Source organism: Geotrypetes seraphini, chromosome 11 (assembly GCF_902459505.1).
Source record: "Geotrypetes seraphini chromosome 11, aGeoSer1.1, whole genome shotgun sequence".
Taxonomy (NCBI): Eukaryota; Metazoa; Chordata; class Amphibia; order Gymnophiona; family Dermophiidae; genus Geotrypetes; species Geotrypetes seraphini.
The window spans coordinates 132,908,639-132,971,887 of NC_047094.1; the positions used below are offsets into that span (position 1 = coordinate 132,908,639).

A 63,249-nucleotide genomic window follows, 5' to 3' on the forward strand; every position below is an offset into this window, starting at 1 on the left:
GGCATTATGACATCACAATCTCAGCTCTAGAATGTTGCTACCTAGGATTTTAAAGTGTTCGAGGCTTGTGCAGATGAGAACGGAGCTTAGGCATTGGTGGAATGAGGCATTATGACATCACAATCTCAGCTCTAGAATGTTGCTACTTAGGATTTTAGTGTTTGAGGTAGTAGTAGTGAAAACTATATTTTCAAACGTAAACAAGTGGACGTCCTGAGCTGCTCTGCGCGTTGACGTCACGGCGACGCGGCAGTGGCGTCTCCCCGCCCCTCGCTCGCCGTGCCCTTTAAAGAGCGCCGTGCGCCATTGTGTCCCCCCTCAGGCCGCAGTGGAAGAGGAGGGAGGAGGAGCCAATCTGTTGCGCGACCAGCTCCGACGAAAGGCCCGAGAAAGTCCGCGCCGCCGTCACCCCCCCTCTCCCAGAGTTTCCGGGACATTAAACCGCTCCGCCAGGTCGAAGGCACAGCACGATGCCGCGCGTCTACATCGGGAGGCTCAGCTACCACGTCCGGGAGAAAGACATCCAGCGCTTCTTCGGCGGCTACGGCAAGCTCCTCGAGGTGGACCTGAAGAACGGGTAGGTTTGTGGCCGTTGGGAGGGAGGGAAGGGGGGGGCGCGTGCCTTTAGGCGGGCCGCTGCGTAGTGGCTTTGGCGCGAGGCCTGTATTGCCGCGAGCGCGCGCGCGCCACGAAAGACGTCGTATCCTTCCGGAGCGCGAAAGCCGCGTGCGGCGCAAAACAACCCGCCTGCGCTCGAGAGCGGGCGCGAGCCTTAGGGCTTTTTTTTTGTTGTTGTTCTTCGCCTCCTCCTCCCCCCCAAAAAAAAAAAACAACAAAAACGTAGCCTTAGCAGGCCGCGGGGCCTCAAACTAGGCACGCGCGAGAAATGACCCCCCCCCCCCACCGAGTGCAGACAAACAGTGGGTTGTTTTGCAGCTTCCTGCCACCTGTTTTCAGCGGGGGAGGGGGGACGGCGGTGGCTGCGTCTCGTGGCCAGGGGGAGCGCGAGACGGTAAGATGGCCGCTGCGAGCGGCTGGGCCGGCGAAGGCCACGTGGGGGCCGGAGTGCGCAGCCGTATTGGAACCGCTGGGGGGAGGGAGGGGTGCGTGTCGCTCTAGTCACGGCTGTTGACCGCCTGGTTAGCAACATCCGGGCACTGGAGGGTGGATCGTGACGTCTCTTTCTTAAAGATGGCCTTTGGGGTCTTGATCACGCATTCGAAGCGGTTTACGTATACAGTATATGGCAGTGGTCTGAAGCTGCAATTTTGAGACCCTCGGTAGGATTATCATAATCCCAAAAGTAAAATAGCAAAATTGTCATTTCTTTAATAAGACATTAAACTATTTTAGATAAGAGTATAGATGAAAACAAGGGGGCTATAGGGCTAAATCAAGATAACATGACAGGTCATTGACCTGATGGGCCGCCGCGGGTTCGGACTGCTGGGCGCGATGGACCTCTGGTCTGACCCAGCGGAGGCAAGTTCTTATGTAAATGCTAGGAAATTTTTCTTTACTCAACGTGTGGTAGACACCTGGAATGCGCTTCCAGAGGACGTAATAGGGCAGAGTACGGTATTGGGGTTCAAGAAAGGATTGGACATTTTCCTACTAGAAAAGGGGATAGAAGGGTATAGATAGAAGAGTACTGTGCAGGTCCTGGACCTCTTGGGCCGCCACGTGAGCGGACTGCTGGGCGCGATGGACCTCGGGTCTGACCCAGCGGAGGCAATGCTTATGTTCTTCTGAGGCCCTCCAAGTACCTACAGATCCAAAATGCGGCCCTGCAAAGGGTTTCAGTGAGACCACTGGTATATGGGTATTTTTGTATCTGGGGCAAATTCAGTAACTACAAGAAGGAGCAGCGCTGGAGTTCAATCCCACAACCTCAGGGTGCTGAGGCAGTAGCTCTACCACTGGGCCGTTCCTCACCTTTAGTTAGTTTTGAGCTCGGCGTTTCATCTTTTGCATTTATGGGTAAAATAGTAATCAGGGCTGTGGATCAGTAGCTAAATCCTTCGACTCAGTTTCTGGTACCCACGACTCCTACTCCATGTACCCAAAATTTGTCTGTGATTCCTTGACTCCAACTCCACAGCCCAGGGAGTAACGTACTTGGGGATAGATCACTTTTCCATAATTGGCTCTGGGGGTCCTCAAGCACGGTGGGGGGAGACTTGATCACACATGTATACATTATATGGGTATATTGTACCTGAGGCAAAGGAGGACTAAGTGACTGCAACAAAGAGCAGCACTGGGGTTCAATCCCACAATCTCAGGGTGCTGAGGCAGTAGCTCTGCCACTGGCCATTCCTCACCTTTAGTTTTGTGCTCAGCGTCTCCTCTTTTGTGTTTGTGGGTAAAGGAGTAATGTGCTTGGGATAGACCACTTTTCCATAATTGGCTCTGGGGGTCTTTAAGCAGTCCCCGATATTGAACAAACTGACTGTCCATCAAGATGTCATTTCCATTGGGTTTAGCACCCTTGATAACACTTAAATTGATGGGATTTTTTTTTAGATGACATTTTATTTCTAAAATTTATAGCCTTATAAACTAGGTGGGTTACAATACACACATGAAATCATTCTGCTTTTCATAAATATTCTAGTGGTTTGAGCTCTGCTGAATACAGAGAATAAGATGGCTTGTGCTTATAGGCTGTTTTTCAAAACTAAATATTCAATTGATTTTTTTCCCCCTTTGGTTATTTTGAGGGGCTGCTGAAAAGTTAGACCAACCAAGAAGAGATTGCTTTTTGTTTCAGTGATATGAAATAAAAAGGGTCAAAAGTGTAGAATAACTTGTTTTATGGCTCTGTCATTCTCTTATTGGTTAGGCTGAGAACTTTGCAGCTAACCCTCATTAATCAGATTGGAACAAATATAGGACTTGTGAGTGTTCAGAATTCTATGTAAAATTTAATGCACTGTAGGAAATGTCATAGTTCAAGGTGCAAACAGTCATGAGACCTCTGTTTCTCCTTTCTTGGTCTAAAAAAATTAGATCACTATTAAGAAAAGCAGTGCCTTCAGAAAACTACTAAAAACTTACCTATTCAACAAACACGACTCCTATTTAATCCCTTCACCTCACATAACCCCGGCCCCACCCCCAACCCCTTCCTCCCACACCTGATTCCCCCTTGACCCTCTCTCTACTTCCCTTGTCTAGTTCGATCTAAGCCGCAATTTTCAGTTAAACTGTTGTACATCTTCCTTTCATTGCAGACTACTGTAAATTGTGGTAACTTCATTGCTGACTGTTGTAAATTGAAAATTGTTGTAATCTACTGTAAATCTGCTGGTAATTTGTTTGTAAATCTGCTTGTAACATGTTGTAAATAAGCTTGTCAATGCAGATCATTTGTTAATTGTTGTAAACCGCCTAGAACTCGATGGGTATGGCGGTATATAAGAATAAAGTTATTATTATTATTAAGTATAGCAGACTTTTCAAGCAGATGCTTTCATGTTAAAATTTCCTCATTTGGGTAGTATCTAGAATGAAATATAGTTGCCTATCATTTTAGAAGTGCTTCATAATGTGTCTAGCTTTTTTCCTTAAACTTGTGCTTAAAAATTTTATTACCTCTGCTAAACCTTAAATTTAGGTGGAGTAAAATAGGTCATAATAAATGTTACCACTTTTGCAGTGTAGTGTGAGGCAGAAGGCAGACTTCAGGGAACTGAAATAGGAAACGGAGCCTTAACTCAAGCCAATTACTGCTTAGTCATGGGTTATTCCATGTCAAGTGGTCTAGGGCTCCACACTTCACCATCACAGATTTTGATGGAACTTTGTGAGCTGAATCTTACATGACCTATCCGAACTGTGGTGAAGTTTAAGATCTACCAGTGGAGTACTTGTGGAGATATAGCTGTTTGATACCATACCACAATCATGTACAGTATATCTGCAAAAGTTTTGCAAATTTGAGTCGATTTCCTTGGTTATATAAGCAAAACAAGTGAACTTGGAAATCTTATACAACTTTTTTACAATCTATTCAATGGAACTAATACATATTGCTGGTTAGATTGTGGTAGGATGCCTTCTGCTGCCTACAATTGGGATGCTGTTTATAGAATTGACCCTTTATTTTTGGCATTGTTTGCTGGTGTTGAAACCAAAACCATCTTTTTAATGGGGTTTGCATGCTCTTTCTTAGTGTTAATTTTCTAGCTAACACTTTTGTATACCAAATTTGACATTAAAAAAAAAAAAAAATCACAAAATTTAATGAAATTGTATATTTGAGAAGTCATGTCTCAAAATAGACAACATTTTACAGGAGATTCTTAATTACAGGAGCCACAGAAAGCTAAACTTTGACATTTTTATAGCACGTCCATTTTTTCAACCCTCGGTGTCAAAGTCCCTCCTCGAGGGCCGGAATCCAGTCGGGTTTTCTGGATTTCCCCAATGAATATGCATTGAAAGCAGTGCATGCAAATAGATCTCATGCAGATTCATTGGGGAAATCCTGAAAACCCGACTGGATTCTGGCCCTCGAGGACCGACTTTGACACCTGTGCAAGAGCTTTTTATGTACATCAGTTTAAAAAATGAAAATCTGCAAAAAAAGTTGTACAGTATGCCGATTGGCAAGTATATAACAAAGGCAATATTTTTGAGATTGTAAAAAAAATTGTGCAAGGATACTGTACATATATGTATCGCAGTTAATCTACAATTAAACTTTACCAAGTTCAGTTTGTCATGCAAGATTTCAGCATGCAAAAATCCTGTGATGGTGAGGTGGGGCAGTTTTCTAAAATTAGACCATTTAACATGGAATGACCCTATGTGATCTCTTGTACATAAGAACATAGGAATTGCCGCTGCTGGGTCAGACCACTGGTCCATCGTGCCCAGCAGTCCACTCACGCTGTGTCCCTTAGGTCAAAGGCCAGTGCCCTAACTGAGACCAGCCCTACCTGCATATATTCCGGTTCAACAGGAACTTGTCTAACTTAGTCTTGAATCCCTGGAGGATGTTTTCCCCTATAACAGCCTTTTCTGGGTGAAGAACTTCCTTACGTTTGTACAGAATCTATCCCCTTTTAACTTTAGAGTGCCCTCTCATTTACCCTACCTTGGAGAGGGTGAACAACCTGTATCTACTAAGTCTATTCCCTTCAGTATCTTGTCTGGTGGAGGTCCAAACTCTTTGCTGGAGGGCAGTCGTTTATCCTTGAGCCCCTTTGTACTATCTGATTAAGGCTTCCTTGCTGTAGTTTCTCTTCCAGCCTAAGGGAGATGACATTGCCCCACACAACTTACTCACTCCTCTCATACATGGCATCAGAGTTGTAAACAGTTTCCCCAATGCAAGCTGGGAAAAATACACCTCATGAGTTTGATAATAGACATCTCATTTTCATTGGTAACTCCAAGATGTTACGTTGAGGCACAATGTATATTTTCTCTTCCCAGAGAGCTCCACAGTCTAAACATGAGCCACTTCACCCTCTTACTGCAGTTGCATTACCAGATTTGAGCTCTGGCTTCCCTGATTTTTGGGCTGCAACTCTAATCGCATAAGTACTTAAGATTCCTCTGGTTTGATATACTACTTTCTGTTCAAGGGGTGAAGTATAATACCTAGTTTAACTTTGTAAATCATTTACTTTTTACTTTAAGGTATGGGTTTGTTGAATTTGAAGACTCCAGAGATGCAGATGATGCAGTTTATGAGCTCAATGGGAAAGAACTCTGTGGCGAGCGGGTGATTGTAGAGCACGCAAGGGGTCCTCGCAGAGACCGTGACACATATAGTAGTAGTAGCTACAGCAGTAGTAGTCGCAGTAAGTATGGTCTGTTTGGTGTAACTTTTTCTTATGCAATTTATATGGTGTATTGAAAAGATTAAAGGCTTGCATATAGTTTTACTTTGCATTCAGAAGTACACATGGCAATGATCAACCTGATCATTTAAAGGCTCTCCTGTTCAGCAGGAGAACAATTTGGCATGTTTTCATTGAGGCTGAATATAGAAAAAGGATACTGCAGTTCTAGTTGCAGAGGGGGCCGCTTTGAAACTTTTGACATTCGGCATTTGCCATGTGTACTATAGCAAAATACAACTGCAGTTTTCAGAGGAGAAAATGGAGGTAAATGAATTTTTTTTTAAAATATATAATTGCTCACATCACCAAAGTCAAAGTCTTAACAGTTCAACTTATACCTGTTGTACCCAAACAGTACATCTGGCACTAAACTGAGCGTATATATAACCTTGTTTTGCAAGTTAATTTGGGCTGTCACTGTTTTCATAATTGCATTATAGTGCTGAAGCTCAGCAGAATACTTGTTCTAAGTCACCACAGACGAGATGGCATTTCTTTTCTTTGAAGCAACAAACTACTTTGTGCAGTTTGTTCAAAGGGATTACCTCAAACTGTACAAGGTAATGCAAATATCCTCCCCCAAATCCCACAGCATCCGTTACGTGTAAAGCACTAGAACATTTTAGGATTCCTATCTCCAAGCTGGGAATGTCAGCTTGTAGCTGAGTAGTTGGTCGTACAATAATGGTGTAGTGTTGGATAAAAGCTAATCAGCTAAATAACATTAGTAATTACTTATCAGACTTTAAATTAAATAGCAGAAGAAAGGTTTTACTACTAATGCTGCTGGATGTTGCATATTGGATATTTCATTGTCTTGATTAAGGGCCATCGTTTCCCCTTATACGAACACCCCATAGAATTAGTGGGGTAAGAGGTATTTTGAGGCTTTGGAAGAGTGCTGGAATAACCATGGTTGAGAATTGGAGACAGCTGTTTTAGTTCTAAACATAGTCGTGCTTTAGACCCTGAAGATAGGAGAGCTATCTTCTGTTTGCAGAATTAAAACTGGAGTTGTTTTCCGTAGAGTAGAGTATCCAGACTGTGCCCGTTGCCCTGCTATGACAAGTGTTAAGTATATACTAACTGGTGTTCATATAAACGGAATGTGGCCTTTGCTATGATTGATACTAGTGGAGAGGGGCACACTTATACTATGGTGAGCTTTCTTGAAACGAAATCCTGCTTATTTAGACTTGATTGTTGGTGCCTCTGCCCTGTATAAATCATAAATTACCATTTACAGTTGAAAGCTAAAACTTGCTAATAGTTCTGTAGGTAGCCTTTCTGACTTCATTATAAATTAATGTGTTAATTTGTAAGGGGTGAGGCTTGGCTTGCTAGGGATAGGAAAAAAGGATGAATGTCTAAATTTAAATATGTAAATGTTCTGACTTGTATTTTTTAATGTTGCATGTTGAATTCCAAATTTTTAACAAGTCCTTGATGTTTCAATTTGAAAGTGACCAGTGGGGCTGAGGCTGAGTCCACTGAGACTAAGATGACTGCCTTTCCTGATTGGCCTTGGCTTTTCCATACACTGTGACCCTTGCCCTATGACCTTTTGGCTGACCTTACCGGAAGCCATGATGACAGCAGCCTTTTGCCATTAGACGCAGGGTGATGGTGAGGATTCCAAGGGTTAGACAAAACTGGTTAATCTGAACTAGGTGACTGTTATCTTGCGTGGTGGTGTGGCCACCAAAAACCTCCTACTGTGATGTAAGTACTTAGAGTAACTAGTAACTTTTGTAAAATATAGAAATGCATGTAATTAAGTTTTATATTTTACAATGTCCTGTAAAATAATAAAGCAAGGTAAACAAGCAGTCACATCTAACATTGTAGGAAAAAAAAAATCAATTTTGCTCTTTAATACAATATTTTAGGCAAAGTCACAGTATATTGGAGGTTCATTAAGTCCTACTCTTAATGACAAGTCTTTTTTTTAAAGATACATAACTTTTAATGTTAGGTGCATTTTTTTTTATTGACAGCGTAAATCTAAAGTTTATTTTCTTTGTATACTATAAAGGTAGCTATAGAAGTCAGCAGCAGAGATCCGGAAGAGACAAATATGGACCACCTGTTAGAACAGAGTACAGACTGGTTGTCGAAAACCTCTCCAGCCGCTGTAGCTGGCAAGACCTGAAGGTACGTACGTACAAGGAATTTCTGTGACTCTGAACTCTATGAAGAAGGGAACATTTGAAACTCGGGCAGTAGGCTTTATTTTTCTTTGCTGGGAAGAAAAATGCATTTACTGACTGGTACCAAGAGCCTTGACCATATTTGGCACTGGTAATCATTTATGTTTAGCAGCCTGTGCCGATGCTTCCTGTCACTAGGCCAGATGCTGATGAGGCAGGGTTGGCATTTTGAGAAATTGCCATCTGCCTTATCTCCTCTCCATCACTTCAAATAGCCAGGACCAGAAGAGGATCCTCAAAATGAGGATACTGGCACCTTATTTAAAATATTCATAATCAAAATTTGGAGGCCCCTGCTTTAAAGATGGTATTCTATGGTTACAAAGGAGATGTTGGCACTAGTACAAAAACGCAGCATTTAATATAGTGTTGGAATGGAAATTTATACAGAAAGGGCTAGGTCTGAAGATGCATGGTTTCCTTAGTTATAGGTATAGGTGTGAGCAAGAGAATGTAACAGTATACGTGAAGTTGTTTTCAGTGTTAACAGTAATTTTTTATTCTAAATAATGGAGCTTGCAGTTCTCTAAAGCTAACATTGCCGACTTGAAATGGTCTTAAAATTTTATTGTTTATCAAGCAGCTAAGATTTGAAATACTGTTTGTGGTTTTCAAGTCTGTTTCCTTTAAGTCTAATGCTATTCTACTTAATTGTGTACTTTCTAACAATTCTGTCACCTCAAACTTGATGCAGGCAGCTTCAGGCTCTCTCCACTTGGTCTAACCATGGCTTCAGTTAGTCAAAGGATAGCAAATTTAGAAGTTTGGGACTGACTGGCACTTAGCCAAAGTGACTACCAGAGTTCTGCAGGGGTGGAACCTCTGTATAGGAGCCTGTTTACATCAGATCAGTTTTGTGACGGAGCCAATTAGAAGGGGTATATGACACTTTCTACCAGTCGGGTTCCTTTCTAGAAGATACAGGTCTTCCATTTTCTTTGACTCTAGTATTTAAAGATTTGTCATCTGGAGAAAACTTAAATCAGAATTTTTACTCCAGAACAAAATTTATAACCAACTCTGACAATAGTGGTCACCTGCTATGGTGTAGCTAAGGAGCATCATCGACCTATATAACCGTATCCAGATTTGTATCTGCTGTTATAACCATCTTAGTTTTCCTGGGAGATCTTCATTTATCAGCTGCTCTTGCTTGGTACAGGTGCCCTGAAATAGGCAGATTTCTTAGTTTGGTATTGGGCTTTGGTTTAGTCCACATGCACTTTCTTCTAGGAAAACTGACCCGTGGCTTCACTGTGCTTTTTATAGAAGAGCTTAGAACTTATTTGTCTCCATCTGCTGGTTGACTGCCATACCCCATGAGTTCTGGACTGGTCTGGTTCAACTCAAAGAAAAATAGCAGTTTGTTTATTTATATTCTGGCCTTTCCCAGGGTGGGTTACAAATTTACACACACAACTATAACAAAACATCAACAAATACTCCCACAATACAAAACAGGAAATGTAAACCATAAAATACATAGGCGGCCAGCACCTTTTCTCCTTTTCATTAGTAAGTCTCAAGACCTTATTTCGTCTGACAGAAAAGATGCTGCTTCAATGTTTTTTAAAATTTCTGTATATTCTGCTGTCGTTGAATATACTCAGGAAGATTATTCCATTCCCTAGGCCCTATACAAGGGAATACACAGTTTCAACTGCCTTACAGATGGAGTTTATACTCCAATTGTTCTGCGGATCGAAGGGGACATGGCGAAACAATTCATCTGTTGGAGCCAGTTTGAGCCTTCAAGGCTAATCTTCTATTAAGCCTTACAGGATAGTATCTCTGATCTTTCTGTTGTCTTAAAAGTGCAGTGGTTTTAAGGCTTCTAGTCTGGATGAATCAAGGAGATCACCTCAGGCTACACCAGAGTTTGCAAGTTAAAAGGCCAATTAAAGCACAAGAGTTCTTACAGGCAAGTTTAATCTTCCAGAGGATACTGGTATAATGATGCCCTTGTATCTATTACACCTGTTTTTCTCAAGTGTCAGTGGCATATGCAGGTCTGGGGATGGGTTAATGCTTTGGGTTTAGGACTTAAAGCTGTCAAGACTTTTTCAGTTCTGTGTAGAGGTTGGTTAATTTTGTCTGGATTGATTTGGTGGGGGGGATTTTGGCTTTCTTGTAAAATTTCTTTCCTTGAGTGTTGTCATAATCCAGAACACACCCCTGGAAACAATGACAAGTTGTGGGTTTTCAGTCTGACAAAACTCAGAAAGCTAAAATGAGTATGTTGTAGCCAGCTTTAAAGGTGGTTCTCTTGGTGTGTATGGCATTAATTCTTGGGTTAACAACCATGATTTGATTTGTTTGCCCCAGCTTGGGCTTCAGTATAGGATGCTGACGAGCTGAAGTCGGGGCTAAGCTGTTTCTGGCTCCTGCTGACAAGGGACAAAGCACTTGTCTGGTGGGACCAAAGGAAAGGAAATTAACAAGTCCAGGTTTCCAGTATTCATTCAGCAGAAGATATGCAGAGTCCAAGGAGAAATCAGTGCAAGTGACTACTATAGTCTCTTGCCATCAATGAATATGTAAATTGGGACAGATTCTTAGACTGCTTAATTACAGCTCTAGTTATTTGTCCCTAAATATCAAGAATTGGGTGACATTCTAATCCTGTAAACATGGCCTTTGCTTTATCCTATATAATAAAACCCTAGAGCGTGCATGCGCTCTTGAAATTTCGTGATCCCTGCTGCTGTGATTTCTGATCCGTAGCCGCCAATCCGGCGGCAGGGAACATTTTAGCCACTCCCCTCCTCCTGCCCTCACTCACCATGGAAGCCAGGCAAGCTCTCTCCCTGCCGCGTCCTCAGCAGGGACCACACCTCCCACCCTAACTCGCTGCTGCTGATTCTGATCCTCCTCTAAAGAGCAGCCTGCATCAGAGGGACGTGCTACCGAGGTTGGAGAGCGGCCTGCGAGGTTTGCTAAAGCTGGTCACCATCGCAGGCTGCTCTTTACAGGAGGATCAGCCACCACGGGGATCGTGAGAAGAGCCGCCGGTACTTTGAAACTTAGAAAAAAGCAGCAGGCCAGCCCGTGGGAAGGGGGAGGGGCCGAACGGAGCAGGACAGCTCACGGTAAGAGATGGGGGTGGGGGAAATGCTGCTACTACTTCACAGGGATCTGGAGGGGAAGGGAAAAATCACTGCTGCTTCTGCAAAGGAAAGTGGGGGGGGGAGAAGGGAATGGGGGGTGGGGGAAAATGCTGCTACTACTTCACAGGGACCTGGAGGGGAAGGGAAATACTGCTGCTGCTTCTGCAAAGGAAAGTTGGGGGGGGGGGGGGAGAGACAGACAGAAAGAAAGACAGACACAGGGTGCCAGAGAGAGAAAAATAGCAGGAGGGAAAGAGACAGAAAAAGGGAGAGACATAAAGAAAGAAAGACAGACGGGCATATATTCTAGCACCCATTAATGTAACCGGCTTAAACACTAGTTAAAAATATAAAACCTTTACTATTAGTTGCTGCAAGAATAAGGCTGTATAATCTCCATGCAGGTATCTTTTGGAACTTTGAATACTGTTTCAGGAACCCACAATTTACAAAAGGACATACCCAATTTAAAGATGAGGCCACCAAATAATACGTGACTTGAAATATAAGCTATTCAAGTCAACACATTGTTCCTTAGCCTTTATCTGCCATCATGTTTCTGTGCATGTGGGATCTCTGAGAGAATTGTTACTGCGGATGGGCAGACTAGATGGGCCATTTGGCCTTTATCTGCCATCATGTTTGTTTCTAACCACTTCTCGTGAAATTTCTTGTAGAGGGCCTCATTAGCATTTTTTGCTCCACCTCCCATCCAATTCCTCAGTTGTCTCAAGATGGTAGAAGCCTGGCGGGAAAGGAGTGCTGTTGTCGCCCGAGCCAGTGGCTTCAGGTTCATTGGGAAAACTTTGAGAAGGCAGCAACAAGAGATGACGTCTGAGGGAGGCCTGCTAGAGATGCTGGCATGGAGCAGAAGCATGGCAGATCTCCCCGGGCTGGATACCACAGTGATCCCTGACTGTAGAGCTCCTCCCCCTCAGCTGCAGAGCACCAGCTCCCCACAGGGGGTCAGGGTACACTAATGTGGGTGGCGGTTCCTGATCCGGAGGCTTGTGTGGAAAAATCAGTGGGCCTGGCTTTTCCTTGATTGCAGAATGGATCATCAAAGGATTCTGCACATATACAAATTCCTGAGAAGGGAGTTGGACTCCAGCAGAGGCAATTGGGAAGAAAGACTGGTGAGCACACTGAAACTTTACAAGAACACTCGATCAAAATAAAGCTTTCAGATATTTCAACAGATAGAGAAGTAGCTAAATCTCAACATTAGCTTCAGTGGCACTTTTACCAGATAAAATGTGCATTTTGAAAATGTTTAAATAAAGGATTTTGTGGTTTCAAGATCCAGATACTGTATTTCCAGACGTTTCTCAGGACACAAGTGAAGATATCAGTTTTTGCTTTTGAAACCAGGAGGAACTTATTTTGAGATCCATGCAAATGGATATCAATCCTTGAAATATGTTCTTTGAACCTTCTCACCTAACTGCTTTTATGTCCATGACTTGAAATGTGTTCTTTGAACCTTCTCACCTAACTGCTTTTATGTCCATGAAATGCCTTGGAGTATGAAATTTAGAGCTTTGTTGATACTCTGGGAACCAGGCGTTGGATATAATTTGCCTTTTTCTTTTCTTGATCTAAATACCTTAATTCTGCTCTAAGTAATCTTGTATCTAAAATGGTGGACTTGAGTGTCTATTTCTTTATCGTTTTGTTCCTTGGATATGAATTGAACTGCCTTTTCTGTACAAGATATTTTTGCTTGATAAGATGAATGAAACTTTAAGATAAAAAAAAGAAAAAAATGGTAGCTCTTTGCTGCTCTTTTCCAATTAAATTTGGGTTTTGCTTACTGTTTGAGGCTTTTTGGCACTGCAGAGAACCTAATCTTGGGGCATCTCTGCCTGTGGGAGAGTGCAGACTCTTTAAGGTCAAGGATCTGCTTCCAAGGGACAGTCTGCTTTGCAGTGCACCCACTTGGACAGCCTTTATTAACAATTTGGGGACTCAGGAACTGATCCTGTGGGAGCAAGGCTTGCCCCAGATTTTGGCTTGAGTGACTTCATGGCGGTTTTTCCAGGATTTTGAGCCCTTGCCTCCAGCAACCTGGTCTTACTGACTCTTCATTAGATCCAAAATGGGGATACAGGTTACTGAATCGAGTCCTTTGTATATAGTTTTTAAAGCAGATTGTAGGTTTGTTTCCTTCTTGTGGGCTGAATGAATACAGGCTTTTAGGTTCTCAAATTTCACCAGACCCTGTAGCCTTTAATTTGAACTCTGAGCTTGCCCAGGGTTGCATTAATGCAGATTCAAGAGACATCAGTTTGACATTGGCTGGTGTCTCAAAACTTTTTTAGCTCTGGCACACTAAACGGAGCAAATGTTTATTTTGTGGAACATTATTATTGATATTAGAAAATTGCAAAACCAACAAAACATTTGAGTCTTTAAAATATAAATTTGTCTGAGTTGAAAATCCAAATTTGCAAAGATAAAATACAAACTAACACAACCTGGATTGCTTTGTTGCTCAAGTTAGGATAAGTACTGCTTAAACTAAAATTACTTGCCAATTTTCAAGGACCAATCACATCAAAGAACAAGGCTCTTGCATTCGCAACATACATGTCATCTATTCTAGTGTATATTTAGAAGGGAATTTTAAAATAGTAAAATTCTGAAATCTTAGGGCATACCACTGTACCATGTGGCACACCAATTGAGAGACACTTCTAGGCTGAGATCACAGAATCTAGTGCTCTTTCTGTGTCATTGAGTCTTCCTCATGAGAAGCCCAGTAGACTTTTTGAAGACTTAAAACTTGTTTCATATTAGTCTTTAGTGTTGCCTCTATTGGATGGTCTTTCAGTCTAGTTTTTAATAAAGGGGTTAACCTTCCAATTTTTTCCATATCAAACTTTTCAACTTTTGGCATGAATGAATGGTCTCGCATCAGTATAGCAATTTTAAACCAGGCTTGTCCAAATTTAGTCTTCACTATCTACAAACAGACCAGATAATATTTTTAAAAAGTGGCTTAACTTTTACTTATAAAACATAACGCAATAGAGCCCAAGAACCAAATTAATCTTGGGCAATTTTGCTTACAAAGTTCTTAAAGAGTAGAACAGTGCCATAAACATTCTGCTGAGCCACCAACAAAGCATTCAAAGCGAGAACTCTGCATTGGATTTTTCTTGGGTTTTTTTGACTGACTTAATTCAAGAGTTGGGAAACTACTTGTTTGAAGTGGATACATACTAAACATAGTCAAGAAATTTGTACTACCTCCTTACAATATAGGTTCCATGTGTTGCCTGCTCCCTGCTTGGAGCTCTTGTCACCCATACATCAGAGCATTCTCTTCTGTTTCAGAACAAACTGAATGTAAAATAGAACTTGCTCTTTAGATGGTCTTGAATAGTTTGAGATCTTTTGTTATTTATGCTCCAGTGAGAGATTGGAGAAACTGGGCCTCTTCTCCCTTGAAAAGAGGAGACAAGAGTGGACATGATCGAAACATTCAAAATACTGAAGGGAATAGACTTGGCAGATAAAGACAGATTGTTCACCCTCTCCAAGGTAGGAAGAACGAGAGGGTACTCTCTAAAATTGAAAGGCGATAGATTCCGTACGAACGTAAGGAAGTTCTTCACCCAACTAGAACGCTCTTCCAGAGTGTTATAGTAGAAAACACCCTCCAGGGATTCAAGACAAAGTTGGACACATTCCTGCTAAACTGGAATGTACGCAGGTGAGGCTGGAATCATTTAGAGCACTGGTCTTTGACCACCATTCAAACCTGGTTTTCCTCAAACAAGAACTGAAATTTGGTCTTCATTGCTATTGATATCACTGGTCAATCAGTTTGAATGATACCACTTGCAGGAATTCCAGAAATTTATACTTCCTGCCATGTAGTAAAGCTTAATGCTGATTGGCTGCAAAAATATCACGTCTGATTTGTTGTAAATGCACTGCTGATTGGTGAATTTCAGTTCAATTTTCACACAAACTCTTATGCCCGTTACCAAAATCATTCTTATCAATTTGATATAACCGAATAGTTGGTTATCAAGAAGTTATCAGAAATTACAATTTAAACTAACTGAACATAACTTAACTGAATCTCAAATGACTAAATACTTGGAGGAATTTCACCATGTGATGCAGGACTTTTGTACTACTACTACTACAATGTCTCTCAGTTACTCATTCACAGATGCGGCTCAGTGTGAGTCTTTAACATTCCAAGAGACAGAATGTTGGGGGAGTCCTTGTGCGAATCAAGTAAGAAACTGCTAGATTTGGAGCACCGCTTGGTAATCTCACAAAAGGGAAAGCCAAAGGAGATCCATGAATGCATGATTGCAGTTTATGGTGAGTCTTTCCCATCCTACAAAGTAAAATTTTGGAGCAAGCAGTTGTAAATGGGGTAGAATCCATTGAAGATAACCTTCAATGCATGGCTTGTAGAAGCAATTTCCACAGAAATGTGCAAGAAAGTAGAGGATTTAATTTGTCAGATGAATTAAGGTTTCCCGAATAGCTGTAGAAATGGGCATCGACAGGTACAGTTCAGAGAACAATTCATGAACAACATTGGACATGCCAACTTTTCAAGATGGGTTTCAAGAATGCTGACACCATGTCAGGCCATGAGGCTCCAGTGCTGTCAGGAGAACCTGGAGATGCTCTGAAGACCAAGTGAATTTTTTAAAAATCCATTTGACTAGAGATGAGACTTGGGTCATTACTGAGATACTGAGTCCAAAACAGTCAATGTAGTGGAAGTTAAAGACAGAAAAATCTGCAGGCAAAGTCATGTCAACTGTCTTCTGGGATGAAGGACTTTTGCTTCTGGAATTTATGCCACAAAACAACCAGGGAGCTACACAAACACAATGATCACTTTGCAGGAGTCTATCAAGGAGAAAAGACAAGGAAAAATCACAGCAGATATGCTACTTCATGGCAATGTGCCAGTGCACATATCATGACAATCGCAGGCTGCCTTCTAAGAATGTGGGTTTCAACAGCTGAAGCATCCACCCTACAGTCTTAACCTAGCTCCCTTGGATTATTTCCTGTTCCGAGTGAAGAAATATCTCCATGGACAGCAGTTTTCAAGTGAAGACAAATCTGATGTCCTGGTTTGAAGGTAACAGAAGAACTCTTTTCAGTGGTTTAGGGAAAAATGGATGAAGTGTACAGAGCTATCACAGGACTATATTGAAAAATAAAACTTAACTCTTTCCTATCGAGGTAGATAAATTATTGAATGCTCCTCATATCTGTCTTATTCAATCTAGAGCTTTGAATAGTATGGATAGAAATGTAGAAAACTCTTGATTTTGGGGGGGTGTTTATTTCAGAAAATTCTGGAAATTTGGTTCCATATGTAGTTTTATTGCTTATGAATGAACTATGTAACACGTTACAGAATTCCAAACCCCTATTTGTTCTGTTTTTTAAACTAGATTGTAAGCTCTGGGATTCTTATGTGTTAATGTACAACGCTGCGTACATCTAGCAGTGCTATAGAAATAAGTCGTAGTTAATAACTTTGCTGGAACTCTTGTGAATCAGTATAAATCTAAGATTTGAGCCCCTTATTACTGACACTTCAATAACTTTTTTTTATATTTATTCATTTTCAAATATTACAACAAGTGTATAATAATCAATCAAAGATTTTTAACTAATCACTTGACAATCTCATTTATATTCCTCCAAATATATAAATATAAAAGAATCCCACCCCACCCACCCATATATTAATAATTAACAATTATTATCATTCATAATCCCACCCCCTATATCTTATCCAATACTAAGGTGTTTAAGATGTCTGATCATTAGAATAAATAATCAATGGCCCCCAAATCTTTTTAAACTTATGCTATGCAACACTTCAATAACTTTCATTTTTTGTTTAGGACTTCATGAGGCAAGCTGGTGAAGTGACCTATGCAGATGCTCACAAGGAACGAACAAATGAAGGAGTCATTGAGTTCCGATCATACTCTGATATGAGACGTGCCCTTGATAAACTAGATGGCACAGAGATAAATGGCAGAAAGATCAGGCTAGTTGAGGACAAGCCACGTAACAGACGGTCTTACTCAGAAAGTAGATCAAGGTAAGTCAGTATACTTGTATGGTTCTAAAATTGTGCTTTAGGACTCCTGAGTATGCTGAACTTCATTACCACTATGGACAAACTGATTTACTTAGATCCTTTTCTTTGATATCAAATTAAGTTAATCACCAAGGTGGCTTGTCATAGCTCACATACTATATATAATTAGTGTTTAAGCCCGTTACATTAACAGGTGCTAGAGTAAATGTCTTTTTTTTTCTGTCTCTCTCTCCTTGGACGCTGTCTGTCATTATTTCTGGCTGTGTCTCTCCCTGGCCCCCTGTCTGTTTGTCTTTCTTTCTGTCTCCCTGCCTGCCTGTATTTCTCTATTGCGCAATGCCTGCCTGTCTCTCCATGGCCCCCCTTCCTATGTCCATAGTGCCTCCTTCCTATGTCTTTGGTGCCCCTTCCTATGTCCACAATACCCCCAGTGCCTCCTTCCCATGTCAGTGTCCGCCCTCTCTGTTCATATGGCATCTTCTTCCTTTTCCCTTGGTCTGGCATACCTTCCTTCTTCCCCTCCATGCCGTGCCATCTCTTCTTCCCTCCAAGCTATTCTCTCCCCCTCTGCTCCCTTTCCACCTTGAACTTCATTGGGCAGCAGCATTGACAATTCATTGTTTTTGCTGGCTTCAGGTCTTCTTCTCTGGCGGGTCCTGTCTTCATGAAAACAGGAAGTAGGCAGGACCCACCAGAGAGGAAGGCCTGAAACCGGCAACAGCAGCGAATTATAAACGCTGCTGCTGCTGCCCAAAGAAGCCAGGCCTTGAAGCACCCGAGGCAGACCCCTTCTCTCCCCTCCCAGCCCAACCCCCGCTGACTCTCCTATCTCTTCCTCCCATGCGACCCTCCCAACGAGTGACCTTAACAACAAACCTCCCTCCAGCGTTGGCAGCCACAGCACACTAAACAGGCTGCTTCGCAGTTTTCTCCTGCCGGTGAGTCCCTTTTGTCATCAGTGACATGGCAGAGGGACTCACTAGCAGGAGAAGGCCGCGAAGCAGCTTGTTTAGTGTGCTGTGGCTGCCAACGCTGGAGGGAAGTTTAAGGTCATCTCGCTGGGAGGGAGAGATAGGAGGGTCAGCGGGTCCCAGAGTGAGGATGCTGCCACTTAGTGAGGGGAGCAGTCAAAGTGCGCATGCGCACTCTTGCCAGCCACGGACCGACGGATCACGGAACATGGCGGTAAGAGTGCGCATGCGCACATAGGATTTTATTATAAGATTGTACAGTTTAGAAAGTTTCCAGTGTAGTAGGTGAGACATTCTAGACATGTGGGTTATCTTCCAGTGGCCGTATGCAGAAGAAATCCACTCCAATTTTTTTTTTGTGATCTTGGAGATTATGCTACGATTGCGCAGTTTACACTTCAGGAGCATCTTTGCAAATTATGCCAACTGCTGAGCAAGTTGTAAATAGATATGACAAACACTGTTTGAAATGTCTGTATGCAAAAGCCAGAAAATGAAAAGATAGATATAGGCATCTCTGAAACCTGGTGGAAGGAAGATAACCGATGGGACACTGTCATAACGGGGTACAAATTATATCGTAGTGATAGGGTGGATTGAATTGGTGGAGGTGTAGCGTTGTGTTAAGGAGGTCCTTGAATCAAACTGACTCAGAAATGCATCTTAGAATCTCTATGGATATAAATTCCATGCGTAAGGAGGGGAAAAAGGATAGTGATAGGAGTGTACTACTGTCTGCCTGACCAGGATGAACAGACAGATGCTGAAATGTCAGAAATTAGGGAGGCTAACAAACTGGGTAACCAGTAATAATGGGTGATCTCAACTACCTCGATACTGACTGGGCAAATGTATCGAGGTATGCTAGGGAGAAAAAATTCCTTTATGAAATCAAGGACTGCTTTATGGAGCAGCTGGTTCAGAACCGACACAAGGTGAATCAATTCTGGATCTAGTTGTTAGGCCCGGGTGTAATCTAAGGAAATTCATGCATTCTATTACCTCTTATCCTTTGCCTCTCATTCCAGAGCTTCCTTTCAAATGAGAGACTTGGACTCGTGCATTAAAACCACATAGGTATTTAAATGTCTTTCATGTCTCCCCTCTCCCGCCTTTCCTCTAATGTGTGTGTGTATATACACACACATTAGAGGAGAGGGGAGACATGAAAGACACATTTAAATACCTATATAACTTTAATGCACGAGTCCAAGTCTCTCATTTGAAAGGATATATAGATATACGGTGAAAAGGGAACAGGATGCTAGGAATGGTTAAAAAGGGGATCACGAACAGATCGGAGAGGGTTATCATGCCGCTGTACAGGGCCATAGTGCACCCTCACCTGGAGTACTGCGTCAAGCACTGGTCGCTGTACATGATAAAGGACATGGTACTACTCGAAAGGGTACAGAGAAGAGCGACTTAAGATGGTTAAGGGGTTGGAGGAACTGCCGTATAGCGAAAAATTAGAGAAATTGGGCCTCTTCTCCCTCAGAGGAGATTGAGAGGGGACACGATCGAAACATTCAAGGTACTGAAGGGAATAGACTTGGTAGCTAAGGACAGGTTGTTCACCTTCTCCAAGGTAGGGAGAACGAGAGGACACTCTCTAAAGTTGAAAGGGGATAGATTCCATACAATCGTAAGGAATTTCTTCTTCACCCAGGGTGGTAGAAAACTGGAACGCTCTTCCGGAATCTATTAATAGGGGAAAACAACCCTCCAGGGATTCAAGACAAAGTTAGACAAGTTCCTGCTGAACAAGGACATAGGTTATTGAACAAGTTGAAATCGCTAGGTTACAAAGTAGAAATGGTATGTCGAGAAAACAAACGAGGGGGTGGCCTAGCGATTCTAGTAAAAAACAATCTCAACCTAAAAGTGCTACACAAACAATCAACCCCTCACTTAGACCTTCTTGCATGCCAACTATCCGACAACACACTCACAGGCACCTTGAACTGTCTACTATGCTACATCACTCCAGGAAAATGGAACACCTCAAAACACGATCTTGAAGAATTCTTATTCCAGAACTCTCTATCCTCCTCATACAACTTGCTCCTAGGAGACATTAATCTCCACCTCGAAGACCACACATCCAAACAAGCAAACGAAATACTCTCATACCTCGACGCCCTATCCTTCCAGGTCCTCAATCCGGAACCCACGCACAATAAAGGCCACCAACTTGACATAGCAGCATTCACACCTCATAACCTACACTCCCCAAATATTCACATCACCAATGGTACATGGCATCCCTCTCTATGGTCAGACCACCATAAATACACCTTCACTATCAACTGGCCTCAAAATAACACAAAATCTATGCCCCCAAAATCAACCTTCAAATCTAGACAGAAAATTGAACCAGCCACATTCTGGGACAAAGTGGACCCAGCACTTGACCCCATAGACCCTCCAGACTTCGCAAAACACTGGCGCTCCCTAAGCGAAACAACCTTGAATGAGCTAGCCCCAGAAAAAACCAAACATAGAACCTGCAGACCATCAGACAAGTGGTTCGACTCAGAACTCCACCTACTAAAAAGGCATTGCAGACAACTTGAAAGATCTTGGAGAAAAAAGAGAAACGACCAAACCAAAGCCGCTTGGAGAACCCAAATCAAACTATATAACAACAAACTTAAGGAAAAGCGCAAAACATACTACACTAAACTAATTGGCACAAACAACCCCGACACAAAAACACTCTTCAACTTAGTAAAAAAACTTACAGACACAAACCCATACCTTGCCACTCAAGGCAACAAAACCCCAACAGCTTCCCAACTAGCTGATCATTTCAAACTCAAGATCATCAAAATCAGAACTACCTTCAACAACTCAACTACCATACTCAACGAGTTAATAACTACCCCCACAACAGAAGAAGCCATAACAGCAGACAGAACATGGACCACCTTCCCAACTCTACAATGGCCGGAACTGAACCGACTATATAAAAAATACAGCCACACCTCATGCGACTTGAACAACTGCCCATCGTATCTACTCACAAATGCCTCCCCTAAATTCAAAACCAGCCTCATGCAGTGGATACAAAGCACTCTCTTAGAAGGCCAATTCCCACAAGATCTAGGAGAGATCATAATCACACCCATACTGAAAGACCAAAAAGGTCCTGTAGACACACCTACCAACTACAGACCGATCGCTTCTATCCCACTCTATGTCAAGCTGATTGAAGGACTCGTGGCTCAATACCTCTCTAACTACCTAGCAGACCACAATATACTTCACACATCCCAATCAGGATTTAGATCTTACCACAGCACGGAAACTCTACTAGCAACACTACTGGACATAGCCCGACAACACCTCAGTAAAGGTCAAAGGATCCTAATTATCCAACTAGATCTTTCCGCAGCCTTTGATCTAGTTGATCATACCATACTACTCCAGATACTTGATGCAATAGGGATCTCAGGGGTGGTATACAACTGGTTCCAAGGATACCTTAAAACAAGAACATACAGAGTTAAAATAAACGATAAGAAATCCAACACATGGTCTAATCCATGCGGAGTCCCTCAGGGCTCTCCACTTTCACCCATTCTATTCAACCTCTACATCTCTTCCCTTGGTACCACTCTAGACAACCTAAATGTAACATCCTTCAGTTACGCAGACGACATAACTATCCTCCTCCCCTTCGAAACCCAAGACAACTCCGCCACTGGACACTTGGAAACAATACTGGACGAAGTAGAAAAATGGATGACAAACCACAAATTAAAACTAAACTCGGACAAAACCAAATTCTTAATGCTTGAAACGGACAAAATCCCATCCATAACAGACCTGGAAATCAAAACTACCAAATACCCAATCCAGACCTCCCTCAAAATCCTGGGAGTGCTGATAGATAGATGCTGCACTATGCAGACTCAAATCAACAAAACAACCCAAAAAGCATTCTTCACAATGCGCAACTTACGAAAAATAAGGAAATACTTCGACAAAGAACACTACAGGATCATTGTTCAATCCCTGGTACTAGGACTTGTGGACTACTGCAATATCCTATATCTACCATGTCCTACAAAAATGATCAAAAAACTACAGACCATTCAGAACACGGCTCTCAGACTAATCTATTCCCTCGGAAAATATGACCACATAACTAACGCCTACCTAGACTCACATTGGCTACCGATCAGAGCCAGAATCCAATTCAAACTATACTGTCTAATCTTCAAAGTACTCAACGGTACAGCACCTGCCTATCTAATCGATCGCCTACACCGAAACCTTCCACCCAGAATAAGAAGAACACTGACACCATTCTCATACCCACCACTCAACGGCACTCATCGTAAAAAGCTTTACGATAACCTCATAGCAACGCATGCAGCAAAACTCGAACCCTCCATAACCAGATTGTTAACCTCAACATCTGACTTCAAAGCATTCCGCAAAGAACTCAAAACGCTACTTTTCAAAAAGCATATTCAAAACACCTAATCTCCTCTTCCACATACACCGACCAGGTTACCCACTCCCTGACACCATATCCTCAACCGACCAAAAAATAAAAAATAAAAAATAAAACCTAATTCTTCCTACCGATTTATTACCTACCAACGCCTGGAAAAAGATTTGATATGTAATGTAATATAACTGCTCTCACCCAATGTTACCAAGTCTATACTCATTCTGTAACTATGTCTTACCCTAAATGTCACGTACCCTCCTGGAAATGTCCAGCTTCTTCTTATGTAATCCGCTTTGAACCGCAAGGTACAAGCGGAATAGAAATCACTAATGTAATGTAATGTAATGTAATGTAATTAGGAGAAACGCTAGCTGCATGGGTTAAGGATTGGCTGAGCGGTAGACTTCAGAGAGTGATGGTAAATGGTACCCCATCCAAAACATCGAATGTGACCAGTGGAGTACCACAGGGCTCGGTCTTGGGTCCAATCCTATTCAACATATTCATAAGTGATATGACCCAAGGGATCAGAGGAAAAATATCATTGTTCGCCGACGACGCCAAACTGCAACATAGTAGGTAAAAGCACTATGCCTGACAATATGACACAGGACCTACTACTATTAGAACAATGGTCATCGACTTGGCAGCTTAACTTCAATGCTAAAAAATGCAAAGTGATGCACCTGGGTAAAAGAAATCTGTGCAGGACTTACACGTTAAATGGTGAGACCTTAGTTAGAACCACGGAAGAACGGGATTTAGGAGTAATCATTAGTGATGACATGAAAACTGCCAATCAGGTGGAAAAGGCTTCCTCTAAGGCAAGGCAAATGATGGGTTGTATCTGTAGAGGTTTTATCAGCAGGATGCCAGAGGTCATAATGCCACTGTACAGATCCATGGTGAGACCTCATTTGGAATATTGTGTTCAATTCTGGAGACCACATTACCGGAAAGATGTGCTGAGAATGGAGTCTGTTCAGCGGATGGCCACCAGGATGGTCTCGGGGCTCAAAGATCTTCCGTATGAAGTAAGGCTGAATAAATTGCAGCTGTACTCACTTGAAGAACGAAGAGAGAGATGGGACATGATCGAGACATTTAAATATATCACGGGTCGTATCGAGGTGGAAGAGGATATCTTCCGTCTTATAGGACCTTCTTCCACCAGAGGGCATCCGCTTAAAATCAGGGAAGGGAAATTTCATGGAGACTCCAGAAAGTATTTCTTCACTGAGAGGGTGGTCGATCATTGGAATGAACTCCCACGGCAGGTGATTGAGGCCAACAGCGTATAAGATTTCAAAAATAAATGGGATATTCATGTGGGATCTCTAATGAGGTAAGGGCAGGGGGTGGTGAGCAAAATCAAAGAGAAGGGTCAATAGAGTGGGCAGACTTGATGGGCTTTGGCCCTTTTCTGCCGTCATTTTTCTATGTTTCTACGCTGATAGGGCTAGTCTTGGTTAGGGCGCTGGTCTTAGACCAGAGGGCCGCTGTGTGAGCAAGCTGCTGGGCATGATGGACCACTGGTCTAACCCAGCAGCGGCAATTCTTATGTTCTTCCATATTCCCATTATCAAGCATACCAGAAAATTCTTTGTCATGTTCTGGAATATCATTAGTTTTCAGCTCTTTGCCTTTTGGCCTAGCATCAGCTCCTCATGCCTTCCCCAGGGTTGTGGCAGATCAATTGAAGATGGGGCTGCAGGTCCGCTTGTACTTGGATGATTGGCTCATCAGAAACTTCTCATTGGCTGAGGGTCAACACACAGTAGATCGATTGGGTGGTCCAGGTCCTGGAGGGTCTGGGTTGGATTGTGATTTGCAAGAAAAGCAATTTGACTCTCAGTCTCGAATATCTATGGGTCTTGTCCAACACAGTAGCTATGCTCTCAGAATTCTTGTCTTTTAGACAAAGCAGTTCCATCTACATGGGACTATCCCCATGTCCTGGGGTCCATAGCATCCTCCATACATGTGATCCCTTGCTCTCCCATTGGGCTCTGTAGAGTCAAGTGTTGCAGACAGCTCTTCCTTGGACTCTGGAGGCCTGGGCCAGTATGAATTGGTGGTGGCTTCCAGTCCCTCTCTAGAGGCATGCTACTATAGATTGCATCTTGGGTAGTTGTGACGATGGATGCCAGTCTCTGGCTGTGGAACCATTATAGCTGTTATCCCACTCAGGGGCATTGAGGGTCCAATCTATATGGAGGATCCTGATCGTTTTGCCCTTATGGCATGGCTATTGAGTGCGAAGGTTATTTTTTGTCATTTTTACTTTTCTGAAATCTGAGAAGTCAACTGTCTGCCTATGCTAAGACATGGAAGCTTTTCCAGCATTGGTGTGACCAGGCCGGTGTGGAGCTGTATTCTTCTCCAGTTTCAGTGATATTAGCCTTTCTCCAGGCAGGCCTCAAGGGCCTCGCCATAACTTCCCTTTGGGTTCAAGTCACTGACCTCTTGTTTGAGAGCCCGAGACCATATTCCTTTGCTTGCATCTCGCCCTGATGTGGACAGATTTTTGTAAAGATGCTCTTCACATAGCCCTCCAATCAACCGTCATTCTCTTCATGGAATCTTAACTTGGTTTTATCTTGTCTCACCAAAGCTCTGTTGGAACCTCTGGACCTGATGCTACAGGCAGATTTTCAAGTCACCACTACTTCAGTGAGATGTGTCTTGTCACTCCAGGCTCCATCTTGTAGAGAGCCTTTCTTGGAGGCAGGGATCTCTTCAGACTTCCAGGTTACTCAAGCAGTGCATTTTGCCTGTTTCAGCCTACTGGCTCTAAGAGATGGGACTGTATTTTCCAGGAATCAGATGTACACAGATTAGTTCTGCACTATCTAGAAGTCACAAATGCATCTCTCATTTTACCATCTTTTGTGCGACTCTTTTACACAGGGTGCTCCCACTTCTAAGGCTACTATTTCCAGCTGGCTCTGTAGGGTCATTTAGTCAGCCTACATTCTTTGTAGTAAAGTCCTGTTTCTGCTAAGGTGCATTTTACTAGGAGCATGACCTCATGGCTCGAGGCACGCATGATCTCCCCTGAGATTTGTAGAGCAGCTCCTTGGTCTGCTCTGCACATTTGCCAAATTTTCCAGAGTAGATATGGCAGCAGGACAGAATTGTGCTTTTGGGTCCTTGGTCTTGAGGGTCGGTACAGTCAGTTCACCCTGGATTTTATGAGACTGCTTTTGTACGTCCTGCATGTCTAGAATGTCTCGCCTATTGCACTGAAAAAAAGATTGTCCTTAACTTGACCTTTTCCAGTAGATAGGTGAGATTCTAGATGCCTACTTTCTCATTCTGCTTATGCTTCTCCAAGTTTGAGGATTTCTGTATATGTTCCAGGTGCATGCAGGGGTGTTTCCTGAGCTCCATGGCTGCCTTTGTTTTCTTGTTTCCATTTTGAGCAGAACAGTTGATTCTTGGGGAATGTTCCCATTGGTGACCCTACTTCACATACTGTCAATGGAGCTCTTTGTTCTTGGGTACTACCTGCAGGTGGTGCTAGAGCTCTCAGTGAAGTAGAGGAGGGCCATAGAAAAAACAGGAGTGAATTCCTTCTGCATATGGCATGCAGCCATTGGGAGATAACCCACATGTCTAGAATGTCTCGCCTATCTGGAAAAGATATCAATGTAAGGACAATCTCTATTAGAAAGGTGTTGTAAAAAGATAACATGTTAATGGAGATCTGGCACATGTGTAGTTCTTTAGGATAAGTAAATCCTAGATTAGCAAAGTATGGGTAAATTGGCCTAAATTCATTATCTTCTAATGTATGCTTTACACAGGTCCCGATCTAGAAGTAAGAGACGCACCCGCAGTAGGAGTCGCAGCAGATCTCGTTCACGGTAAGTTTGTTTTGGTTGCTAATAGGTACTTAAACTCTCATAGCTAGAGGTAGATATTTAGTGTATTTCTAATCTGCCTAGCGTTTAGTAAGAACATAAAAATAGCCTTGCTGGATCAGACCAGTGGTCTATCTAGCCCAGTATCCCATCTTCATGGAGACTAATCCAAGTCACACCGGCACAAGCCCAAATAGTAGCAGCATTCCATTCTACCCATCCAGAGCAAGCAGTTTCTCCAAGAGTACAAAAGAACATGCATAAGGTAAGTTTCAGTTTAATAAAAATTTCTATACCGTCTATCATTCTAAGCGGTTTGTACATAATAAAATAGGGGCAACATACATTAAAACATACAGGACCTAAGAATTACATTATAAAATAGGAAAGAGCCATTTAGGGAAAATACAAAAGGAAGGGAGATCCCATCTGATGACTGTTTCATAAGGTAAGTGCATTGGAGGTTGAATGCATCTATAAAAAAACATTTTTCGTTTTCCTTTGAAATCATCTAGCATAGCTTCATCCATAGTTCCGGGGGTAATGAGTTTCAAAGAGATGGGGCTGTGATGGAGAAGTTTGTTTGTGTAGTGCTAATATGGAGAGATGGCACCATTAAAAGATTTTGTGATTGATCTGTGTTCTAGCTGGGGAATAGGGAATTATTCTAACACATCCACATTTGTTACATCTACTGGATTCTGTATGTGATTTATCTCTTACCATGAACTGGGTTTGCAGAGTGAAAATAGTGGTACCTCAGAATCCGAACGGCCCAGAACTCGAACAACTTGGAATCCAAACTAAATTCAAGCAAATTTTGTCCCAGATTCCGAACTCACTTTGGAATCTGAACACCCTGCACAGACCCCCCCAGGAGCCGGCAGTATTTCTTCCTCCCCCCCACCCAAGGCCACCAGTGCTGCTCCCTCCCTTTGCAATCGCCTCCTCCCCCACTGGCCCTGTCCTTACCCATGCGCCGCTGGTCTTAAAGTGCCTGACCACAGTTTGCTGCTGGGCCTTGAGCATCTGTGCATGCTCAAGGCCTTCTGGATCTCGCCCTCTCCGATATTCTTGGTAAGGGTGAGATCCAGAAGGCCTTGAGCATGCACAGATGCTCAAGGCCCAGCAGAAAACAGACGATAGGTACTTTCTAACACTGGCAGCTCACAGGTAAGGACAGGGCCAGTCAGTGGGATGGAGCAGGCGATCGCGAAGGGAGGGAGCAGCGCCAGTAGCCTTGGGGGGAGCATGGAAGTCGGGGTGAGTCCGGCAGGAGTTATCCAGCAGCTAAGATCCCGGCGGAAGGGGGGTAGTGGCATCCGGGGTGGGAGTTGGCAGCATCCGGGAGCAGCAGGGCAAATGGTGCCTATCTGGGTTCGGTGACAGCAGCGGTGGTTTGATTTTCAGCCAGCATCCTGGAGCCAGGGCGCACCACCACCCGCACAACCTGCAGTTTCTATTTTCAATGGGAAAAATTGTCTTGGAACTCAAACAGGGTTCTGGAACGGATTAAATTTGTATTCCAAGGCATCACTGTACTTACAGCTTTGAGCACCTCTATAGAGGTAGAGCCTCAGTCCACACCTTGTTTTTCTCTGCAAGCGAACTGTGCAAAGGTGTTCTGCTTAGCTTTTTGCTTTCTTGAATTTGGTTGGGTTTTTTTTTTCTGAGGCTTCAGTGCCCTGAGACCCCCTCCCCCCATTCTTGGAGTTTCTTCCTGGGAAAGGACACAGATCCATGGTTCCGGTCTGCAGGGCAAGGCTTGGGTGGCCAGCCTGCTTGTTCCAGGATTGAGGTCTGTTCTTCTGGGAGCCAGCTCACCTGAGTATCTGGCTTGAGCATAGGCTGTGGGTGCCCTGAGTAAGAACCCTTGAGGTATCAGGATGCTGGCTGCATGTTTATCCACAGCCATTGCACTCTTGAGGTCCTGGGGTGGAGATCGGTCCATCTGACTCGCAGCCTGAAGGTGGCCACCTTGGATTTTAATCATATCTGCCTAACCCCCTACCCCAATTTTGCTCCTGGTTGGAATGGATTCTTTGGGGTGAGGATGCAAATTCATATCAAATTTGTGCCAAGTTACTGGCGGAAGAGCGTCCATGCGAAGGAAGGGCAGGAGCTTGGAAACTTCTGAAAGCTAAGTTACTCAATTTCATGTTCTGTTAACACTGATTTATAGCATACCTGCTTAATTTCTCTTCTTCCTAATTTGTTACATACTAAAAAAAAAAAATTATTTGTCCTCTGCTAAATCATTTCCTCTTCATCATAGGATGGGATGCAAACATACCAGGATATAATCTTTTTAGGAAGGACAGAGGTAGAGGAGTAGTTCTATGTAAAAGATTAATATCCAAGCAACTGAAATGCAAGGGACCTGGGGAGAGGAAGAAGCGCTATGTATCGCGTTGAAAAGAAGATACAACTTCTATCTACATGACTGTAGTCTATAGACCTCTGACTCAGTTGCGGCAAATAGATCAAGATCTGATTGTGGATATCCAAAAGTTTGGAAAGAAGGTGCTGCTGTTGGTGACTTCAGTCTGCCGGATATGGACTGGAAGGTTCCATCTTTGGAATTGTAAAGAAGTAGGGATCATGGATGCTCTGATCAGAAAAATGATGACGGAACCCACGAGGGAAAAAGCAATATTGGATTTGGTTCTCATAAATGGGGAGTATCTCTAATGTTCGAGTGGGTGTCCACCTGGGAAATAGCAATCATCAAACGGTTTGGTTTGACATAACAGCTAAAGTGAAGTGGAGGCCACACACAACTCCAAAGTCCTAGATTTCAAATATACAGACTTTAGTAAAATGGAGAGCGTACCTGGAGGACATAAGGAAAGTGCAGAAACAGTGGTCTAAGCTGAAAGGAGCAATAAAAATGACTACTGACCTTTATGTGAGGAAAATAAATAAAAACGAGAAAAAGGAAACCGAAATGGTTCTCTAAATTTGTGGCAGAGAAAATAAAGGCAAAAGAGCTGGCATTCATGAAATATAAAAATAACCAAGAGTACAGAAAGGACCAGGGCTGTGGAGTCGGTAGATAAATGTTCTGACTCAGACTCCTCAGTTTTTTGTACTTCAGACTCCGACTCCAGGTACCCGAAATTTCCTCCGACCTCGACTCAGACTCCACAGCCCTGGAAAGGACTACGGGTGAAACTGAAAGAAGCCAAGAGATATGTCTGAAAGTGGAAAAGCAAATGGCTAGGAATGTGAAAAAGGAGACCAATTTTTTTTTCAGATATTATTGAAAGGAGGAAGATGAAAAATGGAATTGAGACTGACGTATCTATGTGGAAAGTAATGAGGAAAAGCAATCGGTTAAATAATTCCTGGAAAAGGACCGATAGGTTCTGTCCGGCAAAGTTACATGAAAATGGAGTAGATACAGTTCTGTTTATAGAAGAAAGTGTTTATGAACAACTTGAAAAATTGAATATGGACAAAGAGATGGGACTGGGTGGGATCCATCCCAGGATATTGAGGGAGCTCATAGGTTCTGGTGGGTTCTATTAAAGATTTGTTCAACAAATCTTTGGAGATGGGAGTGGTTCCTGGGGATTGAAGAAGAGTAGATGTGGTCCCTATTCACAAAACTGGTCGCAGAGATGAAGTGGGAAATAAAGGCCGGTAAGCCTCATTTCCATTATTGGAAAAATAATGGAAGCATTGCTGAAAACGGATAGTGAAATTCCTTAGAATCAAATGGGTTACAGGATCCGAGGCAACATGGTCTTACTAAAGCTAAATTGTGCCAAACAAAGTTATGGCTCAAAAGTGGTGAACCGCCAGAGGGTGGTGGTTAATGGAACTTGTTCTGAGGAGGGAAAGGTGAGTAGTGGAGTCCTTTTGTGGATGATACCAAGATTTGTAATAGAGTAGACACAGGAGGGAGTGGAAAGCATGAAAAAGGATCTGCAAAATTTAGAGGAATGGTCTAATCTGGCAACTAAAATTCAATGCAAAGAAGTGCAGAGTAATGCATTTGGGGATTAGAAATCGGAAGGAGATGTATGTGCTGGGAGGTGAGACTGATATGCACAGATGGAGAGAGGGACCTTGGGGTAATACTGTTCTTTGCCTTTAGATCTTCAGACACTGACAAGGCGGTGGCTGTTGCCAGAAGGATGCTAGTCTGTATAGATAGGTGTGACCAGTAGAAGAAAGAAGGTGTTGATGCTTCTATACAGGTCAGTGGTGAGGCCCCACTTGGGTGTTCAATTTTGGAGACCTTATCTGGCAAAGGACATAAAGACTTGAAGCAGTCCAGAGGAAGGCGACAAAAAAATGGTAGGAGGCTTGCACCAGAAGACGTATGAGGAGAGACTGGAAGCCCTGAATATTTATACCCTAGAGGAAAGGCGGGACAGGGGAGATATGATTCAAACGTTCAAATACTTGAAAGGTATTAACAGAGAATAAAAACCAGAGGGCATAATTTGATGTTGAGGGGTGGTAGACTCAAGCATAATGTTAGGAAATTCTTCTTTACGGTGAGGGTGGTTCATGTGTAGAATGCACTCCCAAGAGAGGTGGTGGAGCAGAAAATGGTGACAGTTTAAACAAGCATGGGATGACCACATAGGATCTCTAATCAGAAAATAATGGGTATACATCGCAGGAACTAAGGACAGTACTGGGCAGGCTTGCATGGTCTGTCCCATATATAGACATTCAGTTGAGGACAGGCTGGAGAGGGCTTAGATGGCTGGGATGGTTAAGATGGGCTGGAGTGAGCTTTGGAGACTTCAGCAGATGGAACCTAAGCACACTACCAGGTGGGGCTCTGGGCTTCTGGTCCAGAAATATCTAAGAAAAAGGACCATTTAAATTTAATCTATGGAGCATGTATGGTTGGGCAGACTGGATGGACCATTCAGGTCTTTATCTGCCATCATTTACCATGTTGCTATGTCCTCCAGAGCTGGTGAACTGTTTATGGGTCCGACATAAGTGTAAAATTACCCTGGACTTTTTCTCTTGTTGATGCAAAGCAAAGGCACATGGCATCTGGAGACCCCGCATGCCCAGCCAGAAGACTTGCAGGCTTCCTTTACTTCCTCTGCACCAGGCTTCTCGCCAGAACAGGGGGCACAGCCTGCAGGCATGCAGCCTTCAACTCACTCACTGGCAGCCCAAAGATCAGTCTTGCAGAAGCATTCCCAGCATTGTGGCAGCAAATTTTCTCATCCAACTACTGTGAAGGAGCTGAAAGCAGGTTGAAGCACAGATCACGTCAGATCAGTGAGTACACAGGCTAACAGCCTGTGAAAGACATCGGAGTGGAGGGGAGGGGTTGGAGAAATGGGGTTCTGAGTTTCTGGATGTTCCCCCTCCCGAAATCCTAAAATTGCCATGTTGGCTTGGAAAGTGTGAAACGTATTGTGATTTTGGTGCAAAGTTATTAGTGGCAGCCATCTTGGATTTTTTATCAATCTTTTTTCTAAAGCTCCCTACTTCAAAACTGGAAACTTGCTGGGATGGAGTCTTGGGCTCTCATGTGGATTCTTGCCAGGATTGCACATTTAGTGCTTTTAGAGCATCCTTGCAACTTTTCCCTGGCACCCTGATGTGTGTTATCCCAGGATAAGCAGGCAGCATATTAACGCATGGGTGACGTCACCGGAGCCCTGGTACGGACATTTTTCACTAGAAAGTTCTAGTTGGCCGCACCGCGCATGCACGAGTGCCTTCCCGCCCGACGGAGGAGTGCGTGGTCCCCAGTTTCTTCGTTTCCGCGGAGCGAAGAAGACGCATGTGGTTTCAACGGCCGTTGAAAACATCCTTTTTGCCTTCCCGCTCGCGCTTTTTTCTCGTTTTTTCTCTTTTTCCCCACTTCAGGTTCTCTTTTATTCAATTCAAAAAAAAAAAAAAATCTCTCGATTTTTCTCTTTTTTTGAAACCGGCCCCAGTGGGGCCTGTTGTCACCATACAGGCCTCCGGTTTTGATTTTGCGGAGGCCGTGTTTCCCATCATGCCCCCTCAACCGGGCTTTTAAGAAGTGCCAGCGGTATGCACGCCCGATCTCCCTCACTGACTCACACAATTGGTGCCTACAGGGTTTGGGTCCAGAGCATCGGGCTGACACCTGCACCCACTGTGCCACCCTTAAGAAACGCACCTTAAAAAATCGGCAGATCCAGCAGAACATCTTTTTCGGTACCGGATCTGCTATGGAACCTGCCGCGACGTCGACAGTACCACAAAAGACGGCACCGACCACTTCGACGCCCGATCCTTCCTCGGGGTCGCTGGCACCAGGTAAGCCGGCTAAGAAGCCTTCCACCTCCCTTGAGCGCCCGCCTGCCACAGTGGCGACGCCGGTCCTCCCGGCCTCGCTCCACCCCGATCTCGGTGAGTGCCTCGTCATCGGCCTCCTCATCGCCGGGGCGTGGAGCAGCACCTATGGAACCGAAAAAGAAAAAAGCAGTCCCAGTGCCACCCCTGGATGACCGCATCGCAGCCATACTCCATGACAAATTGCAGGAACAGCTGCAGCAACAACTCCAGCACCTGTTACCGACCCTCTTGGCACCACTTCTTTCGGTACCAGACCGGCCCGAGCCTCGCACCATCCCACCGGTGTCCACCCCCTCGGTGCCACTCAACACTTCCATGCCAGTCCTCTCAGCTGAACCACCCCGTTCTCATCCTGTGGTACAGACCCGCTCTGAGGTCGATCCTCCTCAGGACCAGGAAGGGCACCGGTCTCCCCGGGACCGGGATCAGCACCGGTCTTCCTCTCCCGGTACCGTCTCCATGTGCTCTGGCAAGTCTCTTTCTAAAACCCACCACACCGAGCCTTCCACCCCGACATCTCGGCGTGTGCACACTGATATCAGGGACCCGGACTTATGGGAAAAATCCCCACCCGGTACGGAGGAGGACGCATCATCCACAGACGAGGAACCCTCAGTGACCAATACCGCTTCCAAGCCTGAGCAATCCTCTTTCACCAAATTCCTCAGGGAGATGTCGGCGGCTCTTTCTATTCCTTTAGAGTCCGACTCCAAAAAGTCCCAGGCCTTTCTGGATGCCTTAGACTTTGAACAACTTCCCAAAGAGTTCCTCAAGTTACCCGTCCATGACATACTGCGGGAAACTTTTTATAAAAATTGGGAAAATCCACTCTCTGTCCCCGGAGCTCCTCGTAAGCTTGACAGCCTATACAGGGTCATCCCAATTCCGGGTTTTGACAAACCTCAATTGCCCCATGAGTCTCTCCTAGTTGAGTCTACATTAAAGAAAACTCAGGGCTCCAGTGTTTATGCCTCCACCCCTCCTGGCAGAGAAGGCAAAACGATGGATAAGTTTGGCAAACGCCTTTATCAAAATGCCATGCTAGCCAACAGGGCGAATAATTACACATTTCACTTCTCATTTTATATGAAGCATCTCGTACAACAACTATCCGCCCTACAAAAATACATCCCTGAACGCAAAGTTCCACTCTTTCAACAACAAATTTCCAGCCTCCTTCAACTGCGGAAATTCATGGTGCGCTCTATTTATGATTCATTTGAGCTGACCTCCTGAGCGTCTGCCATAGCTGTTGCCATGCGACGTCTGGCCTGGTTGAGGGTATCTGATCTTGACATCAACCACCAAGACCGCCTAGCTAACGCACCCTGTCTTGGGGATGAACTTTTTGGGGAGTCCCTGGATTCAACCACCCAGAAGCTCTCAGCACATGAGACCAGATGGGACACTCTGGTAAAACCTAAAAAGAAGGCTCCACCTGCTCGTCCTTATAGACCACAGTCCTCTTACCAGCGCAGGTTCTCGGCCAGGCCTCTCAACCCACCCCAACAGCAGCCTCGCAGACCTCGTCAACAACACACTCAGGCTTGCTCTCAATCTCACCAACCTGCCAAGCCTCTTCCTCCGTCAAAACCATCTCAGCCCTTTTGACTCCTTTCTCCAGGGCATAGCCAGTCTTCCACCATCATTACCTCTTCCTCAGCCAATCGGAGGACGTCTCCAACTCTTCCTCAACCGTCGGGAGGTCATCACATCAGACCTGTGGGTCCTCAACCTCATCCGCCACGGCTACTCTCTCAACTTCCAGACTCTTCCACCAGACAACCCTCCTATAGAGTCTGCGTCCCACTCCTCCCAGTCCCTTCTCAGGGAGGTCCAATCCCTCCTTCTCCTCAATGCCATCGAAGAGGTTCCCACAGACCAAAGGGGTCAGGGATTCTACTCCCGCTACTTCCTGGTTCCCAAGAAGACAGGAGACCTTCGTCCCATCCTCGATCTCCGGGACCTCAAGTGTCTGGTCAAGGAAAAGTTCAGAATGCTCTCCCTGGCCACGCTTTATCCTCTTCTCTCTCAACACGACTGGCTATGTTCCCTGGACCTCAAAGAGGCCTACACTCGCATTCCAATCCATCTGAATTCACGTCGCTACCTCCGATTTCAGATACAGCACCGCCACTATCAGTACAAGGTGTTACCCTTTGGCCTCGCATCATCGCCCAGGGTGTTCACCAAGTGCCTTATTGTGGTGGCGGCCTTTCTCAGGTCTCGCAACCTCCAGGTGTTCCCCTACTTGGACGATTGGTTGGTAAAAGCATCTACGTCTCCACTTGTGCTACAAGCCACTCAGTACACCATCTCCTTCCTCCATCTCCTGGGGTTCGAGATCAACTACCCCAAGTCGCATCTACTTCCCACACAGCGACTTCAGTTCATTGGAGCCGTTCTCGACACCACTCATGAGGGCGTTTCTCCCCTCCGACCGCCAATGGACCCTGCTCCACCTCTGCCGTCAGGTGCTCCTTCATCACTCCATTCCAGCTCGGCAGATGATGGTCCTCCTGGGCCACATGGCCTCGACGGTCCATGTGCTTCCTCTGGCGCGACTCTACCTCAGGACACCTCAATGGACTCTAGCCAACCAATGGTCACAGACCACAGATCCTCTTTCTCATCCCATCTCTGACATCGTCTCTTCAGCAATCTCTTCAATGGTGATTGAACTCATCCAATCTTTCCAGGGGTCTACTCTTTCATCTACCCCCTCACTCCATGATCATAACCACAGATGCCTCCCCCTATGCATGGGGCGCTCACCTGGGAGAACTTCGCACTCAGGGACTCTGGACCCCTCAGGAGCGTCAACATCACATCAATTTCCTGGAACTCAGGGCCATGTTCTATGCCCTCAAGGCCTTCCAGCACCTTCTCTACCCTCAGGTTCTTCTCCTGTGCACAGACAACCAAGTCGCCATATACTACATAAACAAGCAAGGCGGCACCGGATCTCCCCTCCTCTGTCAGGAGGCCATCCGCATCTGGACCTGGGCCACGGCCCGCAGTCTCTTCCTCAAGGCGGTCTATATCCAGGGCGAACAGAACTCCCTGGCCGACAATCTCAGCCGCATCTTTCAACCTCACGAGTGGACCCTGGATCCTCCCACACTCCACTCCATCTTTGCTCTCTAGGGCACTCCTCAGGTGGACCTCTTTGCAGCTCCTCACAACCATCAGCTGCCCCAGTTCTGTTCCAGACTCTTCTCTCCTCATCGTCTGGCCCCGGATGCATTCCTGCTCGACTGGACAGATCGGTTCTTCTATGCCTTTCCTCCACTGCCTCTGATGTTGCGGACGCTATTCAAACTCCGCAGTGACAGAGCCACCATGATTCTCATCGCTCCTAGGTGGCCTCACCAACACTGGTTCTCCCTCCTGCTCCAGCTCAGCTCCAGGGAATCCATTCCTCTTCCTGTGTTTCCTACTCTACTTACGCAGCAGCATCAGTCTCTACTACATCCCAATCTGTCCTCGCTCCACCTGACAGCTTGGTTTCTCTCAGGCTGACCTCTCCAGAGAATCTGTCTCAGCCTGTCCGTCGTATTTTGGATGCCTCTAGGAAACCGGCCACCCTCCAATGTTACCATCAGAAGTGGACCCGGTTCTCCTCTTGGTGTCTACTACACCATCACGATCCCACCTCATTGGCGGTGGAAACTGTACTGGACTATTTGCTCTCTCTGACGCTGGCCTCAAGTCTACCTCAATCAGAGTCCACCTGAGTGCCATCACTGCGTTTCATGAGCCTATCCTCTGAAAAGCTCTTACGGCTCATCCCCTGGTTTCCTGGTTCATGAGAGGCCTCTTCAATGTCAAACCACCTCTGAAGCCTCCTCCAGTCGTCTGGGACCTGAATGTGGTTTTATCAGCACTCATGAAACCTCCGTTTGAGCCTCTTGCCACAACTTCACTCAAATTTCTTACATGGAAGGTGCTTTTCCTCATTGCCATCACCTCTGCCAGGAGGGTTAGTGAGCTGCATGCACTGGTTGCCGACCCACCTTTCACTGATTTTCACCATGACAAGGTGGTTCTGCGTACCCATCCTAAATTCCTTCCCAAGGTGGTCTCGGAATTTCACCTCAACCAGTCCATTGTGTTGCCTGTCTTTTTCCCTAAGCCCCATTCTCATCCTGGGGAACAGGCATTGCACACGCTGGACTGTAAGCGTGCCCTTGCTTACTACCTTGACAGTACCAGGGCTCACCGCTCATCTCCTCAGCTCCTTGTGTCCTTTGACCCTAACCGTCTAGGTCGTCCTGTCTCCAAACGGACGCTTTCCAACTGGCTTGCTGCCTGCATTGCGTTCTGTTATGCTCGGGCCAGTCTCTCACTGGAAGATGCTGTCACGGCCCACAGGGTCAGAGCTATGGCTGCTTCTGTGGCTTTCCTCCGTTCCACGCCCATTGAGGAAATCTGCAAGGCGGCCACTTGGTCCTCAGTTCACACATTCACTACTCACTACTGTCTGGATACCTTCTCCAGACGGGATGGGCACATCGGCCAATCTGTGTTACACAATTTATTTTCCTAATGGCCAACCATCCCTCCTCCCTCTCTTTTAGCTTGGAGGTCACCCATGCGTTAAGAATATGCTGCCTGCTTGTCCTGGGATAAAGCACAGTTACTTACCGTAACAGGTGTTATCCAGGGACAGCAGGCAGATATTCTTGCGTCCCACCCACCTCCCCGGGTTGGCTTCTTAGCTGGCTTATCTTAACTGGGGACCACGCACTCCTCCGTCGGGCGGGAAGGCACTCGCGCATGCGCGGTGCGGGCAACTAGAACTTTCTAGTGAAAAATGTCCGTACCGGGGCTCCGTCGGTGACCTCACCCATGCGTTAAGAATATCTGCCTGCTGTCCCTGGATAACACCTGTTACGGTAAGTAACTGTGCTTTCTGGTCTCGGAGCAGTTTGACTCTGGAGGGTGCTCTGAAAATTGCTAGCCATTTGACTGGCTCTAATGAGATTTAATTTCATTGGGTTGGGTTTTGTTTTGGGAGTGTGGTTTTTTTTTTTTTTTGGGGGGAGGGGGTTCATGTGTATTTACTTTGTATTCTGGATTAAATGACAAGCAGGATAATACCATAGTTGGGTGACATCACCAGAGCCTCAGTTTGGATGTTGTCTAGCATTCTAAACTTCTAGAAGCCTTTGGCAACTCTGACCATGTATGTGCATTTAAACCTTCCCACCTGCCAACAGCTGTGTGTTTTGAATTAACTTCAATTTTCTTACTAATTTCAAAGTTGAATTCAAATATAGAGAAGTAGAATAACAAAGTTGGGATAGCACATTTGAACAAAAGAGCAAAATGATCAAAATTTTCACTAGTCTAAGCTGTTTTATGGTATAGTGTCTTCCTCTATAAATTAGCAATCCGATTATCATATGTGAGACTGGAGCCTAGGGGGAATGACTCTAAGCTTTTAAACTTGAGGGCTTCAATTCCATGAGGGTGTTTCCCAGGACATCCGGTGAGAACTCACAGCAGCCAATCAGCTAGTGGCTCTGCGGGGGTAGGAACAAAGGAAGGTCACTCCTGCCATGATTCACCGGTGGACCTCCAGGGATACTTAAGGTATGCAGGGGAGGCAGGAGGGAGATAAAAATTAGAATCTGGCTGGGACATGAGGCGGGAGGGGTCCCGGCCACTGCTGGACTACCAGGTCTCATGGCAGGCCCAACAGAGGCCTGCAAACTTTTTTGGGGGGTCAGCGCTGATCCGAACATAAACAGACCCCCATTTTTTGGGGTCAAAAAATCTTGGTTTATATTTGAGTATACGTGATACATTCTCTCCAAACAGAACTGGTTATATAGAAACATAGAAAAATGACGGCAGATAAGGGCCATATAGCCCATCAAGTCTGCCCACACTATTTACCCACCCTCTTAGGTCTTCTGACCTCTTAAGTATAATTGTAATTATACTGTCACTCTACTGACCTGCTCATTGTAATTATACCGTCACTCTACTGACCCGCTCATTCAAGTCCTAGTGACCCTATCCTTGGCATGACCTCGTATGGATCCCACATGGGTATCCCATTTGTTCTTGAAGTCTGGGATGCTGCGTGCCTCGACCACCTGCACTGGAAGCTTGTTCCAATGCTCGATCACTCTCTCCGTGAAGAAGTACTTCCTGACGTCTCCACGAAACTTCCCTCCCCTGAGCTTGAGCGGATGTCCTCTTGTGGTCGAGGGTCCCCTGAGAAGAAAGATATCATCTTCCACCTCTACCCGTCCCGTGATGTACTTAAATGTCTCAATCATGTCTCCCCTCTCCCTACGCTCCTCGAGAGTGTAGAGCTGCAATTTGCTCAGTCTTTCCTCGTACGGGAGACCCTTTAGCCCCGAGACCATCCTGGTGGCCATCCGCTGAACTGATTCAATTCTGAGCACATCCTTACGGTAATGTGGCCTCCAGAATTGCACACAGTACTCCAGATGAGGTCTCACCATGGCTCTATACAATGGCATCATGACTTCAGGTTTCCTGTTGACGAAGCTTCTCTTGATACAACCTATCATCTGCCGTGCTTTAGATGAAGCCTTCTCCACTTGAGTGGCTGCTTTCATGTCAGCACTGATGATTACTCCCAAGTCTCGTTCTGCCGTAGTTCTGGTTAAAGTTTCTCCATTCAAGGTGTAAGTTTTACAAGGATTTCCGTTACCGAGATGCATGACCTTACATTTCTTGGCGTTAAAGCCCAGCTGCCATGTCAAGGACCAATTTTCTAAAGTACGCAGGTCTTGTTCCATCGCATCCTGTAGTTTATATCCGTTTACTATATTGCATAGTTTGGCGTCATCAGCGAATAAGGTTACTTTGCCTTGAAGCCCTTGAGTCAGATCCCCAATAAATAAGACTATATGCAAAATGGCTTGACGAACATAGTGTCCTGAAGAGGCATTCCCAATTCAGCACTCCACTTATGTACCTGGTCTGCATATATAATCTAAGGGTTAAAGATCCCAAATCTTATGTAGATGAGAAATACAGTAGAACCCCTACATCTTCTGTAAAAGAAAAACCTTCATTCCACAATGTTAACTGTATGTAACCATAAAATCCCCGGCCCCACCAGTAGAGTATTGGTAAGCACTGGATAAGATAAAAGCCTTCCTTATTCAGGACCTGGGCCAAGGAATTTATCCATCTTTTTGTTTAACCCAAACAGGATGGAGACAGTCATTGGTAAACACTTTGTCCAATTGGCTAGCAGACTGTATCTACTTGACTTTTGCCCAAGCTAATGTTATCTCTCAATGTAAGAGCCATGACTGAATCACTAGCCCACTTGGTTAGCCTCCACTGAGGATGCTTGCATAGCTTTGGTCTTCCACACATTCACTTCCCACTGCCTGCCTTGAACAGAATTCCCAATGCAACAGCCAGTTAAATTTGTTTGTCTACCCTTCTAAGTCCCTATTGACTGTTTTCCAGTGTGGCTGGTAGCTAGGGATTTCTGATTGTGGTAATTGATATCCTGCTTGCTCTGAAGAATAAGCAGTTATGCACTTGCAGCTGGTGTTCTCTGATGTGTTACCACAGACCCTCTAGAAGTTGTATTCAGTTTTTTTGAAGTTGGCTGCTGATTCTGTGCAAGTGAGGCAGGTGGGAAGGCATTTGTGGTAGGAGCTGCCAAAGGCTTCTAGAAGTTTAGAAAGCTGAGTATAGTGTCTGCACCAGGGCCTTAGTCAGTGATATGTAACTGGTATTCTTTAGCACTCTCCAGACCAGTAGAGGTTAACTTTACGAATGGGTATATATCTAATCATGACCAGCAGGTGGAGACTGAAAACAAAACTTTGGGACAGTATATCCTAGCCCCTCCTCTCTATTTCCCTCAGTCTTCTTTCAGTCTCCAGCAGGTGTTGATGTGATCTGTACCCATCTCTCTTGGTAGGGCTGTTGGAATTTGTTTAGGGGGTTTATTGTCCCTGTTTTTAGCCGGACGGAGCTTGGTCGGGCCCTGTTTGGGGGTCCGTCCGACCTCGGGGGTGTCAAACCCGGCGGGTCACGAGCGGGGTCCCTCCCCCCACTTCCTCCACCTCCCCACATTTTTTTAGAGGAGCCTCAGCAGTATCCCTTGCCCCCTAAATCAAGCAAGGCATATTGCTTCGAGAGCCTGTGGAGTCTGTTCTGTAAAAAAAAAAAAAAAAAAAAAAATCCTGAGGTAGTGCTGGTCTGGAGGGTTGTATCCCTTTAAGAAAACTGTATTTTACTGTATTTTTTTCATGTAACCAGCACTTTTTTATAGCTAGGTCGCGTATGGAGCAATTGTGCCCTTCTCTGGGGGAGTAGGCCACAATTTTAGTCCAGCCGCGAGGCACTCGCGGCCGGCCTGAACTCGGCGGTTTGGGTCGGTGAGGTGGTGGAGCTCCGTCGGCAGCGGCTGCAGGCGCCCAGAGCTCCCCGCCGATGGTGCCTCGCGAGTCGGCTTGGAGCAGTGGGGAAGCCCGGTCTTCCACAACCGCCCACGGAGGGATTCCCCGAAGGATTCCCTCTCAGCTGATTTTTTGACAGCTGATGCCGGCTTGCCTGCTTTAGCGGCTGAGACTATTCAGGTTTCTCAGCCGCTTCAGGCTATGGAGGGAGCTTTTTTGGCGGGAAAACCGCCATCTTCTCTGTCTGGCCCCTCCATTTTGTCTTCCACCTCAGGTGACCTTCCCCCTGTTTTGACTATGCAGGGGCAAGGTTCTGCTGGGTCCCCTGCTGTGGCAGGGAGTCCCTTGGGACCCTCGGGGGGTTTTTCTCCTGAATTTTTCTTTTCTTTATGCAGAGCCTATTTTCAGGCGGCTGGGGGTCCCGGTTGCGCCCAGGGGGTTTCGGGGGGTGGGTTTTCCTCCGCGCTCCCTGCGGCTTTGCCTCTTTCGTCTGGCGTGACGTCACCTCCGCCGCCTCCCTTGTCCAAGCGTCCGCGGGTGTCGTGGGACGAGAATTTGTGGTCGGAGGAACGGGTCGGTCTGGAGGAGGACCTGGACCCTTCTGAGGAGTTCCAGGACTCTCTGGAGGGGACGGAAGCTGGCGGCGGGTTGTCGGATTTCCCGTTCTCCAGTGACGAGGCGTCCGTGGTGCGCCTTTTTCAGAAAGATGAGCTGCCTGACCTTATTCAACAGGTTTCTACGGTTTTGCGTTTTGAGGACGCGCCGCCGGAGACTCCGCGTGTGGGGGACCCCCTGTTACGGGGGATCCGTTCCGTTTCCCGCTTTTTTCCTATGCATCAGGATATTCGGGATATTATTCTGGAGCAGTGGAAAACGCCGGAGGCGCCGTTTCGGCTGGCGCGCAGCATGGCTCGCCTGTATCCCATTCCTGAAGGGGATCGGGCTACGTTAGCTTCGCCAGTCGTGGATGCGGTGGTCTCGGCAATTTCCAAGCGGCATACCGTGCCTGTTGAGGGCGGTTCTGCCTTGCGGGACCCTGAGGAGCGCAAATTGGAGAGCATCCTTAAGCAAAATTTTCAGGTCTCTGCCTTTGGGGTCCAGGCGGCTATTTGTGGGGGACTGGTCGCTCGCGCCGTGTTTCGGTGGGCGGAGCGGGTCTTGGATCGAGAGTCTGACGACTGGTCTCTGGTGGATCAGGAGGTTGCGAAGATTGAGATGGCGGCCTCATTCCTCTCAGATGCTCTATATGACTTGGTGCGGATATCGGCTAAGTCTATGGCTTTTGGCGTGGCCGCAAGGCGTGTGTTGTGGCTGCGCGCTTGGGCGGCGGATGCTGCGTCCAAAGCTAAGCTTACTAAATTTCCCTTTCGGGGGTCGTTTTTGTTTGGAGAGGACTTGGATAAGTTGATTCAGACTCAGTCGGACTCGAAAGTTCCCCGTCTGCCGGAGGACCGTGCCCGCCCGGCGTCTCGGGGGGGTGCGGCCCGGGGGCGTTTGCGGGATTTTCGCAAGTATCGCCCTGGGCGTGGGGCTGCTTCTTTCCAGTCTCCGGGATTTTCCCGGGGTCGGTTCTTCCAGCGCATGCAGCCCTTTCGGGGGGCCCGTCGGGGGGCAGGGAATCCCTCCGCCGGTTCCCCCGCTTCCCGTCCTGCACAATGACGCCTTGCCGGCGCCCCCTTTGGTTCCGGTGGGGGCTCGGCTGCGCGAATTTTTCCCCAAATGGGCCGAGATCACGTCCGATCAGTGGGTCCTGGAGGTGGTGCGGGACGGTTATGCCCTGGAGTTCGCCCGCTCTCTGCCGGATTTTTTCCTCGCTTCTCCGGGGAAGACGCAGGCTTTTCGCCAGACCCTTCAGCGCTTGCTAGATCTCAGGGCAGTTGTTCCGGTGCCCCCTCCGGAGTGGGGCACGGGCAGGTACTCCATTTACTTTGTGGTGCCCAAAAAGGAGGGGACTTTTCGGCCCATCCTCGATTTAAAAGGGGTCAACAGGGCTCTCAAGATTCCCTCTTTCCGTATGGAAACTCTGCGGTCGGTCATTCTGGCGGTTCAGCCGGGGGAGTTTCTCACTTCTCTCGATCTGACGGAGGCCTACTTGCATGTTCCCATTTGGGCCTCTCATCAGCGTTTCCTGCGCTTTGCGATCTTGGGTCGGCACTTTCAGTTCTGTGCGCTTCCCTTTGGGCTGGCCACGGCTCCTCGGACGTTCACCAAGGTGATGGTGGTCGTCGCGGCAGCCTTGCGGTCGGAGGGTATCCTGGTACACCCCTACCTGGACGACTGGTTAATTCTGGCAAAGTCATTGCAGGAAAGCTCCCGGGTTACTGCTCGGGTGGTGGAGTTTCTCCGGTCGCTGGGCTGGGTGGTCAACCTTTCCAAGAGTCGGTTGGTCCCGGCTCAGCGTCTGGAGTACCTAGGGGTGCTGTTCGACACCTCCTTGGGGAAGGTCTTCCTCCCAGAGGGCCGGGTGAGCAAATTGCAATCTCAGATTCGCCTGCTTTTGGCGTCCCGGTGTCCTCGGGCGCGAGATTTCCTCCAGGTCTTGGGGTCGATGGCGGCGTCCCTGGACGTGGTGAGGTGGGCGCGGGCCCACATGCGTCCTCTCCAGTATGCTCTGCTCCGGAGGTGGTCTCCCCAGAGGCACGGGATGGATGTTCCGGTTCCCCTGCGAGGCTTGGCGCGCTGCAGTCTACGTTGGTGGCTCCAGACCCCTCACCTAGTTCAGGGGGTGGGTCTGGATCTCCCGCAGTGGACGGTGCTCCTGACGGATGCGAGTCTCCTGGGTTGGGGGGCTCAGTGTTTGGGTCACTCAGCTCAGGGCACCTGGTCCGCGGAGGAGGCCGCCTGGTCGATCAACGTGTTGGAGACCAGAGCGGTCCGTCTGGCGCTGTTGGCTTTCCACTCCCTGTTGCTGGGCAAGTCGGTCAGAGTGCTGTCGGACAATTCCACGTCGGTGGCTTATGTCAATCGTCAGGGGGGCACCAAGAGCACTCAGGTGGCGCAGGAGGCGGCTCTGCTCATGGTTTGGGCGGAATCCCATCTGCTGGACCTCTCGGCCTCTCATATAGCCGGGGTAGAAAATGTTCAGGCAGACTTCCTCAGTCGTCACTTCCTAGATCCAGGAAAGTGGTGTCTCGGCGCTGAGGCGTTTCAGTTGATAGTGCAGGCTTGGGGGCAGCCCCTGATGGACCTGATGGCCACGGGTGGCAACGCCAAAGTGCCCCGCTTCTTCAGTCGTCGCAGGGACGGTCTGGCCGAGGGTCTGGATGCTCTGGTCCAGCAGTGGCCAATGGAGGGGCTGTTGTATGTGTTCCCTCCTTGGCCGCTGGTGGGCAGGGTGCTTCTTCGCATTGTTCACCATCCGGGTTTGGTGGTGCTGGTGGCGCCGGATTGGCCTCGCCGTCCGTGGTATGCGGATCTGGTGAGGCACCTGGTAGCGGATCCTCTTCCTCTGCCTCTCTCGGACGACCTTCTGATGCAGGGTCCCATTCCCATGTTCGACCCGTCTCCCTTCTGTCTTACGGCGTGGCTCTTGAAAGGGGTCGCCTTAGCAAGAAGGGATATTCAGACAAGGTGATCTCTACACTGTTGGGGTCCCGGAGGCTTTCTACCTCTCGGGCTTATGTGCGGGTTTGGCGTCTCTTTGAGGAATGGTGTCGGGCGCGGGGAGTGACCTCTTTTCGCGCTTCTCTGCCTAACATTCTGGAGTTCTTGCAGGATGGCCTGGATAGAGGCCTGGCTTGGTCTTCTCTCCGGGTTCATCTTGCGGCCCTGTCGGCTTTTCGAGGGTTGGTGTCAGGTCAGCGTTTATCGGCTCTTCCTGATGTGATTCGGTTTTTGCGGGCGGCCAAGTTGCTTAGGCCTCCCCTACGGCCCTCGGTTCCCTCTTGGGATCTTAATCTGGTTCTCTCTGTTTTGGTGCGTCCGCCTTTCGAGCCCTTGGACGACTGTTCTTTGAAGGACCTTACTTTGAAGGCGGTCTTTTTGGTGGCCATTACTTCTGCTAGGCGTGTTTCTGAGCTGCAGGCTTTCTCTTGTAGGGCTCCCTTCTTGGAGTTTTCTAGGGAGCGGGTTGTCTTGCGGCCTGTTCCTTCCTTTCTGCCGAAGGTTGTTTCTCCTTTTCATGTCAATCAATCGGTGGTTCTCCCGGTCTTGGGTGGTCGGGAGGGCTCTTCTGAGCAACGGCAGCTGCGCAAGTTGGATGTCGGTCGGGTCCTTCGCTCTTATGTGCAGCGGACCCAGGAATTCCGGAAGTCCGATCATCTCTTTGTCCTCCTGGCGGGTCCTCGTCGGGGAGCTGGCGCTTCTAAGGCTACTATTGCGCGCTGGATCAAGGAGACGATTGCTTCCGCTTATCTTCTGAAACAGCAGCCTGTTCCGGAGTTTCTCAAGGCTCATTCCACTCGGGGTCAGGCGGCTTCTTGGGCTGAGTCGTCGCTCGTGCCTCCAGTGGATATTTGTAAGGCTGCGGTTTGGTCCTCCTTGCATTCCTTTGTTCGTCATTATCGGGTTGATGTGCAGGCGCGTCGGGACGCGGTGTTCGGTGAGCGTGTACTGGTATCGGCCCTTCGGGGGTCCCGCCCGTGAGAGGGACTGCTTTGGTACGTCCCATTCGTAAAGTTAACCTCTACTGGTCTGGAGAGTGCTAAAGAAGGAGAAATTAGGTTCTTACCTGCTAATTTACTTTCTTTTAGCTTCTCCAGACCAGTAGAGGTCCCCACCCTGTCTGTTGTTGTTGTTGTTGGGGCTGTTGCGCGGGCAGTTTTTGGTTTTTGCTGCGGGTTCTAGTATTTTTCTAGGGCCGGGGAGAAGTGAAGAACAGCGGCTGTGGCTCGGCTGGCTTAGCTGGCGAGCTGTGGGGACATTCTTCCTTCGGGAATTTCTCCTCTGCATTTTCCAACAGCATTTTGGGTATGTTATTTATTACTCCTTTCGGAGTATTGTTTTTTCTCTCTGTTGTTTTCCAGTTCTTGGTTCTGCTTGGCTATTCGGCAGACTGAGGGAAATAGAGAGGAGGGGCTAGGATATACTGTCCCAAAGTTTTGTTTTCAGTCTCCACCTGCTGGTCATGATTAGATATATACCCATTCGTAAAGTTAACCTCTACTGGTCTGGAGAAGCTAAAAGAAAGTAAATTAGCAGGTAAGAACCTAATTTCTCCATTTTTGTTCTGCTGTCCTTAGAGAGCACCTTGTACAGGTGAGTAACTGCTTTATTGCCATAAATAAAAACATAAAATGAAGAAATATATACATCCTGACTAAGGCCCTGGTGCAGACACTATATATATATATACACACATATATACATATATACATATATACATATATATATATATATATACATATATATATATATACATACATACATACACATATATATATATATATACACACACACACGGCAGGTAATAATAATAACAGTTTATATACCGCAGGACCGTGAAGTTCTATGCGGTTTACAATGAATTAGAAAGATTCTATGAATTACATTACATTAGGGACTTCTATTCCGCCTATACCTTGCAGTTCAAGGCGGATTACAAAAGAGCTAACTGGCCTTTTCCAGTGAAGTTACAACAGTTGTGGGTTTTTTGGTTTTTTTTGTTACAAGGGAGGAGAGGTACCCTGGATTAATTCCAGAAGAACTTGCAAATTGGATATTTAATTGACTGTACATTACTGTGTGATATAACAAAATAGATTACAGTTAGAGTACAAATAAGATTGTTATATTTCAGGGATCTGAATACTTGGTTGGTGTTTTGGGGAGGAAGAGATTATTTAAGTGGAGGTTTTGGGGGAGAATTTATCTAGGAGGAGGGGGAAGGGTTGGGTTAAGATATCTGGATAAATTTTTTGAAAAATAGGAGTTTTGAAGTCGCCCGTTGCCGTCAACAGGTTGGAGATGGAGTGATTAAGTTTTGCTGCTTGCGTCGCCAGAAGGTTATCAAACATCTTTTTGCGCTGAGTGCCCTTGAGTGGAGGGAAGGCAAAAGTTTTTTTGTCATGAGGTAAGGATCTGGTTTAGGCGGTTGTTTAGATAGGGGGGGCGGAGCCGTTTAATGCTTTGAATAATAGACAGTAGAATTTGAATTGAATTCGTGCTTACATAGGTAGCCAGTGAGTCTAGGAAGGTAGTTGTAATATGATCATATTTTCTCAGGGAGTAGATCAGTCTGAGGGCAGTGTTTTGTATAGTCTGAAGTTGTTTTATCATGTTGGCAGGACAAGGTAGATAGAGGGAATTGCAATAGTCCAGTAGACCTAAGACTAGGGATTGGATAATTAGCCTGAATTGTGCTGGGTCGAAGAATTTTCTTTTACGTAGATTTCTCATAATTAAAAAAGCTTTCTGGGATGTTTATTGATTTGAGACTGCATTGTGCAGCATCTGTCTATCGTTACTCCTAGGAGTTTGAGTTTGGGCTGTATTGGATATTTGGTGTTTTTAATTTTCAGTTCTGTAATGGTGGGAGTTTTGGCCTTTTCGAGCAGAAGGAATTTTGTTTTATCTGAATTTAGTTTCAGTTTGTGGTCTACCATCCATTTTTCCACTGCATCTAGGGTTATTTCCAGTTTTGCTGTAGTGGTGGGCTCTGATGGGTCGAAGGGGAGGAGTATGGTGATGTCATCTGCGTAGCTGAAGGATGTAACATTTAAGTTATCTAAAGTGGCTCCAAGGGAGGAAATAAAGAGGTTGAAGAGCATAGGTGATAGAGGTGATCCTTGTGGAACTCCGCATGGGTTGGACCATGGTTCTGATTTGATATTATTGGACTTTACCCTGTAGGATCTTGATTTGAGGAATCCTTGGAACCAATTGTAGACCTTGCCTGAGATCCCAATGGCGTCAAGTATCTGTAGCAGTATGGGGTGGTCGACCAGGTCAAATGCTGCGGAGAGGTCAAGTTGGATTAGCATCATCTTTTTGCCTTTGCTAATTTGCTGTTGAGCTGTGTCTAGTAGTGTTTCTGTGCTGTGGTTGGTTCGAAATCCTGATTGTGAGGGGTGAAGTAGGTTATCCCAGGACAAGCAGGCAGCATATTCTTGACTGATGGGTGACGGCACCGACGGAGCCCCGGTACGGACAATTTTAGAGTGATTGCACTCTAAGAACTTTAGAAAGTTCTAGCTAGGCCGCACCGCGCGTGCGCCTTCCCGCCCAACAGAGGCGCGCGGTCCCCAGTTTTCTTAATTCCGCGGAGCTAAGAAGACGCGTGTTTCCAACGGCTGTTGGAAGTTTTTTCTCTTTCACTTGCCTTCCCGCTCGCGTGTATTTTTCTCTTCACAGGCAACAATCTTCATATCAAAGGAGGTTTTCTGCTCGACCGGCTCAGCCTCATCCCCCTCAACCTCGCAGACAATGTCAACAGCAGCAACAGGCACATCAGCAACAACAGCCTACTGTAAAGCCTGCTCCTCAACCTAAGCCGACACAGCCCTTTTGACTCTCTTCTCCAGGGCATTGCCAGTCTTCCTCCCTCATGTCCTCTACCTCAGCCCATAGGAGGTTGACTACAGGTTTTTCTTTCTCGCTGGGAAGCAATCACCTCCGACCAGTGGGTACTTGCTATCATCGCCCACGGCTACTCCCTAAACTTTCAGACTCCTCCACCATTAAGTCTGCCAAAAGAGTCTGCTTCCAACAAGGCTCAGTCCCTCCTCCTCGCTCAGGAGGTTCAATCCCTCCTTCTTCTCAATGCCATCGAACCAGTTCCTCTAGACCAGCAAGGCCTGGGTTTTTATTCCCGGTACTTTCTCGTACCCAAAAAGACCGGAGATCTCAGACCAATATTAGATCTCAGGGATCTCAACAAATGTCTGGTCAAGGAGAAGTTCAAGATGTTATCTCTTGCCACCCTATACCCTCTTCTCTCTCAGGAAGACTGGCTATGTTCCCTCGATCTCAAGGAGGCGTATACTCACATTCCAATTCATCTGACGTCCAGACAATATCTTCGCTTCCTTGTCAACCAACATCATTACCAATACAAGGTGTTACCCTTCGGCCTAGCCTTGTCTCCCAGGGTATTCACCAAATGTCTGATTGTGGTCGCAGCTTATCTCCGCTCCCACAACTTTCAAGTCTTCCCTTATCTGGACGACTGGCTCATCAAGGCTCATTCTCCTCGGGCCGTTCAGATTGCCACCAATCAGACCATTCACTTCCTTCGACTTGTTGGGGTTCGAAATCAATCTACCCAAGTCGCACCTCATTCCAACTCAGCGACTTCAATTCATTGGAGCCATTCTGGATACTATTCGAATGAGGGCATTTCTTCCTCCAAACCGCCTTCACACCATCCTTCATCTCTGCCAGCAGGTGTTCCAGCAAACTTCCATCTCTGCAAATCACATGATGGTGCTCTTGGGACACATGGCCTCCACAGTACATGTCACATCCTTCGCACGTCTCCACCTGCGTACTCCTCAATGGACCTTAGCGACCCAGTGGTCCCAAGCGACGGATCCTTGTTCACAACTCATATCTGTGACCTCGTCTCTTCGACAGTCGCATCTTTGGTGGTTGACATCCTCAAATCTATCCAGAGGTCTGCTGTTCCATCTACCTCCTCATCAACTGGTCATCACCACGGATTCCTCCCCCTATGCATGGGGAGCTCACTTGAACGAGTTCCAAACTCAGGGGTTTTGGACCGCCCAGGAAAAGAAACACCACATCAATTTCCTGGAACTCAGAGTGATGTTTTACGCCCTCAAAGCTTTTCAACATCTTCTCTTTCCTCAGGTACTACTCATTTGCACAGACAACCAAGTTGCAATGTACTACATCAACAAACAGGGAGGGACGGGATCCCGTCCCTTGTGTCAGGAAGCTCAAAGGATTTGGACCTGGGCGACTGCTCGTCACCTATTCCTGAAGGCAGTCTACATCCAAGGGGAACAGAATTGCTTAGCAGACAATCTCAGCAGAATTCTTCAACCTCACGAATGGACTCTCGACCCCTCGACTCTCCAGTCCATTTTCTCTCAGTGGGGCACACCTCAAGTGGATCTTTTTGCAGCTCCCCACAACCATCAACTGCCCCTGTTTTGCTCCAGACTTTACTCTCCTCACCGTCTGGAACCCGATGCATTTCTCCTGGATTGGACCAATCTCTTCCTTTATGCATTCCCTCCTCTTCCGCTCATGCTGCGCACATTATTCAAGCTCAAGAGAGAACAAGCCACCATGATTCTCATCGCTCCACGGTGGCCCAGACAGCATTGGTTCTCCCTTCTGCTTCAACTCAGTTCCAGGGAACTCATACCTCTTCCACTGTTTCCTTCACTACTTACACAGCATCAGCAAACGCTACTTCATCCCAGCTTAGTCTCTGCACCTGACAGCTTGGTTTCTCTCGGGCTGACTTCGGCTCACGCTCTCCTTTCTCAGCCTGTCCGTTCTATTATTGATGCCTCCAGGAAACCGTCTACTCTTCAATGTTACCAACAAAAGTGGTCTCTGTTTTCTTCCTGGTGCCTGTTACATCATCATAATCCCATGTCTACAGCAGTGGGACTAGTGTTGGACTATCTTTTGTCCTTATCTGACTCTGGTCTTAAATCCTCTTCGATAAGAGTTCACCTTAGTGCTATTGCAGCTTTTCATGAGCCGATTCATGGAAAACCCCTCTCAGCTCATCCCTTAGTTTCAAGGTTCATGAAGGGCCTTTTCAATGTGAAGCCACCTCTTAAGGCCCCTCCTGTTGTATGGGATCTTAATGTGGTTCTTTCTGCGTTAATGAAGCCTCCTTTCGAGCCTTTGGCCACAACGCATTTTAAATTTCTAACTTGGAAAGTGGTCTTTCTGATAGCTCTCACTTCTGCCAGGAGGGTCAGTGAGCTCCATGCATTGGTGGCTGATCCACCTTTCACTGTTTTTCACCATGATAAGGTCGTCCTTCGTACACATCCAAAATTCCTTCCTAAGGTTGTGTCTGAGTTTCACCTTAACCAATCCATCGTTCTACCTGTTTTTTTCCCAAAGCCTCATTCTAATCCAGGTGAACAGGCTTTGCATACCTTGGATTGTAAACGTGCTCTGGCTTACTATCTTGATCGCACCAAACCTCACAGATCATCTCCTCAACTGTTTTTGTCCTTTGATCCTAACAAGTTGGGTCATCCTGTATCTAAACGCACTCTGTCCAATTGGCTTGCTGCTTGCGTTTCATTCTGTTATGCTCAGTCGGGCCTGACACTGGAAGGTTCTGTCACGGGCCACAAGATTAGAGCTATGGCAGCGTCTGTAGCTTTCCTCCGTTCCACTCCTATTGAGGAAATCTGCAAGGCTGCTACTTGGTCCTCAGTTCATACTTTTACATCTCACTATTGTCTGGATGCATTCTCCAGACGGGATGGACACTTCGGCCAATCTGTTTTACAAAATTTGTTTTCCTAATGGCCAACCTTCCCTCCATCCCTCTTTTTGTTAGCTTGGAGGTCACCCATCAGTCAAGAATATGCTGCCTGCTTGTCCTGGGATAAAGCACAGTTACTTACCGTAACAGGTGTTATCCAGGGACAGCAGGCAGATATTCTTGCGTCCCACTCACCTCCCCGGGTTGGCTTCTTAGCTGGCTTATCCTAACTGGGGACCGCGCGCCTCTGTCGGGCGGGAAGGCACTCGCGCACGTGCGGTGTGGTCTAGCTAGAACTTTCTAAAGTTCTTAGAGTGCAATCACTCTAAAATTGTCCGTACCGGGGCTCCGTCGGTGCCGTCACCCATCAGTCAAGAATATCTGCCTGCTGTCCCTGGATAACACCTGTTACGGTAAGTAACTGTGCTTTATGGTCTTCCAGGTAGTTGGTGAGGTATTGTGCAACTAGACCTTCTATTATTTTAATGTATATTGGTATTGAAGCGATTGGTCTGTAGTTGGAGGGGTTATCTATTGGGCCTTTGTGGTCTTTCATGATTGGGGTGATTATGATCTCTCCAAAGTCTTCTGTTAATGTGGTTTGAATCCATAGCATAAGGTTGGCTCTGAATGTGGTGGAGGAGTTTGATAACAGGTAGGTGGGGCAGTTATTTAGAATGAATTACAATGAATTAGAAAGATTCAATGCGGTTTACAATTAATTAGAAGATTCTACAAATTGAATGGAACATTCATAGCTAGAGATTAGTGGTTGACAGTTTACAGGTACTCACCCCTGGGCCACCATTGCTGAGTGCTCGTTTATCGGGGCAGTGCTCGGTTTACGAGACAAAAGTTTGCTGAGTGTTTTGCTCATAACATATATACACACAGTGGAACCTTGGTTTACGAGCATAATTTGTTCCAGAAGCATGCTCGTAAACCAAACTGCTCGTATATCAAAGCAAGTTTCCCCATAGGAAGTAAGGGAAACTGCTTTGATTGGTTCCACCTCCTCCCCCCGCCCCCAACGAGGCTACCGGCGCTGCTCCATTCTCCCCCCCTTGAGGAATCTGACGCTGTTCCAAACCCCTCCCCACGATCCAGCTTCCCCCCTGCTCGCATTGCCCCCCCCTCCACCGCGATCCTACTTTCCCCCTCCTGAGTAGTTAATGACACCCTTTACCCGACTTGGCATCAGTGCCGGTGCCCGAAGATCCTCCCTCTTCAGGCGCAGCTGGGCAGTGCATCGGAGATCCTCCTCCTTCTTCTGGGCTGGGCTGGGCTGGACTGGCTTTGAGCATTTGCGCATGCTCAAAGCCTTCTGGTCTCGCTCTCTCCGAGATTGAGAGTGAGACCTGAAGGCTTTGAGCATGCTCAAAGCCAGCCCAGACCAGAAGGAGGATCTACGATGCACCGCCCAGCCCAGGCCGCGCCAGAAGAGTGAGGATCTTCAGGCACTGGTGCCAAGTCGGGTAAAGGGTGTCATTGATTGCTGGGGGGGGGGTGGATAGGATCGCGGTGGAGGGAGGGCAACGCGAGCGGGGGGGGGGGGGCCCTCGTACAGTGAGGCAAGCTCAGTTTACGAGGCACCAAGTTTGCGAATGTTTTGCTCATCTTGCAAAACACTCGCAAACTGGTGCACTCGTAAACTGAGGTACCACTGTGTGTGTGTGTGTCAAGTACATTAAATTATTCCATTAAAAAAAGTGGGTTTTTTTTAAATGGAGTAATTTAATGTACTTGATTAGCTTTCAAAGGTGTAACCCCTTCTTCCTCAGAGCAAAATATTGAAATGGTAAGACAATTGTGCCTCTCCATGCTGTTGATTAATTCTGTAATGTACAAACTTGTGTAGTATCATAACTTTCAACCTCTTATCTGAATCCAGGTCCAGAAGCAAAGGGCATTCACGTTCAAGATCTGAAACCAGGAAATCCAGATCTAAGAGCAAGTCCAAGCCCCAGTCAGAAGCAGGATCTCCTTCCCGCAGTGCATCTGTAGAGAAATCAAAGTCTCGCAGCAGGTCCAGATCCCCGACGCCTCAAGAAAATGGGAGAGGAGATGCTAGATCTAAATCCAGATCCCAAAGCAAATCCCATTCCAATTCACCCATCCCAATCTTTGATCAACCTGAGTCTCCAGCCACAGGAGTTATATGTTGTTCTAAGACCCATTCAAAATCTAGGTCTAGGTCTAGGTCCAGGTCCAGCTCCAGAGATTAAAACCAGCAGTGCAGTTATCGTAACCTTGCACATTTGAGACTTTCCATTCTTAACAGGCCACTAGTGTTTAATGTTAATGCATCATATGTGAAAGGGAGAAGCCTTGAAACCAGTAGTGGCATGAAGGTTTAACTTTTTTTCTCTAATTCCTGAAAACATGAGGTCACGAATGAGAGTGACAAATGAGCCATTTTTCCTCATTTGTAAAACTTCAGCTCATTGGTTTTTACCATTTCAGCAGGAATAACTTAAGTTGCTGGTGGGGCTCAAGCTTTTTATTTTTAATTTTTTTTTCTGTTAAGAGTACAAGAGCTTTAAACTATCTTAGCATGTCTTTGAGGGCCGTTTCATGCTAAACAAAATGTAGGAAAATTCAGCAAAGATGGTTCTGTAGAGTTAGCCCAATCAAATACATGACCCTTAGTGCGTGCTTAAATGGTGTAAGCACATCACCACCTTCCTCTAAAAGTGTAAATAGGCTATACCTTAAAAAGGGCATGTAATGGGGCCAGCAAAACATATTGTAAGGAATGGGTTTCTTCTGGTACAACCATCCCCCCCCACCACTACCCACAAGTGTAACTATTGATGTCTATGCCTAAAATAGAATCTCTTGTACTCCTATTTTTTTTAATTATGGTCTTGTGCTGTTTCCTACTTGAGATGGGTATTCTAAACCTGTAATATCCATTTCTTTTCCACATGACAATGATGTGCTTTAGGTTTTGACTTGGACAAAATTTTAAGGGGCACTTCAGAATCTGACTGCTCCTGATGGGATGTGTACTCTGCTGTTTTGTAGGGGTAGGAGAGAAACAGAATAAATGGAAACTGTCACTCCTTTTTGTTTAATGTACAAGATTGGCACAATTTCAAACTAAAGAATCATCTGATTTGATTTCATACATGTAAATCTTTTTTTACCATGCTTCCTGGAGCAAAACTTCATTCTAAGAAGTCTGCTACTTCCAGTTACTTCCCACTTGGGGAATGAATCTACCTGTCAATCCCTGTATACCTAACTGAATAGCAGCATATATTAGGAACTGCCTTGTAATCTTTAAACACTGTGGAGTTTGACTTGTATAAAATTAAAGTGAATTAAAAACCTTGCAGGATCTCTTTAATATCATGGATGAATTGTAAAGAAGGGTCACAATATTTAGAAGCAGACTAATGTGTATAAGAGTTTCACCCTGCATGTTTTTCAGTAGTCTAGGGTGGTAGTTCCCAAATTTGGTCCTGGAGCCACCCCAGTCAGGCCAGGTTTTCAGGATATCTAATGAATATTTGTCTGAAATTTGCATGCAAACTCACAAACATCCATTGTGGATATCCTGAAAACCTGAACTGACTGGAATGCCTTTAGGTTTGGGAAGCATTGTCTACTAGGGCTTGTTGAAACTTTGTTATGCAGTTTTCTCAGAGGACCTTTTTCTGCTCAGATCCAACAGACTGCCAAATTCTGTCGCTTCCTCTATAATATTACCAAAATCTGTCCTCTCTGAACACACAACCAAAACCCTTGTCCCTGCTCTCTTCACCTCGCGCCCCCTCGCCTCTTCAATCTGTTCAAAATGCTGCTGCGCGACTCATATTCCATGAGAGCTGCTATGCTCACATTATCCCTCCTCAAATCGCTTCATTGGCTCCCTGTCCATCTCTGAATACAGTTTAAATTCCTCTTGCTGACTTACAAGTGTTTGCTCTGAAGCCCCCCCATCGTCCCCATAGCTGTGTTAATTCTGCAGCTCTATCTGAGCAGCGCCTTCAACTTGGTTGACCACACTAGTCTTCTGGATTGCTTGGACTCCATTGGAATTTCAGGAGATGTCCTGAATTGGTTTTGTGGCTTTCTGGGTAAAAGATCGTACCAGGTGTTCAAGGATGACAATTTGTCATATTGCTGGGAAAATTCTTGTGGGGTGCTGCAGGGTTTCCCTCTCTCCCACACTCTGTTCAACATATATCTTGTTTCTTTTGGAAACCTGCTGCAAAGATTAAAACTCAAGTTCTACATTTATGCCAATGACATTACTATTGTCATCCTATTAACTTGTTTGATACCAGAGTTCACAAGTCTTCCTGCATCCACCCTAAGCCAGATTGAGCTCTGGATGATGGCTTTTAAACTGAAATTAAACAAGGAAAAACCCAAATTCTTTTTAGCATCGCTCAAAGAAACACAGATTCATGTGACTGGTTTGGATTATAACATAGACCGAATCCATAAAAATATTGGGAGTAACGTTGGATAAACATCCTGATTAAGAAATGCATTTTAGTGCTTTGGAAGCTCTGTACCATTAAGAAGTATTTTGATGAAGTTCCTTTAGTTTGCTGGTGCAATCTTAAGTAGTCTTGACTACTGTAATATTGTATAGGTTTGTAAGAAAATTCTTAGAAAATTAAGAGTAGTCCAGAATACTGCTGTTTGCCTCATTTATGGCCTAAAAAAAGGAGCAAATTATTCCTTTATCAAAAATTGCACTGGCTGCCAGTGGAATCTAAAACTACAGTCAAACCTCAGTTTGCGAGTAACCCGGTTTGCGAGTGTTTTGCAAGATGAGCAAAACATTCTCGCAAACTGAGTGTTTACTCAATTTGTGAGCATGCCCCCCCCCCCAAGAACCAGCATTGCTCCCCCCCTGTGCAAACCGGCACCCTCTGCCTGAACAACTTGAACTTACCTCCCCCCCCCCGGTCTGGCACGTAGCCCACAGGACCTGCTGGTGCTGCTTGAAGATATTTCTGCCTCTGCCGGGGGGGGGGGGGGGTGCTGGTTTGCACGGAGGGGAGCCTTTTGTGGGGGGGGGGGGGAATGTATCAAAGAGTTTCCATTTCCTATGGGGAAACTTGTTTTGAGCTATGAATATTTTGGTTTACGAGCATGCTTCTGGAACAAATTATGCTCGTAAACCAAGGTTCCACTGTATGTTTAAATTTTCATTTTTGTTACAAAGTAGTTTTTGGTATGTCACCAGGCTACGTGTTCCCTCATTTTTCTTTGAATTACTTTAACAAGAATACATGGAGCGTACATCTGTTTACATACCCTTCCATAAAATCTTGTCACTACAGGAGGTTCCTCGAATGTTTTCATTTCAGGCCACCAAATTGAATACATGGCTTGGCAAAATGATGTTAGAAGATTCTTCTGATTTAGATTTTAAAAAATTGCTGGTATCTTAACATTTGTTGCTTTTTAACATTTTTCCAATTTACATGTTTTTACTTTATCTTGATGTATTTGTTAGAATTGTATGTATTGCTGCAGCTTAGAACCTCCCTGGTGTGGCAGTATATAAATAAATTATTATTATTCACTTATCTCCCCCTATGCTCCTCCCTATGATCTCCTTCTTATCTGTACCCTTCTCTTCCACCGCCAATTCCAGCCTCTGTCCCTACTTTCTTGTGGTGCTGTATACCTGGTACGGGCTGCCTGAATCAATATGTCATGGTCCCCTCCCTAACAGCATTCAAATCCAAGCTGAAAGCCCACTTTTTAAAAAAAATCTGTTTTCAACTCCTAACTCTCACTCACGATTGTCAGACACTACTATATCATTTTCTGTACCATAATGTCCCCAACCCCAAAATATTCTGTCTAAATTAGAATGTAAACTCTTCTTAGCAGGGACTGTCTATTGTATGTTAAAATGTACAGTGCTGTGTATGCCTTTCAGCATTTTAGAAATAATTAGTAGTTGTAAATTACCACATATGAGTGACATCCATGGAACCCAGCATGGACAGTCCAAAAGTGTAGTGTCACTTTAAATATTTCATGACTTGCATACCATGCATGTGCTGACCTGTAATTCTTTATTTTTCTGTGGAGCTAAGAAACTTTATTCTTAAGTTCTCTCTAGTATGTTAAATTTTTTCATTTTTTTGTGCTTCAGTTTTCATTGTTTCTCTTAAATTCTGTAGAGTTTTGTCAAATTCAATTTTTTTTCCAACACTTTGGTTTTTTGGGCCTTTTTGGTCCCTTTCAGATCATGTTTGATCTGGGAGCATGGATTTATTTTCTGCCTGAGTTCTACTCAAGCTCCCCAAGCCATTGAGCCCTTTGCCGTACTGTCGGCCCTTTTTCTATTGATGTCAAAGGCACCTGGTACCTTGAATGGTGCACTCAATGTAGTAGGACCATTTCAAGCACTGCCCTGCATAACTGTGTATCATTCTAAGTCCTGATCAGCAAGATATTCCTTGTACACTGCTTAAAGCCAGAAAATTTCAATTTGAAAAGCTCCTTGGTACAGCTTCAGGGCCATTGAGCATGGTTGGAGCCTCCAGCCCTGATGCTCAACCTCATTCTACTCCAGCATCAGCGCCAGCTGCATCAACATATGCCAGAGACTCTACTTTGTCTTGGTTATGTTCTTAGCTCTTACGACGGGAGCCTTGTAAGAGCTAAGAAGCACAAACATGTCTCCATTACCAGATGTGCCTCGGCATCTTAGGTGTCCTCATTGACCTATTCCAAGTATAGAGGCACAGATTAATCATCATCTGAATCATGTCTTGGTAGTGATGCTTCAGATGCCTTGACACCTGGTTCAACAAGTACATACTGTATCCTTGCCACCATCAGCACCAATGCCTTTGCTGCCAGAGAAGCTTCAAGCACTGCAGCAAGAGCTGGCCTGGGTTATTGCAGTTGCACCCTGGGCAAGTTACGGCACTTTCATCAGCTGCCTCGCTCTAGTCCCAGCAGGAACTAGTGTTGCTCCAAATATCACTTGGAAACCTTGACATTGAGCCTCAATACCTAAAAGGAGCTCGATGCATGAATTGTCATTCAGGGAGCATAGCACACTTTACTTCTTGATGTTCCTCATCACATTAAAAGAGCTTAAATCGAGGAATCCAACTCTTATTTGCCACTGTGTTCTAATGATGATCTCCCAGAGTTTTCTGCATATGACTCCTATAGGATACTGTTGTGATTCTTTTCTGCCCCTCTGTGAAACTGGTTCCCATCTGAAAGGGGTGGGGGTTGTTTACCAACTTTGTAAGACAAATGGAATAAGCACTTCCTATTAAAATGGAGTCAGAAGAGCCTTGTGCAGAGCTTGTGGAGAATGTTGGCTATGAGACATGGCTTAAAGTTTACATCAAGGTTCCACTGGTGGCTATGATGCATCAACACACTGCCCGTTGAGGGTAGCTCGACCCTGAGAACCTTAAGATGGAAGATCTCCTTAAACAGTTCTGATGTGGCTGCCTTGGCTGTGTCCAGGCAGTGATGTGGTGGTCTGAGGGGGGGGTCCTTTACCAGGAGGCCGCTGACTGGTCTTTAGTGGATAAGCTGGCTAAGATTGAGATGGGGAACTTCTATCTCTAATGCCTTGTATGATCTGTTGAGGACATCAGTCAAGTCCATGGCCCTCAGAGTAGCAATGTGCCGTACCCTATGGGTTTGGGGTAGGTTGGTAGATGTGGCATCTAAGCTCAATAAATTCCCATTTTGAGATGCCTTCCTCTTTGGGGAGGTGTTGGGTAAGCTTTTTCAAGCCTTGAGTGACTAAGGTGCCTTCTGGAGGACAGACTGCCAGGCAGAGTGGGGTGGTGCTACCCGTGGGCATTTGTGTTAATTTTGTAGGTACTGCCCTGGCCGGGGATCGGCCCTTTTTCCTTCCAGAGGTCGGAGGTCTCTTTAAGCGTATGCAGTCCTTTCAGGGAGCCTGCTGGGGAGGGAGTCAGGACTCAGCTGGTGGCTCCTCCTGCTCATCCACTCACTGCAGGTCTTTCCCCATGTTCCAGTGGGAGCCTGTTTGGTGAGGTTTACACTGGGGGTGGGCTGAGATCACAACGGATCAGTGGGTCTTAGAAGTGTTTAAGGACAGCTGTGCTCTAGAGCAATGTTTTTCAACCTTTTTACACCCGTGGACCGGCAGAAATAAAATAATTATTTAGTGGACCGGCAAACTACTAAGACCGAAATAAAAAAAAACACATTTCCGCCCTGTCTCCGCAAGCTCGGTCCCCACAAACCATCTGATCCCATCCGCACAAGTCTCAGTTATGATTTTATATTGAATGTATTTTATTAAAGTATAAAAAGAAAATATTCTGTACAATTGCCAAATATACAGAGCAAGGACCAACAAAATCCCTGTCTCCCCTCCCCTTCACATATATCCCCTCTACTATCAAGAAAACTGAACAAGCTAAATTATTACAGAATGCTACACAGAAATATGCTAACAGAATACTGCAGTCACACATGACAGGAATAGTGTTAGGGGAGTGCCCCTTGGCCAGAGAGAGTCCTAAGCCAGCTAGAAGCTAAAGAAGCACTGCCTGGGCTTTGCAGTCCCCAGTTATGTCTCTAGCAGGATATATATTTCAAATCTGATATATTCTAATGACAAAATAGAAATAAAATTATTTTTTTTCTACCTTTTTGTGGTCTCTGCTTTTACCTTCTTTTCACTCTTTTCTTTCCAGCGTCTGCCCTGTCTCTTCAATCCAGCATCTGCCTGTTCCATCCACTGTCTGCCCTCTCCCCCTTCCATATGTATCTGACTTCTTTCTATGCCCCTCTCCCCTTTCCATCCAGCCTGTGCCTCCTCCTTTTTACATCATTCATTCCAGCTTCACTGCTTTCTTCATTTTTATCTCTCCTACACCAGATCTAGCATCTTTATCCCTCTCTCATTTCTCTGCTAACCCCCTTTCCAGCATCAATCTCTACTTTCTCATTCCTCTTTCTCTCATCTGATCTCTCCATTCCACCCTGACCCCCATCCCCTCCTGTAATCTCCCTGCCAGCTGTTTCCTTCCTTTTTTTTCCTTCCCTCTTCCCCCTATCCAACATTAACTCTTCCCATCCCTTTCCCTCCTCCCCACTCAGTAGCATCTTTCCTACCTCCCTCCGGATCCAGTAGCAGCTCTCCCTTTATCCAGCAGCTTCCCAGCCTCCAACAGTGGCTTCCTCTCCTTCCAGCAGCTCTCAGTACTTGCCTGCAGCAGTGATTTCCTTAGGCAGCCTTGGGTCCATTGCCGCCTCTGAGGAAAGGGGAAGGTGCCGAAGTGAATCACTGCCCTGGTAAGTACAAGAGCTGCTGGGAGGGGAGACAGCCACTGTCGAAGGCTCCCCATGATCTTGCTCCTGCAAGCCCTGCACATTTGTGGTGTGCCCCCCCCCCCCCAAGCTGGCAAAAAACAGCGTTACACCGCAGGCCCTACCACGCCGCATCCTGCACGTGGGCAGGCTCGGCACAGACGCTGCTGATGGCCCCAATCCACACGCTGACCCCACGCATGCTGACCATCTACCTGCACCTTCCCTGTGGCCCTCTTCGGCGACTCGGCAGGGGCTGCGATCAAGACAGGCTGCCAACGTCGGGCATTCCCTTTCTGAGTCCTGCCTATTTTGTTTCAACTTCCTGTTTCTGCATAGGCGAGACACAGAGGGAATGCCCGACGTCAGCAGCCTGTCTTGATCACCCGAGGCTGGGAGGAACAGAAGATTTCCACCAACACCACTGGGGCAGGAAATTTAATGGCATCTATCTCGCCAGCCCTGCGCTGACAGGCAGGAATTTTCTACGGACCGGCGGTTGAAGAACAATGCTCTAGAGTTTTGCCATCCTTTCCTCTCCTTGTCAGGCAACTTGGAAGAAATGGGCATTTTTCCAGTTGAACCTCAGCGGAGGCACTGGGCCCCACCACCTTGGACATTCATACCGGCAAATACATTTATTTTGTGGTGTCCAAGAAAGAGGGGTTGTTTCAGCCCATTTTGGACCTGAAATGTGTTAACAGGGGGCATTTCAGGTTCCATCTTTTTGTATGAAAACCCTGAAATACATAATTATTGCGGTCCAGCCTGGGGAATTTGACTTTTATCGACCCAACGGAGGCCTACCTGTATGTTCCAATTCAGGCCTCCCATCAGCAATTCCTTCGCTTTGCAATTTTGGGAAAGCATCATCAGTTTTGTGTGGACCTTCATGATTATGGTGGCACAAGCAGGGCATTTTGGTTCATCCCTATCTGGATGACTGGTTGATTTGAGCAAAGTCATTTGATGAGAGCTCCCGGGCCACTACTCGAGTTGTGGAGTTCTTGCAGTCACTGGGCTGGGTGGTCAACCTGTCCAAGAGTTGGTTGACTCCATCTCAGGCTTGGAGTATCTCAGAGTTCTCTTCTACACCTGCTTGGGAAGAGTCTTCCTTCCTGAGGCCCCAGTGTTGAAATTGTCGTTGCCTTCAGGCGCAGGATTGTCTGCAGTCATGGGGTCTTCCCTGGAAGTAGTCAGGAGGGCTTGGGCTTGCATGCACCCTCTTCAGTATGTGCTTCTTCGGAGGTGGTCGCCACAGATTCACAATCTGGACTCTTCCGTCCTTCGGCGTTTGGTTCAGCTCAGCCTGTGCTGGTGTCTACAGTCTTCTAATCTGGTTCAGGGAGTGAGTCTGGATCAGCCCCACTGGACAGTGCTTCTAACAGATGGCAATCGACTTGGTTGGGGAGCTCAGTGTTTTGGTCACTCGGCTCAGGGAAGCTGGTCGCCAGTGGAGGCTTTCTGGTTGATCAATATTCTGGAGACACAAGCCATTCGGTTGGCGTTGCTGGCTTTCTAGTCATTACTAGAGGGTAAGTCGGTTCAGATTCTCTCGAATAATGCCACAGCAGTGGCTTGTCACTTATCAGGGGGAACCAAAAGTCATCTGGTAGCACAGGAGGCAAGTCTCATGGAATGGGCAGAAGCTCATCTTCTAGACATCTCAGCCTCCCATATAGCAGGAGTGGGCAACATCCAAGCAGACTTCTCAGTTTTCATGTGCAGGATCCCTGCAAGTGGTGTTTTGGACTAGAGGCTTTTGAGTTGATTGTTCAGTCATGGGGCTGGTCACAGACCTCATGGACACGAGTGTCAATGCCAAAGCGCTGAGGTTCTTCAGTCTGCGCAGAGATTCTCAGGTTGAGGGGCTTGATACTCTGGTGAAGCCTTGGCTGACGGCCTGCTGTATGTCTTTCTGCCATGGCAGCTTTTGGGCAGTGCTTCACATTATTCAGCACGCAGAACTGGCCCAGGTGCCTGTGGTATGCAGATCTGGTTTGGCTTCTAATGGCAGATTTTCTGCTGGCCCTCTTGCCCAACCTTCTGACTTGGGGTCCATTCTTACATTCAATCTGGGTCTTTTTAGTCCTTTTAGGCTCTTGAAAAGGAAATGCCTAAGTAAGAAAGGATATTTGGATCAGGTGATCTCCACCCTCTTGGGTTCTCACAGACTTTCCACCTACTTGGGCCTATGTCTACAGTTGGTGCCATTTTTGAGGAGTGTTCTGCACAAGGTGTGGTTCCCCTTCGTGCATCTTTACCTCACATTTTGGA

The 63,249-nt window shown here is 45.9% G+C and overlaps 1 protein-coding gene across 1 annotated transcript; it reads left to right on the forward strand.

Annotated features, from left to right (window-relative positions):
• The first annotated feature begins 303 nt into the window (after nucleotides 1-303).
• On the forward strand, nucleotides 304-55,010 carry SRSF6 (serine and arginine rich splicing factor 6). Its single transcript, XM_033963106.1, has 6 exons — nucleotides 304-577; nucleotides 5,653-5,816; nucleotides 7,894-8,012; nucleotides 17,079-17,281; nucleotides 26,527-26,586; nucleotides 53,564-55,010. The coding sequence occupies exons 1-6, from the start codon at nucleotides 471-473 to the stop codon at nucleotides 53,895-53,897; spliced, it is 987 nt and encodes a 328-aa protein (XP_033818997.1). The 5' UTR covers nucleotides 304-470; the 3' UTR covers nucleotides 53,898-55,010.
• The last annotated feature ends 8,239 nt before the right edge of the window (nucleotides 55,011-63,249 follow it).

Bases quoted from the DNA above. Each gene is read 5' to 3' on its own strand.
- SRSF6 (XM_033963106.1), top strand. From the start codon at position 471: ATGCCGCGCGTCTACATCGGGAGGCTCAGCTACCACGTCCGGGAGAAA. The intron at 17,282-26,526 runs GTAAGTCAGTAT...TGCTTTACACAG, and splicing joins TACTCAGAAAGTAGATCAAG to GTCCCGATCTAGAAGTAAGA. The intron at 26,587-53,563 runs GTAAGTTTGTTT...ATCTGAATCCAG, and splicing joins CGCAGCAGATCTCGTTCACG to GTCCAGAAGCAAAGGGCATT.